Below are 51,690 nucleotides of genomic sequence, written 5' to 3'. Positions count from 1 at the left end.
CTCTGCTATATGTATAACACAGGGGGGATACACTGCCTCATACCATAGCTCTATACTACTCTGCTATATGTATAACACAGGGGGATACACTGCCTCATACCATAGCTCTATACTACTCTGCTATATGTATAACACAGGGGGGATACACTGCCTCATACCATAGCTCTGTACTACTCTGCTATATGTATAACACAGGGGGATACACTGCCTCATACCATAGCTCTGTACTACTCTGCTATATGTATAACACAGGGGGATACACTGCCTCATACCATAGCTCTATACTACTCTGCTATATGTATAACACAGGGGGGATACACTGCCTCATACCATAGCTCTATACTACTCTGCTATATGTATAACACAGGCACCCATATTACTCTCATGTAAGTCATGGTGTGGCCTAACAGTCCCGGCAGTAATTCCCCCTATGGGGTGACCACAGCAGGTAGAGACTACACCAGTGCCTCCTCTGCCCGCTATCTTATGGTATGGTATCCATACATTAGAGGAAGAGAAATCACTAACCAGTAAAAATAAGCGCCCTCTGGTTCCCCTCATTCCACGCTCCTCTCAGATTCTGAGGTGTCCTCTGACGAGACAGGAGAGCCTGATTTATCTACTACGGAGTCTCCCTCAGGGGAGGAGGAACTGCAAGCAAAGATTAGTATCCCTGCCCTAGTGCCAGCGGTTAGAGATATACTTCACATTGAAGATGATGAACCTGCTCCAAAGCACCAAAGGGTTAATTCTGTAGAGTTACCTATATCTGATCAGCTAGTTGCCTGGCAGACACCCGGTATAAGGTTTCAGCCACATAAAAGACTGACCTATTGTTATCCCTTTCCAGCTGATCATTGTACAAAGTGAGATACTCCCCAGGCAGTGAACGCTCATATCACCTATTGCGTCTGCTTCCTCGCTGAAGGATCCCACAGATAAGAAGGTAGAAGCTGGTCTGAAATGTATGTATTCTCATTCAGGAGCCTCTGCTCGCCCATCCATGGCTATTGCTGGGGTGGCTAAAGCAATTGAAGGCTGGTTAGACGCCATGAGGAGCTCCTCCTGTAGGACGCCTCTCAGTACATACTTTCCCTGGTGGCTCACATTAGAGATGCAGCTTCATACATAGGGGATGCTACACTGTATGTGAGTCTCCTAACCTCCAGAATATCATCCATGTCAGTGTCTGTCCATCATTCTTTCTGGCTATGGTCCTGGAAGGCGGATGCAGACTCTAAGGCCTTAGAATCGCTCCCTTATACAGGGGACATTCTTTTTGGCCCTGACTTGGACAAGATTGTCACCTCTTTGGCAGCCTCTAGTGGTGCCCATCCACTAGAAGATTAAATTGAGCGATTGAACGATAAGAATATCGTTCAATCGTTTGCAAAAATGTCTAAAACGACCAGTGATACGCGTTATAATATAATCGGGCAAACATGCTGGACAACCTGACGATAACGTCAGGTTCGGCATGTTTGCAGATGATTGAAAGAGCAGTCGTTTAGTGCAGGCTCATCAGAGTAGGCACAGCACAGACTGACAAATGACTGCATGATTATAAGACTGCTTTTCTGCCATCTGCAGCCGCTGCTAAACGGACAACGTCTTTTAAAGTCTGTCATCCCCAAGGAAAACCTAAAGGTCAGTTCTTTCCTTCTACAGCAAGCTTCCTCTAAGTCAGCCAAACCTTGGTCCAAGCAGGCCTGTGCCACTCGCCGTCCTGCTGCTAAATCAGAGGATAAACCGTCCGCCTGACGGGGCGGGCCTCCCTCTGGGGGATCCCAGGGTAGGAGGCCGACTTCTCTTTGCTCAGCGCTGGCGTCAAATTACCTCAGACCCTTGGGTACAAGAAGTGGTCTCTTACAGGTACGCCCTCTTTCCTAAGATGACCACCCCACCAGTTTTTCTGCATAGGCCCTTACTCTGACCCAATCAAGGCCCTGCTTCTACAAAAGGCTATTCAGTCCTTACTGCAGACGGGAGTGATAGTTCCGGTCCCTTTATCTCAGAGAGGGACAGGGTATTATTCCACTTTGTTTCTGGTTCAGAAGCCAAATGGGTCTTACTGGCTTATTCTCAACCTCAAATCCCTGAACAAATTCATCAGGGTGCCCAGGTTAAGGATGGAACCCTGCGCTCTATAGTCCTAGCTCTGGAGCCTAGGGACATAGTGTCACTGGATATTCAGGACGCTTACCTACATATACCTATAGCACCTTCTCACCAGAAATTTCTCCGGTTTGCTGTTCTGCACCAACATTTTCATTCCAGGCTCTGCCCATTGGACTTTCTTCAACTCCAAGGGTTTTTACAAAGAATATGGCAGGCAGCTCACCTCAGGGAGTCAGACTGCTACCGTACCTGGAAGACCTCTTGCTATTCGCACGCTGCCCACAGGTTCAGATTACCATTGCCTTTCTGAGAATCATGGCTGGCTAATCAATTGGAAGAGATCCTCCCTGGTTCCTTCACAAAGAATGGTCCATCTAGGGGCTCTCCTAGATTCTCATGCTCAAAGAATCTTCCTAACAGTGGACAAGATCTACACACTATAACGTGTGCGCGGACTAATCCACAGGCACCGAGTGTCCATTCACTCAGCATTGCAGGGCCTGGGATCCATGGTCTCCACATTCGACATGGTGGAGAATGCCCATTTCCACTTAAGACCTCTGCAACTCCTGATCCTCTCCAGGTGGAATGGATTGTCTCATTGATTAAAGTCCCAAACAATGGTTCTAAGGTTTGTCTGTCCCTCTCATGGTGCTTACAGACGTCTCACCTGACCAGAGGATGCCCCTTCTGGGTTCTGGACTGGGTGATCCTGACAACGGATGCCAGTCTCTGGGGTTGGGGCGTGGTGACCGATCTACTGGACACCGCTCGAGACAGCTCTACCAATCAAATGTGTTGGAACTCTGAGCAGTATACAAAGCCCTCACTGTGGCTCAGCATATTCTTCAGGGAAGATCTGTGCAGGTACATTTTGACAACGCCACGGCAGTAGCCTACCTCAATCATCAAGGAGGCACTCAAAGTAGGGCAGCAGTGGCTCACATTCCCACATGGGAGAAAAACACCTTCCAGCAATCTCGGCAGTGTTCATTTCCGGAGTTCTGAATTGGGAAGCGGACTTCCTCAGCCGTCATGATGTACAGGCCGGGGAATGGTCTTTCCACCCAGAATTGCTTCAACTCCTTGTGAACAAGTGGGGCCTACCAGAGGTGGACCTTATGGCCTCTCGACACAATCACAAGCTGATGGTGTACGGATCAAGAAAAAGGGATGCCGTGGCAGCCTTCATACACTCATTGTCCATAAAGTGGACCTTATTTCCTCCAGTCTCCCTTCTTCCTCGCATTCTTCGGAAGTTCAAACAAGACTGACGCACTGTCCTTCAGGTGGCCCAGACGACATCGGTACTCAGACCTTCAGAGCCTCTCCACCGAGGCTCCACTTCTGCTGCCTCAACGGCCGGATTTGTTCTCTCGGGCCTTGTCTTCACCCGGACTTGGGTCGTCTGTCTTTGACGGCGTGGCTCTTGAGACATCTCTCTTAAGATCTAAGGGATTTTCTGTGTGGCATACATACTTCCAGTGGTGTAATGCCAAAAGTTATGACCCGCAATCTTGTAGGGTCTTTAGAGTCCTTGCCTTCTATTAGGCTGGACCTTGGCCTCATGTTCAGGTCTCTGCTTTGTCTATCTGATTCCAACAAAAAAATTGCTACAATACCGGATGTTCACACCTTTTGTATAGGGTGTTCTCCGCATTCAACCTCCCTTTGTCCCTCCTGTGGCTCCTTGGGATATGTCTGTGGTTCTTCAGGCCTTGCAGGGCCCTCCATTTGAAACGGTTTACAGCGAAGACTATCTTCTGGCTATTGCCTCTGCCTATAGGGTGTCAGACTTGGGGGCACTATCTTGTCGCTCCCCATTTCTGATTTTTCATCCAGATAAGGTGGTTCTTCGTACTCGCCCTGGTTTTCTTCCCAAGGTGGTTTCTCAATTCCATATAAATGAGGGAATTGTAGTCCCGGCCTTCTTTTCACCCAACCTTTCGGCTGGTGGATGTGGTCTATGCCCTCAGGATCTACGTGGACTGCACCTAATCTTTTAGGAAAACAGATTCTCTATTTGTCCTCTATGGATTCCGTAAGAAGGGCTGGCCAGCTAACAGACCCTGGCCAGATGGATTCGCAAGGCTATCTCACAGGCTTACTGGCAGACCTGTCTCTCACGTGGTCTTCTGTCCACACCTTTCTCAGGTTCTATGTCTTTGATACATTTGCCTCTCCGGATGCTTCATTTGGGCACCGGATACTCCTATCAGCTCAGGAGCGTCTCCGCCCCTGAATACTGCTTTGAGACATTCCCAAGGTATCCCTGTGGATCCCTATGGACCCTGAAGCAGAAAATGAGTTATGGTAAAAACTACCTTTTTAACTCTTTATTCGAAGTCCATAGTGCCCCGACGCCCCTGGCTTCTCTGGGTTGGTTTTCCTGGTCTCAGTCTCCCTTGTGTTAGAGTGTGTTTCTCTTTGTACTAGTTTTCCTTCTCTCCTGTCCTCGGCTTGCTAACTAACTGAAGGGCCTCTGGCTTGGAGTATGGGGGGGAAGGACCAGTGCATCCTGGGAGTCAACAGCTTTAACTGTCTGGTCCTAACCTCCACTTAAATCCCAAGGTCTCCCTGTGGACTTCGAAGAAAACAAGAGATATGGTAAGAACTTACCTTTGTTATCTCTGTTTCTACGAAGTCCATAGGGTCCACAGGGTTGACCTTGGGGTATAGGTTAGGAACCAAATCCGGGCACCACGCAGTTAAAGCTTTTAGCTCCCAGGATGCACTTGGGTCCACTCTCCCTATAACCCCACCCCCAAGCCAGAGGAACCTCAGTTTGTAAGTAGCCAAAGGCCGGAGGAGAGAAAAAGAGAGAGAACACTCGATAACCATACTCACAGAAATGGGAAATGGAAAACCGGTGACCAGCCACACAGCCCATTTGAAGCCAGGTGCGTCAGGGCGGGCGCCCTGTGGACCCTATGGACTTCGTAGAAACAGAGATAACAAAGGTAAGTTCTTACCATATCTCTTGTTTTCTACTTCGGGGTCCACAGGGTTGACCTTGGGGATTTCCCAAAGCAGTTCAACCAAGGGTGGGGACGCTCCTGTGCTGAGAGGAGAATCCGCCGCCAAAAAGGAAGCATCCTGAGAGGCAAAGGAAACCAATGCCTAGAATCTTAAAAAGGTGTGGACAGAAGACCACGTGGCCACCTAGCAAGGCAAAACAGCCAAGGCGCCACAGCGAGCCACCCACGAGGGTTACATGGCCCGAGAAAAAACAAGCATCAACAACAGAAAGGCCTACCCATGAGTAGGCCCCTGAAGAAGACATACGAGGCCGTCCAGCCAACATTTGGCCATAGGCCGGCCATCCTTTCCTGTTAAAACCAGAAATCTCAGACCACCAATAAGGAGTCCGATTTCCGTCAGGAACTTGAACGGATCACATAAATCCACTGAGGCCGGACCACAGTCAATGAGGCCACACCAGCCGAGAGGACTGGGGACTGAATGGCCGCACCATAAGTTCCAGAATAATATGGAACCTAAAAATCACTAAGAAACACAGGGTGAGAGCAACTCACACCCTGACATGATGCCCTCCAGAAGAGGGAGCCACATGAGAACGCTCCCAATTCTGACACTCACCTGGTTGATATAAACACCCTGAGAGAAAGAGAGAAAGCCAAAAGCAATAGACCATGTAATGGCTATCACAACCAGCGGTTCCATTAACTTTCCCCGGAGTTAATGAAGAACCACTACTAACTCCCAAGGAGTCCCTAGGGAGGACAAATGGAGGCATAATCCAGAAAACACTCCAAAGGATGAACTGGATACCAGAGCGGAGCAATTCCATATCTTAATCATACTGACAGTGTAGAGATCCGCACTGTCAGGAAGGCCAGGCCGAGGGTGAAACCCAAGCCAGCCGGAAGGAATGCCAGAATATCTGGAAATCCAGGACACCAGAGGATCGTATCGACAGGTATAATACCATAAGAATTATGGCTGCCACAGTTTGTGGTAGGTCCCAGCAAAAGCTGATCCATGTGCTGTAATCATTCCAATGATGACAAAGCCAGGGAAGCCGTAAGACCACTATAGGGACGCAGTCAAAGACAAACGACCCAGGTCCAAGGCAAAACCAAGGACCCTGAGATAACAGGTCCGGGCAGTGAAGCATCAGGAATGGAGTATCGATGGAGAGACTCCGAAAATCCAAGTACCCCTGACATCTGGGGCAATCAGGAGCCACCAGCAGGAAAGCATCTCCGTCTCGATTGAAACACTTCCCTCGAGGAAGAAGGGAGACCGGAGAACACAGGTACTCAAATTGGAAGGACCACTTCACCGACAAAGAGTCACTGAAGGTTGCTTCAGAATCCCCAGAGTTGGACTGTAACACCATAGTGTGATAAAGTCAGAAGGCCAGGAGGGTCACCTCAGGGGGCCCCCCTGCTCACCAGGAGATGAAAACCTCTCTTGGGGAAGAGACTAGTCCCCGGGATGCACTTCGTGACGGCTGAGGACTTGATATGAACGCTGCCGAGATGGTCGGGAGGAGACCCTCGGACCATGTCCGAATGTGTGACATACCTGTCATTGCCACCCAATGAACAGTGTTGCTAAAAAAGGAAGCCACTGCCCTGACCCTGTTGGACTGAACTTTTTCAGGTTCACCGGGAAACAAGAGTTATGCCAGAGTGAAGGCCCAAGACAGGCTAAAGTTCCAACAAGTTAATTGACAGGGTGGAATCGACAGACGTCCAACTGCACTGAAATGGATGCGAACCAGCCACCCGGAAAGGGACCGACTTGCCTCCGGAGAGAGCATCATCGTTTGAACAGTGATCCGACAGAAAAAACTTGTTCCATCTGGAGATAAGCCAATTATGGAAAGGCCTGGAATGGTACTGAGCCCATTCCACCCTTCTAAAGGCAGAGACTGAATAGTGGACCATGCATCCCAGAGTGTAAAAGACATATGTCGACTGCGTAGACATCCATGTACTCCTAATGGAAGAGTGGAGATGCCATCTTACGCCAGAAGAATTCTCAGATTCTGAGAATCCAGCAGGGCTCATAGGTGAAGAATACCCAGAGAGGGATGCAGGGAGGACATTTTCCCCGTTGATTAAACGTCTGCACCCTGAAGAAGCCACGGTCATCCTGACCTGGCTGTAAAGTACCACGGCGATCCTGCTTAAGAGCAGTAGGCCGTCCAGGTACAGGAGCATTGGGATATACTGAACAGGAGAACTGTCAGAAAATCCAAAACGCTGGTAAACCCCTGTGGGGCTGAGGACAGTCCCCACAGGCAGAGCCCGAAAAATTGTAAGTGCTGCGATACAGCAAACCTCAGTCCATGCTGAGGCAAGGTCTCTGTAAGTACCCATAGGCACGCGTCCTGTATATCCAGTGATACCATCAAGTCCCCAGGTTCCAAACATAGTATGATGGAGCATAGGGATTGCCTCCTGAGCCCAGGTAGCTTTAGGAACTGGTTCAGGGAAGTGAGACAGAGAATAGGCCAAAGAGGACCATTCAGCCACCGCACCAGAAAGAAAGCAGAACAACCAGTTCGCTGAGAAAGTGGGGATGGCCTAATGAGCTCCGCTTACCGCAACAACTGTATAGCTTTCTGGATTTGTTTGGCCCTGATCGGGTCTGAATAAGGGCCTGCGTACCATCATCTGGAAAGAGGCCACCTGAGCAAAGAGAGGGCATACCCTCCTACCCACCTAGCCGCGGCAACTTGACACTAGTACCGGGCGAACTGAGAAAATCGCCATCTCCCAGTGGTAGGCCTGTCTCGTCAGGCTGAAGATATATCCGTAGGCTCAGAAGCAGGATCGGCTGGCAGTCCAGGCCTGTTCGGTACTGGATATGTCGGCCCTCGTAGAGTCCGACAGTCTATGAAGAAACAGACCTTTAGGCTGACCCAGAGGACAAAAAGACTTAACAGACTTAGTCTGAGGCCTTGTAGTGGGCATAGCTGAAGGCGGTAAACTTGTACTGCCAATGTTACTACAATCCTGTCAAGGTCAGGACCGAACAAGATCTACCCTATAGATGGTATCTGCACCTCTGCATTCCCAGAGCGCAGCCATAGGGTATTACGGAGGATACCGTCGCAGCCGGAACTCTGAAAGTTAGGAGACCGGTATCCAATATAGGCATTTCCACCTATGACAACTGCATATATTACGTGAGCGACCAAATACATTTGAACCCCAGACGTGTTGGAGGGGAAAAACATTACAAATGCATCAGCTCAGTATGCAATAGTATTAACCAACCATGCTATAACCATGGTAGGATGGGTAACAAGCCCTGAAAGCGAGTATACTGACTTCAGGCAGAGTTACCCCCTACGGATCCGAAGAATCCGACCACGCAGGAATGGGAGGTGTCAACGTCTGTAATCAGATGAGTAACACGCCTATCCACCCCAGGAGGGACTCGTGATGACCCTCAGGGAAATTGGGACAGGAGGCCAAACACTTTGCAATACCTCGTATCTGGCAACAGCCAGAGTCCCGCTATGCGATCCACCCGCTAGTCAGCAACAGGTAACCCGAAGGCACGCAATACTGAGGGTGTATGATACAGGTGCAGGTCAACATTCACTCTAACCAGAATGGACCTGCTACCAGCCCCAAAGCAGGGATAATAATACCTGAAATAGGCTTCCCCCCGTGTAAGAGGGAAAGAGCCCAACTGGGAAGTAACCACAGGGCGTCAACCACGCCACTTTGCGTGTCATAGAAAACGACATCCACCCAGGGTGGCTGTGGTAATCCCTGTAAGGGGAATGACAGACTATGGTGGCACCAGGGGGATTTCATATACTGCACAAACCCCCTGCCGGGAGCGGTAGTCTGTGTCACAGGGGAAGAGTGCAAGAAACTGCGAGATACCCTGAGATGAAAAGGGCAGTATGGTGAAGTAACTCCAACTGAGGTACAACAATGGGGCCCGCCCGGCGATCCGCAATTGAGAGGATCCCGAGAAAACAAACCGCCCAAGGGGGTCGTGAAAGAGGCCGGCACCAGATGACGCCACATACAGAACCCTTTATGAAACAAATCCTCCGCACTAACACCTGCAGCACATGACTTGCAGGATAGTAAAAAATGGGTGCAGTATAACGCTCTATCTCCTGGTCAGACATATCTGACCAATCTTGCGGAAATATCAAGCAGCGCTATACTGGTCCTGACTGATGCCAAAATTAGCTGCAGGGACCCATTTTCAGCGTATGCAACACACAGTTCCATCTAAAATGTGTCAACGTGCAGCACGCAACAGTATGTGACAAACCTCGCAAATATTAACGAGTATATAAATGTGAGGTCTCAGAACCACCCTAAGTACAGCTGTATTAGGGCAGATACAGAAAAGGGATAGATATACACTGACAGGTGAGAGAATAAAGTACAGACAGTCAGCACTAGCATAAGTCACATACCATGCAGATATATACATATATACATAAACATGTCATATAATATACTGCACTATTACACTGCATTCAACTTACCCAGAGTCAGTGTCTGGGAAGGCTACAGCGCTGTGTACACTGACCTGATGGTGAGGTACGCAGGGGGACTGGACTCACTGCCATCTCCAGAGATTTCTGCTGCACCACAAAGAAATGGCCGCTGGAGACCTCAGAAGAAGCGTGGCCCGCGGAGGAAGCAGCTCAGCGACGCCAGACTATACATACTGAAAGGCGCGCTGAGCTGAGGGGAGGAGCCGCTGTAACAGGGAAAGCTGCCTCCCCTGGCCGACTATTAACCTCCCGGGACGCCGGCTCCCAGCGCCGATCAGTAAGTCCCTGGTGGTCTAGTGGACACACGGGGTATGGGGGGCCCGCCGCCACTGCCGGCACCTCCGGTCTGTCCCCAGAGACTGGAGGCACAGGACTGCATATTAAATGCGCGGATCACCGCAAGCGGTGATCCGCGACCTTACCTGTTCCCCGTGGATCTGGCAGCAGTCCTGGGCGCCCGCAGAGTCCTGCTAGTACAGACTCTGGGGTCCCGCTGAGATCCCCAGATCTGTACTGGCGTCTCAGCGCCGGCGGGGTGACGGAGCGGCAGCTTAGACGTCCTATGGACAGTCCGACGCTGCCGCTCTAAAAGTCCAAAGTAAAAATAAAAAACTCTGTTCTTACAAAAAAAATAAAGCTTAGGGGCTGCTAATCAGCCCCCCACTGCACTAAACGGTGACCCGACTCCGGCCGGGCACCAACTTAAACTGAGGTGCCTCTGGCTTGGGGTTATAGGGAGAGTGGACCCAAGTGCATCCTGGGAGCTAAAAGCTTTAACTGCGTGGTGCCCGGATTTGGTTCCCAACCTATACCCCAAGGTCAACCCTGTGGACCCTGAAGTAGAAAGAGTTAACAAAGGTAAGTTTTACCATAACTCTCATTTTTTGTGTCTCTCTACTTTTTAAATAGACCCCTAAGCCTAATATATCGGTGATAAAGACTGCACAGGAGCGTAGTACACTGCTGTGAGGCGATAGAACAGTGCCCGCACCTCGGCGCTGTCATACTTACCACAAAATGTAATTAGCACAGGGCTGTCTCTGCTGTAGGAAGAGGAGATAGAGGAGAGCACACAGCTCCTCAGGGTTACAAAGTGTCACTTACACTCAACGCAATCCTTTTATTCACAGTGGTCAACAAACACTATTTCCTCATCTTATACATATATGAAAGATTTTATTTACTAATGATCTTGCTATATAATCACAATATATCCCATTTCTGACCCCAAACACAATATATAGTAGTCAGTGTGACATCGCGTGCGCACACAGCATAAAGCATCTGTGGGGAATGCTGGGACATAGGGGTTTATTTACTAATGGTCTTGGATGGAGAGACATCTGTTTGAAAAATGACAGTTAGGAGCTGATTGGTTGGTACTTTATCTCCATCCAAGGTTTAGGAAATAGACCCCCATAATGTCAGCACAAGTCTTCAGTAATAACTGAGCGTTCCACACACCACACAAGAACTCAGTCATCTTCCATCAATGGGGCTCATTCACATCCCTCATTTGGGAATTGCCAGGACGGATTGTTAATGACCTCGCCATGCAGCGCTGACGGTACACAACTTTCTCAGGGGGTATCGCTGGCGAGCAGGGTGATGGCTGTAACACAGGACGGGGCTATATAATCGGCAGCATTTCTCTATAAGCATCTTATGCTGGGCATACACTCTGTACAGATATCGGACGGATAATTGCATAGTGCACAGGTCCTCAAACTCTGTCCTCAGGACCTCACACAGTGCATGTTTTCCAGATCTCCTCACAGAATCGCAAATTAAATAATTAGCTCCACCTGTGGATCTTTTAAAATGCATCAGTGAGTAATGACTGCACCTGTGCACCTGCTGGGTGACCTGGACAACGTGACCTGTGTGGGGTCCTGAGGACCTAGTTTGAGAACCACTGGCCTAGTGTATGCCCAGCATTAGACATTGATTCAGCTTGAATAACACACTGATACAATCAGCACAACTAGATGGGAATACATAGCTCGCGTTAGCCACGACGGGTACAAGCTGGGTTACAGTGGTCACTGCGAGATGTCGCACAGCTGGTCACGAAGGATGGTTCCTATGAATTGAGGTTGGAGATGACGGCCTGCGTGTAATCCAGAGACGTAGCGTATCCTCCCATATCCGTTGTCCGAACCTGCAGGATATAAGAAAGCTGTCATCCCAACAGGTACAGAAAGCCATGCCATCCAATGCAGACGTTCATATGACCGTCTAACATCCCCAATTTATCTGTGCGCCTCTACTGGGTGCAAGACAGAACCTGCAATGTTAGAGGTCGCACTGTGCCGGATACACATCACCCCCCCATAGTGGCCTAGGGCCCAGTACTCGCTCTAATGCAGGGGGAGAACCCAGTCCCATCTCTGAACATTTCCTTAAACTGTCATTGAGGGAAAAACTACATTTTATTTAGGTTTGTTTCATTTTTTTTATATTGTCATTTTTTCACATAAATGGACATTTTATAGTCCCTCTCTATGGGATCATTTCCAGGCGGCAGTGCCGACTCAGTAATGTCATCATTTATCCCTGTTCCCTAGTGTCTGGGGGATGCTTCCACCCTACAAGTGTTCCACGCGCAACGCCGGACACACACAGGGGCGTCCTTGCCCTGACCGTAAGCAGCGCCATTTATAGCTTCCTCATGACGTTAGGAAGACGCCACCGCTGAGGAGACGTATTCTGTATCTGACCTCCTCTCGTACCCCGCGGGGTTACCAGGATACCCAATATCTATGCTTTATAATATGCTAAGCTTACATCACCTGTGTCACTATGATAGCCGTTATAATTACCCCAACCCCCCCAATCATTCTCTGATCATGATTCATAGAGCATCAAATGTCACCATTAATAGTCACACTACAGCCGCAATGACAATGGAATGATACCAATGTATTCTGATGTTATACGCCAGGCGGCTGTAATCCCATACATAGAACTGAATGTATAGAATCGCCCATATACCACCAATTTAGTCACAAATGGATGAATATAAGTCAGCGTCGCCCGTAATTGGTTGTGCCGCGCTGCAGAGCATTTGCAGTGTGGATACACCCAATACACATCGCTAAGACTGACTTGTGTTCAACATGGCATCAGGCCAAGGCGCATATGTCAGACTGTTATACAGCTACATAGGACAAATGACGGAATGACTGCTACAGGCTTTACATAGGGGACTGCGCCATTAGAGGCTACATATTGGGCATGATAGAGGTAAGGGTACAGCCCAGACAGTGCGGGCTATAAGCAGCTGATAGAGGCCACCGATAGTGATTGAGCCATTATACACTACACATTGGTAGGGGTCAGCACAGGACAGGGGAGGTCACATCTCAGGAGGATGAAGATGAGACAGAAGGAGCCACAGTCCAGATTGACTCCAGACACCACCTTGTTTTCCATCACTGTCTCATTGGCCGCTGGTGTCCGGGGTCACTCTCATTGGACGCTGGTGTCCGGTGGGGTCACTGTCTCATTGGCCGCTGGTGTCACCGTCTCATTGGACGTTGGTGTCCGGGGTCACTGTCTCATTGGCTGTTGGGGTCACTGTCTCATTGGACGTTGGTGTCCGGGGTCACTGTCTCATTGGCTGTTGGGGTCACTGTCTCATTGGACGCTGGTGTCACTGTCTCATTGGACGTTGGTGTCCGGGGTCACTGTCTCATTGGCTGTTGGGGTCACTGTCTCATTGGACGCTGGTGTCACTGTCTCATTGGACGTTGGTGTCCGGGGTCACTGTCTCATTGGCTGTTGGGGTCACTGTCTCATTGGACGTTGGTGTCCGGGGTCACTGTCTCATTGGCTGTTGGGGTCACTGTCTCATTGGACGCTGGTGTCACTGTCTCATTGGACGTTGGTGTCCGGGGTCACTGTCTCATTGGCTGTTGGGGTCACTGTCTCATTGGACGCTGGTGTCACTGTCTCATTGGACGCTGGTGTCACTGTCTCATTGGACGTTGGTGTCACTGTCTCATTGGACGTTGGTGTCCGGCGGGGTCACTGTCTCATTGGACGTTGGTGTCCGGGGTCACTGTCTCATTGGACGCTGGCGTCCGGGGTCACTGTCTCATTGGACGTTGGTGTCCGGGGTCACTGTCTCATTGGCCGTTGGACGCTGGGGTCACTGTCTCATTGGCTGTTGGACGCTGGGGTCACTGTCTCATTGGATGCTGGGGTCACTGTCTCATTGGATGCTGGCGTCCGCAGTCACTGTCTCATTGGACAGCCTGTGACATAATTTCAGCATCAGGTTCATACTCAGGGCAGAATTGCTGGTCCCATGTGACAATGCTGCATCGGAGGGAGAGTGGGCAGTGTACAATCAGAGCTGCTCTTATCTCTGTAATGATAAAGCCAATACGTAAGGTATCTGATTGGAAATTCTTTACCTGCTTCAATATGAAATAAGTTTGTGAAAGTCAACAACAAAAAAAAGTCACAAAAAGAGATGACATTACGGTTACAGGATTACCTAGAGTGCATCTCTACAGGACAACATGCAGATTGTAGTGCTAGGAGTACAGTACAGGTGATTGCGGTGCTAGGAGTACAGTAGAGGTGACTGCAGCACGGTGACTGCGGTGCTAGGAGTACAGTAGAGGTGACTGCGGTTCTAGGAGTACAGTACAGGTGATTGCAGCACGGTGACTGCGGTTCTAGGAGTACAGTACAGGTGATTGCAGCACGGTGACTGCGGCGCTAGGAGCACAGTACAGGTGATTGCAGCACGGTGACTGCGGCGCTAGGAGTACAGTACAGGTGATTGCAGCACGGTGACTGCGGCGCTAGGAGCACAGTACAGGTGATTGCAGCACGGTGACTGCGGTGCTAGGAGCACAGTACAGGTGATTGCAGCACGGTGACTGCGGCGCTAGGAGCACAGTACAGGTGACTGTGGTGCTAGGAGTACAGGTGACTGTGGTGCTAGGAGTACAGTAGAGGTGATTGCAGCAGGGTGACTGCGGTGCTAGGAGTACAGTACAGGTGACTGCGGTGGTAGGAGTACAGTAGAGGTGATTGCAGCACGGTGACTGCGGTGCTAGGAGTACAGGTGACTGTGGTGCTAGGAGTACAGTAGAGGTGATTGCAGCAGGGTGACTGCGACACTAGGAGCACAGTACAGGTGATTGCAGCACGGTGACTGCGGTGCTAGGAGCACAGTACAGGTGATTGCAGCACGGTGACTGCGGTGCTAGGAGCACAGTACAGGTGATTGCAGCACGGTGACTGCGGCGCTAGGAGCACAGTACAGGTGACTGTGGTGCTAGGAGTACAGGTGACTGTGGTGCTAGGAGTACAGTAGAGGTGATTGCAGCAGGGTGACTGCGGTGCTAGGAGTACAGTACAGGTGACTGCGGTGGTAGGAGTACAGTAGAGGTGATTGCAGCACGGTGACTGTGGTGCTAGGAGTACAGGTGACTGTGGTGCTAGGAGTACAGTAGAGGTGATTGCAGCAGGGTGACTGCGGTGCTAGGAGTACAGTACAGGTGACTGCGGTGGTAGGAGTACAGTAGAGGTGATTGCAGCATGGTGACTGCGGTGCTAGGAGTACAGTAGAGGTGATTGCAGCACGGTGACTGCGGCGCTAGGAGTACAGTACAGGTGATTGCAGCACGGTGACTGCGGATCTAGAGGTACAGTACAGGTGATTGCAGCACGGTGACTGCGGTTCTAGGAGTACAGTACAGGTGATTGCAGCACGGTGACTGCGGTGCTAGGAGTACAGTACAGGTGATTGCAGCAGGGTGACTGCGGTGCTAGGAGTACAGTAGAGGTGACTGCGGTGCTAGGAGTACAGTAGAGGTGACTGCGGTGCTAGGAGTACAGTAGAGGTGATTGCAGCAGGGTGACTGCGGTGCTAGGAGTACAGTAGAGGTGACTGCGGTGCTAGGAGTACAGTAGAGGTGACTGCGGTGCTAGGAGTACAGTAGAGGTGACTGCAGCACGGTGACTGCGGTGCTAGGAGTACAGTAGAGGTGACTGTGGTGCTAGGAGTACAGTAGCGGTGACTGCGGTGCTAGGAGTACAGTAGAGGTGACTGCGGTGCTAGGAGTACAGTAGAGGTGACTGCGGTGCTAGGAGTACAGTAGAGGTGACTGCGGTGCTAGGAGTACAGTACAGGTGATTGCAGCACGGTGACTGCGGCGCTAGGAGTACAGTAGAGGTGATTGCGGTGCAAGGAGTACAGTAGAGGTGACTGCGGTGCTAGGAGTACAGTAGCGGTGACTGCGGTGCTAGGAGTAAAGTAGAGGTGATTGCAGCACGGTGACTGCGGTGCTAGGAGTACAGTAGAGGTGACTGTGGTGCTAGGAGTACAGTAGCGGTGACTGCGGTGCTAGGAGTACAGTAGAGGTGACTGCGGTGCTAGGAGTACAGGTGACTGTGGTGCTAGGAGTACAGTAGAGGTGATTGCAGCACGGTGACTGCGGCGCTAGGAGTACAGTACAGGTGATTGCAGCACGGTGACTGCGGCGCTAGGAGTACAGTACAGGTGATTGCAGCACGGTGACTGCGGCGCTAGGAGTACAGTACAGGTGATTGCAGCACGGTGACTGCGGTGCTAGGAGTACAGTACAGGTGATTGCAGTACGGTGACTGAGGTGCTAGGAGCACAGTACAGGTGATTGCAGCACGGTGACTGCGGCGCTAGGAGTACAGTACAGGTGATTGCGGTGCTAGGAGTACAGTAGAGGTGATTGCGGTGCTAGGAGTACAGTAGAGGTGACTGCGGTGCTAGGAGTACAGTAGAGGTGACTGCGGTGCTAGGAGTACAGTAGCGGTGACTGCGGTGCTAGGAGTACAGTAGAGGTGACTGTGGTGCTAGGAGTACAGTAGAGGTGATTGCAGCAGGGTGACTGCGGTGCTAGGAGTACAGTACAGGTGACTGCGGTGGTAGGAGTACAGTAGAGGTGATTGCAGCATGGTGACTGCGGTGCTAGGAGTACAGTACAGGTGATTGCAGCATGGTGACTGCGGTGCTAGGAGTACAGTAGAGGTGACTGCGGCGCTAGGAGTACAGTACAGGTGATTGCAGCACGGTGACTGCGGCGCTAGGAGCACAGTACAGGTGATCGCAGCACAGTGACTGCGGTGCTAGGAGTACAGTACAGGTGATTGCAGCACGGTGACTGCGGTGCTAGGAGTACAGTACAGGTGATGGCAGCACGGTGATTGCGGTGCTAGGAGTACAGTACAGGTGATTGCAGTACGGTGACTGCGGTGCTAGGAGTACAGTACAGGTGATTGCAGCACGGTGACTGCGGTGCTAGGAGTACAGTACAGGTGATTGCAGTACGGTGACTGAGGTGCTAGGAGCACAGTACAGGTGATTGCAGCACGGTGACTGCGGCGCTAGGAGTACAGTACAGGTGATTGCGGTGCTAGGAGTACAGTAGAGGTGATTGCGGTGCTAGGAGTACAGTAGAGGTGATTGCGGTGCTAGGAGTACAGTAGAGGTGACTGCGGTGCTAGGAGTACAGTAGAGGTGACTGCGGTGCTAGGAGTACAGTAGAGGTGACTGCGGTGCTAGGAGTACAGTAGAGGTGACTGCGGTGCTAGGAGTACAGTAGCGGTGACTGCGTTGCTAGGAGTACAGTAGAGGTGATTGCAGCACGGTGACTGCGGTGCTAGGAGTACAGTAGAGGTGACTGCGGTGCTAGGAGTACAGTAGAGGTGACTGCGGTGCTAGGAGTACAGTAGAGGTGATTGCAGCAGGGTGACTGCGGTGCTAGGAGTACAGTACAGGTGACTGCGGTGGTAGGAGTACAGTAGAGGTGATTGCAGCATGGTGACTGCGGTGCTAGGAGTACAGTAGAGGTGATTGCAGCACGGTGACTGCGACGCTAGGAGTACAGTACAGGTGATTGCAGCACGGTGACTGCGGTGCTAGGAGTACAGTAGAGGTGACTGCGGCGCTAGGAGTACAGTACAGGTGATTGCAGCACGGTGACTGCGGCGCTAGGAGCACAGTACAGGTGATTGCAGCACAGTGACTGTGGTGCTAGGAGTACAGTACAGGTGATTGCAGCACGGTGACTGCGGTGCTAGGAGTACAGTACAGGTGATGGCAGCACGGTGATTGCGGTGCTAGGAGTACAGTTGAGGTGATGGCAGCACGTGATTGCGGTGCTAGGAGTACAGAAGAGGTGATTGCAGCACGGTGACTGCGGTGCTAGGAGTACAGTAGAGGTGATTGCAGCACGGTGACTGCGGTGCTAGGAGTACAGTAGAGGTGACTGCGGTGCTAGGAGTACAGTACAGGTGATTGCAGCACGGTGATTGCGGTGCTAGGAGTACAGAAGAGGTGATGGCAGCACGGTGACTGCGGTGCTAGGAGTACAGAAGAGGTGATTGCAGCACGGTGACTGCGGTGCTAGGAGTACAGAAGAGGTTATTGCAGTACGGTGACTGCGTTGTTAGGAGTACAGTACAGGTGATTGCAGCACGGTGACTGCGGTGCTAGGAGTACAGTACAGGTGATTGCAGCAGGGTGACTGCGGTGCTAGGAGCACAGAAGAGGTGATTGCAGCACAGTGACTGCGGTGCTAGGAGTACAGTAGAGGTGACTGCGGTGCTAGGAGTACAGTAGAGGTGACTGCAGTGCTAGGAGTACAGTAGAGGTGAGTGCGGTGCTAGGATTACAGTAGAGGTGACTGCGGTGCTAGGAGTACAGTACAGGTGATTGCAGCACGGTGACTGTGGTGCTAGGAGTACAGTAGAGGTGACTGCGGTGCTAGGAGTACAGTAGAGGTGACTGCGGTGCTAGGAGTACAGTAGAGGTGACTGCGGTGCTAGGAGTACAGTAGAGGTGACTGCAGCACGGTAACTGCGGTGCTAGGAGTACAAGTGACTGTGGTGCTAGGAGTACAGTAGAGGTGATTGCAGCAGGGTGACTGCGGTGCTAGGAGTACAGTACAGGTGATTGCAGCACGGTGACTGCGGTGCTAGGAGTACAGTACAGGTGACTGCAGCACGGTGACTGCGGTGCTAGGAGTACAGTACAGGTGATTGCAGCAGGGTGACTGCGGTGCTAGGAGTACAGTACAGGTGATTGCAGTACGGTGACTGCGGTGCTAGGAGCACAGTACAGGTGATTGCAGCACGGTGACTGCGGCGCTAGGAGTACAGTAGAGGTGATTGCGGTGCTAGAAGTACAGTAGAGGTGACTGCAGTGCTAGGAGTACAGTAGAGGTGACTGCGGTGCTAGGAGTACAGTAGCGGTGACTGCGGTGCTAGGAGTACAGTAGAGGTGACTGCGGTGCTAGGAGTACAGTAGAGGTGATTGCAGCACGGTGACTGCGGTGCTAGGAGTACAGTAGAGGTGACTGTGGTGCTAGGAGTACAGTAGCGGTGACTGCGGTGCTAGGAGTACAGTAGAGGTGACTGCGGTGCTAGGAGTACAGTACAGGTGATTGCAGCACGGTGACTGCGGTGCTATGAGTACAGGTGACTGTGGTGCTAGGAGTACAGTAGAGGTGATTGCAGCAGGGTGACTGCGGTGCTAGGAGTACAGTACAGGTGACTGCGGTGGTAGGAGTACAGTAGAGGTGATTGCAGCATGGTGACTGCGGTGCTAGGAGTACAGTAGAGGTGATTGCAGCACGGTGACTGCGGCGCTAGGACTACAGTACAGGTGATTGCAGCACGGTGACTGCGGTGCTAGGAGTACAGTACAGGTGACTGCGGTGGTAGGTGTACAGTAGAGGTGATTGCAGCATGGTGACTGCGGTGCTAGGAGTACAGTAGAGGTGATTGCAGCACGGTGACTGCGGCGCTAGGAGTACAGTACAGGTGATTGCAGCACGGTGACTGCGGCGCTAGGAGTACAGTACAGGTGATTGCAGTACGGTGACTGCGTTGCTAGGAGTACAGTACAGGTGATTGCAGCACGGTGACTGCGGTGCTAGGAGTACAGTACAGGTGATTGCAGGACGGTGACTGCGGTGCTAGGAGCACAGTACAGGTGATTGCAGCACGGTGATTGCGGTGCTAGCAGTACAGTAGAGGTGACTGCGGTGCTAGGAGTACAGTAGAGGTGACTGCGGTGCTAGGAGTACAGTAGAGGTGATTGCAGCACGGTGACTGCGGCGCTAGGAGTACAGTACAGGTGATTGCAGCACGGTGACTGCGGCGCTAGGAGTACAGTACAGGTGATTGCAGTACGGTGACTGCGGTGCTAGGAGCACAGTACAGGTGATTGCAGCACGGTGACTGCGGCGCTAGGAGTACAGTACAGGTGATTGCAGCACGGTGACTGCGGTGCTAGGAGTACAGTACAGGTGATTGCAGTACGGTGACTGCGGTGCTAGGAGTACAGTACAGGTGATTGCAGTACGGTGACTGCGGTGCTAGGAGTACAGTACAGGTGACTGCAGCACGGTGACTGCAGTGCTAGGAGTACAGTACAGGTGATTGCAGCAGGGTGACTGCGGTGCTAGGAGCACAGAAGAGGTGATTGCAGCAGGGTGACTGCGGTGCTAGGAGCACAGAAGAGGTGATTGCAGCACGGTGACTGCGGTGCTAGGAGTACAGTACAGGTGATTGCAGCACGGTGATTGCGGGGCTAGGAGTACAGTACAGGTGATTGCAGCACGGTGATTGCGGTGCTAGGAGTACAGTAGAGGTGACTGTGGTGCTAGGAGTACAGTAGAGGTGACTGTGGTGCTAGGAGTACAGTAGAGGTGATTACAGCACGGTGACTGCGGTGCTAGGAGCACAGTACAGGTGATTGCAGCACGGTGACTGCGGTGCTAGGAGTACAGTAGAGGTGACTGCGGTGCTAGGAGTACAGTACAGGTGATTGCAGCACAGTGACTGCGGTGCTAGGAGTACAGTACAGGTGATTGCAGCACGGTGATTGCGGTGCTAGGAGTACAGTAGAGGTTATGGCAGCACGGTGACTGCGGTGCTAGGAGTACAGAAGAGGTGATTGCAGCACGGTGACTGCGGTGCTAGGAGTACAGTAGAGGTGATTGCAGCACGGTGACTGCGGTGCTAGGAGTACAGTAGAGGTGACTGCGGTGCTAGGAGTACAGTACAGGTGATTGCAGCACAGTGACTGCAGTGCTAGGAGTACAGAAGAGGTGATGGTAGCACGGTGACTGCGGTGCTAGGAGTACAGAAGAGGTGATGGCAGCACGGTGACTGCGGCGCTAGGAGTACAGTACAGGTGATTGCAGCACGGTGACTGCGGTGCTAGGAGTACAGTACAGGTGATTGCAGCACGGTGACTGCGGTGCTAGGAGTACAGTAGAGGTGACTGCGGTGCTAGGAGTACAGTAGAGGTGACTGCAGTGCTAGGAGTACAGTAGAGGTGACTGCAGCATGGTGACTGCGGTGCTAGGAGTACAGTAGAGGTGACTGTGGTGCTAGGAGTACAGTAGAGTTGATGGCAGCAGGGTGACTGCGGTGCTAGGAGTACAGTACAGGTGATTGCAGCACGGTGACTGCGGTGCTAGGAGTACAGTACAGGTGATTGCAGCAGGGTGACTGCGGTGCTAGGAGCACAGAAGAGGTGATTGCAGCACGGTGACTGCGGTGCTAGGAGTACAGTACAGGTGATTGCAGCACGGTGACTGCGGTGCTAGGAGTACAGTACAGGTGATTGCAGCACGGTGATTGCGGGGCTAGGAGTACAGTACAGGTGATTGCAGCACGGTGATTGCGGTGCTAGGAGTACAGTAGAGGTGACTGTGGTGCTAGGAGTACAGTACAGGTGATTGCAGCACGGTGACTGCGGTGCTAGGAGTACAGTACAGGTGATTGCAGCAGGGTGACTGCGGTGCTAGGAGCACAGAAGAGGTGATTGCAGCACGGTGACTGCGGTGCTAGGAGTACAGTAGAGGTGACTGCAGCACGGTGACTGCAGTGCTAGGAGTACAGTACAGGTGATTGCAGCAGGGTGACTGCGGTGCTAGGAGCACAGAAGAGGTGATTGCAGCACGGTGACTGCGGTGCTAGGAGTACAGTACAGGTGATTGCAGCACGGTGACTGCGGTGCTAGGAGTACAGTACAGGTGATTGCAGCACGGTGATTGCGGGGCTAGGAGTACAGTACAGGTGATTGCAGCACGGTGATTGCGGTGCTAGGAGTACAGTAGAGGTGACTGTGGTGCTAGGAGTACAGTACAGGTGATTGCAGCACGGTGACTGCGCTGTTTGGGAACCACTGGATTAACCCTTGATGTTCATTTGTGCTTTCTGGTGCAGGAATAGTAAATCTCATTAAGTGCCCAATCAGCTGCCTTTGGCTACTGTGGAGCTCGTTACTGCACCACTAACTGGTCCTGGACAGGGAATGTGACAAATGCAATGAGAGGTCTCTGGCATGCATTCAGATTGCAGCGACACAACACTATACAGGGACTTCTATGTGTGAGGGGTAGTTACTATGAGACGCAGGGAAACATTGGCAGGCGGGATATCTGACATGGCGTGTAACGGCGTCGTAGCTCCTGTCCTGTAGCATCGGTATGTCATATGCCTCCAGCTATAACAGGTGTGTGGGACGTCTGCTGGTGTTCTCATGTAGAAATGCGCAGTGCTGAGAGAAACCATCAGAGGAGAGTTACCGGGTCAGAGCCACTTCCAGGACCTGGATTTTAGGGTCACCTGCTAATCCAGGAGGGAAGCTGGGTCTCAGGGACATTCATTCACGTCTGACTGACGGCTGGAAGGCCAGCTTTCATCCGCAAAAACCTACTGTAATGTTTGTGCAAATCAAAGGCCGGTCCCAAAATACTAAATAAAGGTCGAAGATCTCCGGAGAACAGAAAGTCGTTAACTAACGGCGAGATTACATTCCGTATAAACGTGTTTCCATCTGAGATACTGTCTGTGGCCGGCCAATGTTATGTACCTATTACAGAAGAGGTTCTCAAACACGTTCCTCAAGGTTCCCCAACAGTTTAGGTTTTAGAGAGATCCTTGGTTGACCACAGGTGACTTATTTAGTACCTCAGTCAGTTTGATTTAACCACCGATGCTCAACCAAGGAGATCTCAAGAACCTGAGCTGTTGGGGAGCCTTGAGGACCGCGTTTGGGAACCGCTGTATTATACCCTTCTCATTAGGCACAACTCCTCGGTGGTGCTGCTCAGCATACTGGTCAGTGTGTGTGCGCTACTTGGTCTGATGGTGGTGTATTTGGACGCAATGGGAGTGTGTGGGTCTGGTGGCATTTAAAGGGCATGTGGTACAGACTGATAATAGAGGGGAAACAAATGATATAGATTATAAGATGATAGGTTACGCTGACAACTCTGGGGCAGAGATCAGGCTGAAGCTACGCCGATGCAGGACGAGTGTCAGCCATGATAGCGGAGTATACTCTGTGAAGTCGGGGAGATATATAATAATTACAGGATAAGGAAAAGGGAACTAATCTGTATCATTATCTTTTCAGGCAGACGTGAAGCTTAAAGAAAAAGTCTTATGTTCAAACTCTCTTCAGTTTAATAACTTTGATCTGGACATCACCGGTACAACACCCACAGTCCTCACCCGAGAGCTGTAATTATATTATACACATCGCCCCAAAACAGCAGACATCCCATATATATTATGTACATTATATCTGGATAGACATTTTGTGGCAAACAGACAGAACACAGTCTACCCTCAGAGTCCATCCCTATACCCATCATACAGGGGAACCTAGGAATCTGGTTATGGGCATGTGATACAACGATGTAGGTCAGGAAAAGGCTCTCTCAGTCCGTCCCTATACCCATCATACGGGGGAACTTATGGATCTGGTTATGGGCACGTGTTACAACGATGTAGGTCAGGAAAAGGCTCTCTCAGTCCGTCCCTATACCCATCATACGGGGGAACTTATGGATCTGGTTATGGGCACGTGTTACAACGATGTAGGGCTGTAAAAAGGCTTTCTCAGTCCGTCCCTATACCCATCATACGGGGGAACCTAGGAATCTGGTTATGGGCATGTGATACAACAATGTAGGTCAGAAAAGGTTCTCTCAGTCCGTCCCTATACCCATCATACGGGGGAGAACCTATGGATGCGTTTATGGGCACGTGATACTAGGTCTGGAAAAGGCTCTCTAAAGGTGCATACACACGGTACGATATCTATGAACGATAACGTTCAACGATATATCATTCATTTTTATGCAGTGAACGACCAACGATGCGCATTCCTGCGTGAACGATAACTATATCTATGATCGTCGTACATACAGGCCAACTTGCACAATTTTACCTGTTCAGAGATGTGGCAGGATGACTTCTCTGAAAGATATCTTTCAAGTGGTTGGTGGTACAGATCGTACCGTGTGTATGCAGCTTTAGTCCGTCCCTACACCCATCATACAGGGTAACCTATGGTTCCGGTTATGGGCACGTGACATGGCGCTGTAGGTCTGGAAAAAGGCGCTCAGTCCATCCCTATACCCATCTAACTGGGAACCTATGGATCTGGTTATGGGCACGTGATACAACGATGTAGGTCAGGAAAAGGCTCTCTCAGTCAGTCCCTATACCCATCATACGGGGGAACCCATGAATCTGGTTATGGGCACATGATACAACAATGTAAGTTTGGAAAAGGCTCTCTTAGTCCGTCCCTAGACCCATCATACGGGGGAACCTATGGATCTGGTTATGGGCACGTGATACAACGATATAGGTCAGGAAAAGGCTCTCTCAGGCAGATGTACAAGGCGGAGCAGCATGGAAGAGAAGCAGGCACGATGGATGGCTCTATTAGGAGTAACGAGCATGCAAACTGTCAATCACAGCCTTGATGAAGTCGGTGGTGGTGGAATAGCCTCCCATGTCCCGCGTCCGCACCTACAGGATGAATTGGCGGCACATGCAGAACAAAAAGGAGAAAAAAATAAAAGGAAGAAAAACAAAAAACTGAAAAGAGGGGACGGTAAAGTGCGGCAATATGCTCCTTCCAGGAGACTCACAATGAGACCCCTTACACGTCTCTCCCCCACGTCCGAGCTACAATACAGTCCCTCTCCCCCTATCTTCTCCCCATGACCGGGAATCTATAGAGGCCTCCATAGTCTCTCCCCCACTCCAACAATGGCCCACATGTAATGGCCTGCAACATCGGGGGCAGCGATATTTCTGTAACTAAGCAGCTAAATTTAAAGTGGGAATTTGTGTAAAGGCAAAAAAAAAATTGCTGCTTTAAATGGCAGAAAACTTACTTCTGTCCATAACCAGCCGGCTATTACGTGTCCCCTCGTTCTAGGTCTGATCTCATCATACTGCCTGTCCTATCCTCACAGCAGGGAACATACCATGCTTATGTCACTGCTTCTCCTAATATCATATCATTAATATTATCCAAACAATGTGACCACAGCGAGCCCTGCCCATCTCACACCATACAGTGTACTCGCTGCTACTATCCCAGGAGACGGGCTAGGAAGCGGTCAGTGATCAGGCAGAGGGGTCGGTCGGGAAGCGGTCAGTGATCAGGCAGAGAGGGGTCGGTCAGGACGCGGTCAGTGATCAGGCAGAGAGGGGTCGGTCAGGACGCGGTCAGTGATCAGGCAGAGAGGGGTCGGCCAGGACGCGGTCAGTGATCAGGCAGAGAGGGGTCGGCCAGGACGCGGTCAGTGATCAGGCAGAGAGGGGTCGGCCAGGACGCGGTCAGTGATCAGGCAGAGAGGGGTCGGCCAGGACGCGGTCAGTGATCAGGCAGAGAGGGGTCGGCCAGGACGCGGTCAGTGATCAGGCAGAGAGGGGTCGGTCAGGACGCGGTCAGTGATCAGGCAGAGAGGGGTCGGTCAGGACGCGGTCAGTGATCAGGCAGAGAGGGGTCGGTCAGGACGCGGTCAGTGATCAGGCAGAGAGGGGTCGGTCAGGACGCGGTCAGTGATCAGGCAGAGAGGGGTCGGTCAGGACGCGGTCAGTGATCAGGCAGAGAGGGGTCGGTCAGGACGCGGTCAGTGATCAGGCAGAGAGGGGTCGGTCAGGACGCGGTCAGTGATCAGGCAGAGAGGGGTCGGTCAGGACGCGGTCAGTGATCAGGCAGAGAGGGGTCGGTCAGGACGCGGTCAGTGATCAGGCAGAGAGGGGTCGGTCAGGACGCGGTCAGTGATCAGGCAGAGGGGGGGTCAGGACGCGGTCAGTGATCAGGCAGAGGGGGGTCAGGACGCGGTCAGTGATCAGGCAGAGGGGGGTCAGGACGCGGTCAGTGATCAGGCAGAGGGGGGTCAGGACGCGGTCAGTGATCAGGCAGAGGGGGGTCAGGACGCGGTCAGTGATCAGGCAGAGGGGGGGTCAGGACGCGGTCAGTGATCAGGCAGAGAGGGGTCAGGACGCGGTCAGTGATCAGGCAGAGAGGGGTCAGGACGCGGTCAGTGATCAGGCAGAGAGGGGTCAGGACGCGGTCAGTGATCAGGCAGAGAGGGGTCAGGACGCGGTCAGTGATCAGGCAGAGAGGGGTCAGGACGCGGTCAGTGATCAGGCAGAGAGGGGTCAGGACGCGGTCAGTGATCAGGCAGAGAGGGGTCAGGACGCGGTCAGTGATCAGGCAGAGAGGGGTCAGGACTGAGTTTGTATTTAATCTCAATTGCTGAAGTTTAATATCAATTATCATCTCATGTTAGTCGTGCAGAACAGTCTCTCACCTTTCCCTGTTTAATCACCTTCTTCACAGCGTCAGAGATCAGATTAGAGTGATACTCGAGGCTGAAAGTGAATATATAAGAGTATAACAATACGTCCACCGAAACCTATCATATCGCCCCTCCTACATCGCGGCAGCCATTATTACTTACACATCGCCCTTCCTATACCGCCTATAGAATGGCTGTCACATGACATCCGCACTCTCACTCACCAGCCTGGCTGTCACATGACATCCGCACTCTCACTCAGCAGCCTGGCTGTCACATGACATCCGCCCTCACTCAGCAGCCTGGCTGTCACATGACATCCGCCCTCACTCAGCAGCCTGGCTGTCACATGACATCCGCCCTCACTCACCAGCCTGGCTGTCACATGACATCCGCCCTCACTCACCAGCCTGGCTGTCACATGACATCCGCACTCTCACTCACCAGCCTGGCTGTCACATGACATCCGCACTCTCACTCACCAGCCTGGCTGTCACATAACATCCGCACTCTCACTCACCAGCCTGGCTGTCACATGACATCCGCACTCTCACTCACCAGCCTGGCTGTCACATGACATCCGCCCTCACTCACCAGCCTGGCTGTCACATGACATCCGCACTCTCACTCACCAGCCTGGCTGTCACATAACATCCGCACTCTCACTCACCAGCCTGGCTGTCACATAACATCCGCACTCTCACTCACCAGCCTGGCTGTCACATGACATCCGCACTCTCACTCACCAGCCTGGCCGTCACATGACATCCGCACTCTCACTCACCAGCCTGGCCGTCACATAACATCCGCACCCTCACTCACCAGCCTGGCTGTCACATGACATCCGCACTCTCACTCACCAGCCTGGCTGTCACATGACATCCGCCCTCACTCACCAGCCTGGCTGTCACATAACATCCGCACTCTCACTCACCAGCCTGGCTGTCACATAACATCCGCACTCTCACTCACCAGCCTGGCCGTCACATAACATCCGCACCCTCACTCACCAGCCTGGCTGTCACATGACATCCGCACTCTCACTCACCAGCCTGGCCGTCACATGACATCCGCACTCTCACTCACCAGCCTGGCTGTCACATGACATCCGCCCTCACTCACCAGCCTGGCTGTCACATGACATCCGCCCTCACTCACCAGCCTGGCTGTCACATAACATCCGCACTCTCACTCACCAGCCTGGCTGTCACATAACATCCGCACTCTCACTCACCAGCCTGGCTGTCACATAACATCCGCACTCTCACTCACCAGCCTGGCTGTCACATAACATCCGCACTATCTGACATGGCATGGTCATGTGACACAAGGAGCGTAGGCCAAACATTATTACTCACTTCAGGTGACGTAGCATGTTTGTGGCGGTCAACAACATGGCGGTTGGGTTAGCGATGTTCCTGCCTACAGCCTGGGCAAAGGGATGACGGGCGCCCTGCGGGGAGATAACACACAATCATACACAGCAGCATAATGGCCAAATGGATGATGGGAGAGACTTATGGGTGATGGACACTTGTGGTAAGCGAGCGGCAGGACAGATGTGGGGGGCACATGGGTATGTCAGGTCCACATGCAGTGACTGATAACCTGGGGGGGGGGGAGGGAGGGATATAGGGATGGGGAGAGGCCCAGGAGAAAAGACGGACCCAGGTACGGAAGTTCCCCTGGGTGTGGGAATACATGGATGGCAGGACCCGTTTGGGGGATGGGGGAGGTAATAAAGGCATGGCGAGACGCCTGGCAGAAAGGCAGGACCCCTGGGGGGGGTAATATATGCATGGCGAGACGCCTGGCAGAGAGGAAGTACCCCTGCGTGTGCAGGGCCCCTGGGGGGGGGTATTATCTAGGATCACATAATTTTATAATCTCTCACATGAATGGTATTCTATATATTATTGGAGAATGGTAATACATAGCGCTGTGTGATCTGCAGTCAGTGGACCAGGGGAACAATCAGAAACAGGGGGCACAATACCAGGGTGTCAGCAGCGGCAGACTAATGGTGCGTACACACTGCGCGATTAAAGTGGACGACTGAACGATAACAATATCGTTATCGTTCAGTCGTCCACTTTATCGTCCATTTTTAACACAAAATAGATGAACGATTACGACGACGCGCGTTCCCGCGGGTCGTTCGTCATCATCGTTCATCGGGCTGACATGCAGGCCAACCTGACGACCTCGACAGGTTGCTGCATGTCAGGGAATGGGTGAGAGAGCCCGGCGCTGAACGATATCGCTAATGATATCGTTCAGCGGCTGTGCTCAATGTCATGAACGACACTGAGCACACCCTGCCGGGGACACACTAGACGATATCGCTCAGGGAGCATATCATCTAGTTTGTATGCACCTTAAGGGAATCATTATGGGGACTTTTCCACCAGAAATCTTCTGAATGGTATTTGGGAGCTGGGGGAGGGGAAGGCTGGGAGAGGGGGGGAATGGCTGGAAGAGGGGGGGGGAAAGGCTGGGGGAGAGGGGGGGAGGAGGCTGGGAGAGGGGGGGGGAAAGGTTGGGAGAGGGGGGGGGGAAAGGTTGGGAGAGGGGGGGGGGAAGGCTGGGAGAGGGGGGGGAGAAGGCTGGGAGAGGGGGGGGGGAGAAGGCTGGGAGAGGGGGGGGGGGAGAAGGCTGGGAGAGGGGGGGGGGGAGAAGGCTGGGAGAGGGGGGGGGGGGAGAAGGCTGGGAGAGGGGGGGGGGAGAAGGCTGGGTGAGGGGGGGGGAAGGCTGGGTGGGGGGGGGAAGGCTGGGTGAGGGGGGGGGGGAAGGCTGGGAGAGGGGGGGGAAGGCTGGGAGAGGGGGGGAAGGCTGGGAGGGGGGGGGGGCGGCTGGGAGAGGGCGAAGGCTGGGGGAGGGGGAAGCAGCAGGAAATCGCCATATTACTTTTCCCAACACCTTTTAGTGGGGCCCCTCTATGGCGTGATAGCGCAGAGCTAGTTACTACACCCTCAGCATTATAGGTTACAGGTTGGGTATGGGATGGAGGTAATGGGGACCCCAGTGATCAGAATCCCGATAGGGTTACCATACAGACACTTCTTAGTGCTAACCCTCCCCCTCTCCCTACCGTAACCCTCCCCCCCTAGTGCCTGAACCTAACACACATTTAAGTTAAGGTTAGGCATTTACCAGAGGGTTAGGGTTAGACACCAGGAGGGACGCTTAGGGTCAGGCACCAGGAGGGAAGGTTAGAAGGTTATGGTTAGGCACCAGGAGGGAAGGTTAGAAGGTTATGGTTAGGCACCAGGAGGGAAGGTTATGGTTAGGCACCAGGAGGGAAGGTTAGAAGGTTATGGTTAGGCACCAGGAGGGAAGATTAGAAGGTTATGGTTAGGCACCAGGAGGGAAGGTTATGGTTAGGCACCAGGAGGGAAGGTTAGAAGGTTATGGTTAGGCACCAGGAGGGAAGGTTATGGTTAGGCACCAGGAGGGAAGGTTAGAAGGTTATGGTTAGGCACCAGGAGGGAAGATTAGAAGGTTATGGTTAGGCACCAGGAGGGAAGGTTATGGTTAGGCACCAGGAGGGAAGGTTAGAAGGTTATGGTTAGGCACCAGGAGGGAAGGTTAGGCACATACCAGAGGATTAGGGAGAAGATTAGGATTAGAAAACGAACAAAAAAAACAAAACAAAAAACCACATGTCGACCATCTGACCCTGTTGACCCATTGCCTGTCTAACATCTGGTGTCTATCTAGTAACTGTATCTTGTATACCACACCGGCACAATGACGGGCCCCTGACAGAACCAGCGTTTATTATTACATGACCCGCGCATGTTGCTGTACGTGTCACACAGCTTACCGCTACTCACCGTCTCAAACACGGCGTATTCCGCACTGTAGCTTTCCCCGGGCACCACGCCAGCTCCACCGACCAGCCCTGCCGCCAGGTTATCAATGATATTACCATACAAATTTGGCATCACCAACACATCGAACTGGTAGGGGTTCTGTACCAGCTGGAGGAACAGGAGACAAACGTCTTTATTCAACAGAAGGGGGTACGAGGAAGATGGATCCCCCCCCCCCCCAACCTGTAGAGTTATGCTGGGCACACACTGGCCGATCAATTGATTGGGCAGTATATCTGCTGCCTGTCCCCCATACATATGGCATTGGCTGCGCTGCACAGTGGACGGATAGATGTGTCTGCAGACCGCCCGTACACACACAGCGGCAGCCGCAGGGAGGATGGGGGCGTACCAGTCCCGTTCCCTGGATAGATGATGGTCATTCAGTGTGTATGAATGGACCATCATCTACAGATATATATGGGGAGCTCCCACATGCCGAATCCTCTCTGGTAAGGGGCGCTCCCACATGCCGAATCCTCTCTGGTAAGGGGCGCTCCCACATGCCATACCCTCTCTGGTAAGGGGCGCTCCCACATGCCATACCCTCTCTGGTAAGGGGCGCTCCCACATGCCATACCCTCTCTGGTAAGGGGCGCTCCCACATGCCATACCCTCTCTGGTAAGGGGCGCTCCCACATGCCATACCCTCTCTGGTAAGGGGCGCTCCCACATGCCATACCCTCTCTGGTAAGGGGCGCTCCCACATGCCATACCCTCTCTGGTAAGGGGCGCTCCCACATGCCATACCCTCTCTGGTAAGGGGCGCTCCCACATGCCATACCCTCTCTGGTAAGGGGCGCTCCCACATGCCATACCCTCTCTGGTAAGGGGCGCTCCCACATGCCATACCCTCTCTGGTAAGGGGCGCTCCCACATGCCGAACCCTCTCTGGTAAGGGGCGCTCCCACATGCCGAACCCTCTCTTGTAAGGGGCGCTCCCACATGCCGATGGTGGACAGGACCTCACCTGCATGCAGCAGTTATCAATGATCATTGTGTCAAACTGGATCCGGGGATACAACTCCGACACCTCCTTACAGCACTGTAAGAACAGACCGTCACCCAGCTTCCTGCAACACAGAGCAATGTTATCTGTATGAGCCTCAGCCTCCGCAGAACCGGCTACAGAGGAGCCTCAGCCTCCGCAGAACCGGCTACAGAGGAGAATAACAGCTATAGGTCCTCCGTATAACCGGCTATAGAGCATTATTACCCTCCTCCGTATAACCGGCTATAGAGCATTATTACCCTCCTCCGTATAACCGGCTATAGAGCATTATTACCCTCCTCCGTATAACCGGCTATAGAGCGTTATTACCCTCCTCCGTATAACCGGCTATAGAGCGTTATTACCCTCCTCCGTATAACCGGCTATAGAGCGTTATTACCCTCCTCCGTATAACCGGCTATAGAGCGTTATTACCCTCCTCCGTATAACCGGCTATAGAGCGTTATTACCCTCCTCCGTATAACCGGCTATAGAGCGTTATTACCCTCCTCCGTATAACCGGCTATAGAGCGTTATTACCCTCCTCCGTATAACCGGCTATAGAGCGTTATTACCCTCCTCCGTATAACCGGCTATAGAGCGTTATTACCCTCCTCCGTATAACCGGCTATAGAGCGTTATTACCCTCCTCCGTATAACCGGCTATAGAGCATTATTACCCTCCTCCGTATAACCGGCTATAGAGCATTATTACCCTCCTCCGTATAACCGGCTATAGAGCGTTATTACCCTCCTCCGTATAACCGGCTATAGAGCGTTATTACCCTCCTCCGTATAACCGGCTATAGAGCATTATTACCCTCCTCCGTATAACCGGCTATAGAGCATTATTACCCTCCTCCGTATAACCGGCTATAGAGCATTATTACCCTCCGTATAACCGGCTATAGAAGAGCGTGATGCTCCAATTAATGAGACGGATGATGTAAATCCCCGCTGTAACGTCTGCATCATGCACAGCACAGGGAATAACTCCTCAGGGAGGAGCATCTCTCTCTGTATCATGGGAAACATATATATATATATGTATGAGATATAATGAGACGTTAGACAGAGCATTAGTCACATTGTAGCCCGGTAGCGTAAGCCCAGCTGGTGTGTGCTGCCCTCTGGTGGGCGAAGGCTTTGTGACATTACAGGATGTCACTCAGTGCTGCAATCACAGACCTAGAATGGAGACAATGCTACGCGGTGCCGTCCACTGAGCTAACGGCTGGGAATCGTCAGAACCACCGTCTGCCCGCGTTTATAATGGCGGTGTCCATATTTCTCTCACCAACACCTATGTATGCCTTATCTTTGTACTATTGGTTGTAGGGAGCAGGGGAATTACAGGTGCCTAATAACAAGAGATATGGTAAGAACTTACCTTTGTTATCTCTGTTTCTACGAAGTCCATAGGGTCCACAGGGTTGACCTTGGGGTATAGGTTGGGAACCAAATCCGGGCACCACGCAGTTAAAGCTTTTAGCTCCCAGGATGCACTTGGGTCCACTCTCCCTATAACCCCGCCCCCCAGCCAGAGGCACCTCAGATTGTAAGTAGCCAAAGGCCGGAGGAGGAGAGAAAAAGAGAGAGAAAACTGGAACACTCTAGAACCATACTCACAGAAAAGGAGACGGGAAGCCGGTGACCAGTAACACAGCCCATATGAAGCCAGGTGCGTCAGGGCGGGCGCCCTGTGGACCCTATGGACTTCGTAGAAACAGAGATAACAAAGGTAAGTTCTTACCATATCTCTTGTTTTCTACTTCAGGGTCCATAGGGGGTCCACAGGGTTGACCTTGGGGATGTCCCAAAGCAGTTCAACCAAGGGTGGGGACGCTCCTGTGCTGAGAGGAGAATCCGTCGCCAAAAAGGAAGCATCCTGAGAGGCAAAGGAAACCAATGCCTAGAACCTTAAAAAGGTATGGACAGAAGACCACGTGGACACCTAGTAAGGCAAAACAGCCGAGGCGCCACGACGAGCCGCCCACGAGGGTTACACGGCCCGAGAAAAAAACAAGCCTCAACGACAGAAATGCCCACCCATGGGTAGGCCCCTGAGGAAGACATACGAGGCCATCCAGTCAACATTTCATTATAGGCCGGCCATCGTTTCCTGTTAAAACCAGAAACCGCAGACCACCAATAAGGAGTCCGCTTACCATAAGGAACTTGAACGGATCACATAAAGCCAAAGAGGCCGGACCACAGTCCATGAGGCCACAACAGCCGAGAGGACTGGGAACTGAATGGCCATACCATAAGTTCCAGAATAATATGGAACCTAAAAACCACTTTAAGAAGAAACACAGGGCGAAAGCAACTCACACCCTGACATGATGCCCTCCAGAAGAGGGAGCCACATGAGAACGCTCCCCATTCAGACACTCTCCTGGTTGATTTAAACACCCTGAGAGAGAGAGAGAGAGCTTAAACAATAGACCATGTAATGGCTATCACAACCAGCGGTTCCATGGACTGTCCCCGGAGGGAACAAAGAACCACTACTAACTCCCCAGGAGTCCCTAGGGAGGACAAGTGGAGACATAATCCAGAAAACACTCCAAAGGATGAACTGGATATCAGAGCGGAGCAATTCCATATCTTAACCATACCGACAGTGTAGAGATCCGCACTGTCAGGAAGGCCAGGCCAAGGGTGAAACCCAAGCCAGCTGGAAGGAATGCCAGAATATCTGGAAATCCTGGACACCGGAGGATCGTATCGACAGGTACAATACCATAAGAATTATGTATGCCACAGTCCGTGGCAGATCCCAGCAAAGTCTGGCCTATCTGCTCTAAACATCTCAATGAAGACAGAGCCAGGGAAGCCCGAGGACCACAGTAGGGGCGCAGTTAAAGACAAGCGATCCAGATCCAGGGAAAAACAAGGACCCTGAGACAACAGGTCCAGATAGTGAAGCAGTAGGAACGGAGCATCGAGGAGGAGACTCCGAAAATCTTAGTACCAGTGATGTCTGGGACGACCTGGAGCCCCCAGAAGGAAAGCCCCTCCGTCTCGAATTAAACTTCCGAAGACCTCGAGGAAGAAGGGAGACCGGAGGACACAGGTACACAAAGTGGAAGGACCACTTCACTGACAAAGAGTCACTGAAGGTAGCTTCAGTACTCCTAGAGCTGGACTGTAACACCGGTAATGTGTGATCGAGTCAGAAGGCCATGGGGATCAATCCCCTCAGGGAGGCCCCCTCTGCTCACCAGGAGTTGAAACCTCTCTTGGAGAAGAGACTAGTCCCCGGGATGCACGCCGTGACGGCTGAGGAAGCCCGCTTCCCAATGGAGAGCTCCGGGAATAAACACCGCAGAGTTGGCCAGGAGAAGACCCTTGGACTATGTCAGAATGGGTGACATTCCTAACATTGCCACCCAACTACCAGTGTTGCCTAGATGGAAGCCACTGTTGTGACACTGTCGGACTGAACCTATTCAGGTTAACCGTGACAAATGGGTTAGGCCAGAGTGAAAGTCCAAGACAGCTTAAAGTATCAACAAGTTAAGTGGCAGGGCAGAAGCGACAGACGTCCAACTGCCCCGAAATGAATGCGGACCAGACACTGTCTTTAGCAAAGAACACCCTGGACGAGATGGCCATAGCCACCCGGACAGAGACCAACTCGCCTCCTTAGAAAGTATCATGGTTCGAACAGCGATCCGATGGAAAAAACTCGATCCATCTGGAGGGGAGTCAATTATGGCAAGGCCTGGAATGGAACTGAGCACATTCCACCCTACCAAAAGGTAGACACTCTGGTAGACCGCGCATCACAAAGAGTAATGACATATGTCGACTGCGTAGATATCCGCACACTCGAAGTTGAAGAGTGGAGATCTTGTCTTACGCCAGAAAAATTCTCAGATTCTGAGAATCCAGCAGTGCTCCCAGATGAAGAAAACCCTGTGAGGGATGCAGGGAGGACTTTTCTGTGACGAGAAGAAGCCCCGGTTATCCTGACCTGGCGGTAAAGTACCTTGGTGATCCTGCTAAAAGTAGGAGACCGTCCAGAGAAAGGAGCATTCGGATACACTGAACAGGTGAACTGTCAGAAAATCCATAAAGCTGGTAAACCCCGGTGGAGTTGAGGACAGCCCCAAAAGGCAGAGCCCGAAACTTACAAGTGTTGCTGTGGCACAGCAAACCTGAACCCATGCTGATGAGAGGGCTCTGTATGTACCCGTAGGTACGTATCCTGAATACTCGGATATACCATAAAATCCCCAGGTTCCAAACATCGGATGATGGAGCATGGACGATTCCACCTGAGTCAAGGCACCGTTGGAATCTGATTCAGGGATTTGAGACAGAGTATAGGCAAAGGAGGACCAGTCGGTCACCGCCCCAAAAAGAAAGTAGAACAACCAGTCCCTCACTGAGATAGTGAGGTTGGCCGAAATAGCTCTGCTTACCACAAAGACTGTATAGCTTTCTGGGATTGTAAGGCCCTGATCAGTTCTGAAGAAGGGCCCGTGTAACAATGCCTGTGAGGAGGCTGCATGAGCAATGAGAGGCCGTTGAGAATCAGTACCTCACTCTGGAAATTCCCCAGATGTAGACCTGTCCCGTCAGGCTGAGGGTATATCCTCAGGTGTAGAAACAGGGTCGTCCGGAAGTCCAGGACTGCTCGGTACTGGATACGGTGGCCCCCGTGGAGGCCGACAGCCTAGGAAAAAACAGGCCTTTAGGCTGACCCTGAGGACAAAAAGACTTAACAGAGTTAGTCCGAATGTAGTGGGAGTAGCTAAAGACGGTATCTCCCCATTAGTGATACTGCCAATGATGCAACGATCTTGTCAAGGTCAGGACCAAACAAGAACTTCCCCCTGGAAGGAGTGTGCACCTCTGCTTTCCCATAACGCAGCCATAGGGTACTGCGGCGGATACAGACGCCGCCGAAACCCTGAAAGTTAGAAGACCGGCATCCCATGAGGTAATCCCACATATGACCACTGCATATTTTGTGAGCGGCAAAAAGATATTTGAACCTCAGACGTGTTGGAGGGGAAAAACGTCACAAAAGCATCACCATGCGATGGCCATGGTAGGACGGGCAACAGGCCCTGAAAACTTGAGTACATTGATTTCAGGCAAAGTTACCACCTACGGATCCGTAAAATTCGTCCAGGCCGGGATGGGAGGCGTATTAATGCCCGTAACCCGATGATTAACATACAAATCCATCCCAGAAGGGGATTTCCATTACATGTGAGGACCCTCAGGGAATGGGAAACAGGAGGCCTTTGTGACTCCTCGTATCTGGGGACAGCCAGACTCCCGCTATGAGATCCACCCGCTGGGCAGAAAACGGGAGATGTATGATACTGGTGCAGGATCGACATTCTCTATATCCAGAATGAGCCTGGCTACCAGCCCCAAAGCAGGGATAATAATACTTGAGATCGGCTCCCCCCCATGTGAGAGGGAAAGAGCCGAATATACCATCCAGTTCACGGCAGAGCCACTGGTCAGTAACCACAGGGCGTATATCACGCCAATTAGTATTTCGTATAAAACGACATCCACCAGGGTGGCCGTTGTGGTAATCCCTGCAAGGGGAATGACAGACCGATGTGGTATCGGAGGTAATTCATGTACTGTGAAAAACCCCGGCAGGGAGCGATAGTCTGTGACACAGGGGTAAATTGCAAGAAATTGCGAGATACCCCGAGTTCAAAAGGGCAGTATGGTGAAGTAACTCCCAGCGAGTGACGACAATGGGGCCCGCCCGGCGATCCTCAAAGGAGAGGATCCTGAGAAACAACGCCCTTTAAGGGGGTCGTGCAAGGGGCCCGGCACCAGATGGTGCCGCATACGTAAACCTTTCTGAGTTAAAATCCTCCGCACTAATTCCTGCAGGCTATGACTTGCAGGATAGCAATAATGGGTGCAGTATCGTGTGCAATCTCCTGGTCAGATATATCTGACTATCTTGACGGAAATATTAAGCAGCGCCATACCGGTCCTGACTGACGCTAAGATTAGCTGCAGGAACCCATTATCAGCGTACGCAACTCACAGTTCCATCTAAAATATGGCAACGTGCAGCACGCAACAGTATGTGACAAACCTCACAGATATTAACAAATATATATATGTGAGGTCTCAGAACCACCCCAGGTACACCTGTATTAGGGCAGATAAAGAAAAGGGATAGATATACACTGACAGGTGAGAGAAAAAGCACAGACAGTCAGCACTAGCATAAGTCACATACAATGCAGAAAAATATATATACATACATAAGCATGACATATAATATACTGCACAATGTCGCTACATTCAACTGCCCAGATTCAGTGTCTGGGAAGGCTATAGCGCTGTGTACACTCACCCAAAATGGCCAGGTACGCAGGGGGACTGGGCTCACTGACATCCTAAGAGTTCTGCAGCACCACAGAGAGAAAATGGCCGCTGGAGACCTCAGAAGAAGCGTGGCCCGCGGAGGAAGCAGCTCAGCGACGCCAGACTGTATTATTGAAAGGCGCGCTGAGCTGAGGGGAGGAGCCGCTAGACAGGGAAGGCTTCCTCCCCTGGCTAGCAATTAACCCCCCGGGATGCCGGCTCCCGCTGCCGCTATAATCCCTGGTGGGCTGTGGACACGCGGGGTATGCCTCCATGGAGGGGGAGCCCGCCGCCACCGCTAGCGCCTCCGGTCTGTCCCCAGAGACCGGAGGCATAAGGCTGCATGTACACGCGGGTCACCGCAAGCGGTGACCACGCGACTTACCTGTCCCCGTCGATCCGGCAGCAGCCCAGGGATTCCTCCAGAGCCCGGCTAGTACAGACTCTGGGGTCCCGCTGCGATCCCCAGATCTGTACTGGCGTCGCAGCGCCGGCGGGGTGTAGGAGCGGCAGCTCAGACGTCCATTGGACAGTCTGATGCTGCCGCTCTGAAGAGTAGTAAAAAAATAATAAAATAAAACTCTTTTAAGCTTAGGGGCTGCTAAGCAGCCCCCTTGCAGTAACGGTGACCCGACTCCGGCCGAGCACCAACTTAAACTGAGGTGCCTCTGGCTGGGGGGCGGGGTTATAGGGAGAGTGGACCCAAGTGCATCCTGGGAGCTAAAAGCTTTAACTGCGTGGTGCCCGGATTTGGTTCCCAACCTATACCCCAAGGTCAACCCTGTGGACCCCCTATGGACCCTGAAGTAGAAAAATAAGAGAATGATATTATGCTGGTGGGCAGTAGGCGTTATTGAGGGGCCTGAGCTTGTCCAGGACTTGGCTGATTAGAAGAAGAGGAGATCTAGAAGCCACCTGCTGATAGTAACAGGCACAGAATTCTCGCTGATCAGATTATAGTAAATTCCTCCCGGTTACACCACTTCTCCATACGGTTCCCAAGGTCCTCATACATTCCCCCTGCCCAGCGTCCCCCGATTCAGCCCATAGCAAGCTCTCAGATTCCTATCTACAACCATGTGTACAAGACCAGGACCCATACCTGGAGGACACTACCCCCCCCTTACTGGTAGCACATACTCCTTTGCCATCTATACCAGAATAAGGTTTATAATGTAGCGTGAACAGGCTGTATGCATGTGTGCCCCACTAGGAGGGTATAAAGCTGCCCAGCCTCCGCCCTAACCACCCTGAATACAGCTTCTGAGATACATGTTTTTCTTGCAGCTGCTCCTTAATATTTTCTCCAATCAGCACGGAGCGCGGCGTCACCTGAAGGAGACCTTTTATTGGTATGACTCAGTGAGGGGGGGGAAAGCACCTACTAACACACCCACTACGCTAGCGATATTCTCTTACTGTGGACGGGTACCAAAGAGGCAATAAAATCCCCGACTAATGCCCCGTTATGACGCCGCCGAAACCAAAACCATCAACTTTCTTGGTGTATTAATTACCCCTGATAATAACTTAATACAACACTTTATGTCACCCCCATAAACAGTAATACCCTTTATTATCTAATAGTTTCCATCTCGCACGTGTACGCTGCGCATTTGTAGCGAATCATTACTGCAAATGGACAGAAAGAATATGATCATTCGGAGCGAATTGTCTCCATCTATCCCTCCTGGGAATGTAAGCCTTCTACTCACAAACCTCTATATAACTCTGTCCCTCTCTCCTGTTCCCTCTGGAAAGCCAGTTCTGTCTATAATAAACTGGTCCCTGTTCATGAGCATTTCATCTGCGCCTTTATTCTCCTTGCCATCACCAAACCCTGGATTTACCCCTCTGACACCACTGCTCCTGCAAAATTCCTCCATCACTTGGCTTCCTGGCTCTTAATCTTCAAATGGGCCCTCAAGACCCCTTTCTTCCTCAATGCTTTCCAGCGCTCATCCTAACCCACTACTCTATGCTCCCCATCTGTGTCACCCCTGTTTGTCTGACCCTCCCCTCAGAATGTAAGCTCTCACGAGCAGGGCCCTCTTTCCTCACGTGCTTCTTGCCTTACATTTACAATGGTGCCTAAAACTGCTGCTTATTTAGGTGTCATGCAGCATTGGTTATATATCATGTACTTGTCCTGCATTGTCTGTACTGTTAATAACTGTTGTCTTGTGTGCTCATTTGTTTATGTACTTTGTAAGGCGCTGCAGAACCCTTGTGGCGCCATATAAATAAAGGATAATAATAACGCACTTATGTAGTGTTCAATCTAGCTCCGGAGGCATTGGGGCGTGACCATTGAAGAGGGGGCCTGTCTATAAGACGCGTCCCATTTTCATCACTCTTGGGGGCGTGCCCGACACTTACGGACACGCCGCGCAACCCCCTGCTGGAAGGAAGAATAGATGCCGGGCGCATGCACCCGGCGTCTATTCACCGGCGGTGACCGGGTCACCGCACATTTCCCCACCCGCTGGACACTGCGACCCGCGGGTGGAGATGGCTGTTTTAGCGGGGCACTGCGCGGTAAGAGCAGAGAGCTTGGGCGCTCCAGAAGGGGGGCAGGGCGCCGCGCCCCGCTAAAACAGCCCAGCGGGAACTCTACTCACGTGCACCAATACGTACAGCATCGCACATACAGGCCACGAGAACGCACTGGCCCCCGGATACAAGCGGACTATGAATTACTCTGGGGCACAAAAATAATTTCCGTCAGGGGACCAGATATCACCAATTCTAAAAGGACCCACAACACGTCCCAAGTCAGCCCAGGGAAGGGACCTGATTGTACGGACTGTGTCCCCATAGCTATGCAGAAATCCCGTATGACATTAGGGACCTGTATTTGATCTTGCGATCTGCTGACCACACACGTCGCTGGCGTACATTTACTTACATAATATTAGCCTTGTGCACAGCGGTCACCTTGGATCGGCCTTTCTTTGTAGCATAATCAAAAGCAAACTTGGCGATCCGGGCGGACTTCTCCCTGGTGATGATCTTCAGGCACTCGATGACTCCGCTGACGCTCTGTAAAGGTAGGGAGGGAAGGGTTACACTGCTACGCACTGCAGGGGATGGCGGTCTATATGGAATGTACTCCATCTGACGCACCTCGTGCTCCAGAGAGCTGTACTCTCCCTCCGTCTGCTCTCGGATGATCACCAGGTCCAGGTTGTTGTGACGGGTCTTGTATCCAGGAAGGCTATTTACATGGACCACATTGGCGAACAAGTCCAGCTTACGCCTGTAAGGAGACGGGGACATATGGCGGCTTTCAACATAGAGAGTGTCACTTCCAAGACTTTACTGCTTTGTCTCTCGCCTACATGTTACAGGAGCAGGGAAACCACCCGGAGCCATACTACAGGAGCAGGGAAACCACCCGGAGCCATACTACAGGAGCAGGGAAACCACCCGGAGCCATACTACAGGAGCAGGGAAACCCACCTGGAGCCATACTACAGGAGCAGGGAAACCCACCTGGAGCCATACTACAGGAGCAGGGAAACCCACCTGGAGCCATACTACAGGAGCAGGGAAACCACCCGGAACCATACTACAGGAGCAGGGAAACCATATGGAGCCATACTACAGTAGCAGGGAAACCACCCGGAGCCATACTACAGGAGCAGGGAAACCCACCTGGAGCCATACTACAGGAGCAGGGAAACCCACCTGGAGCCATACTACAGGAGCAGGGAAACCCACCTGGAGCCATACTACAGGAGCAGGGAAACCACCTGGAGCCATACTACAGGAGCAGGGAAACCACCTGGAGCCATACTACAGGAGCAGGGAAACCATATGGAGCCATACTACAGTAGCAGGGAAACCACCCGGAGCCATATTACAGGAGCAGGGGTACCCACCTGGAGCCATACTACAGGAGCAGGGAAACCACCTGGAGCCATACTACAGGAGCAGGGAAACCATATGGAGCCATACTACAGGAGCAGGGAAACCATATGGAGCCATACTACAGGAGCAGGGAAACCACCCGGAGCCATACTACAGGAGCAGGGAAACCACCCGGAGCCATACTACAGGAGCAGGGAAACCACCCGGAGCCATACTACAGGAGCAGGGAAACCACCCGGAGCCATACTACAGGAGCAGGGAAACCCACCTGGAGCCATACTACAGGAGCAGGGAAACCCACCTGGAGCCATACTACAGGAGCAGGGAAACCCACCTGGAGCCATACTACAGGAGCAGGGAAACCCACCTGGAGCCATACTACAGGAGCAGGGAAACCACCTGGAGCCATACTACAGGAGCAGGGAAACCACCTGGAGCCATACTACAGGAGCAGGGAAACCATATGGAGCCATACTACAGTAGCAGGGAAACCCACCTGGAGCCATACTACAGGAGCAGGGAAACCCACCTGGAGCCATACTACAGGAGCAGGGAAACCCACCTGGAGCCATACTACAGGAGCAGGGAAACCCACCTGGAGCCATACTACAGGAGCAGGGAAACCCACCTGGAGCCATACTACAGGAGCAGGGAAACCCACCTGGAGCCATACTACAGGAGCAGGGAAACCATATGGAGCCATACTACAGGAGCAGGGAAACCACCCGGAGCCATACTACAGGAGCAGGAAACCACCTGGAGCCATATTACAGGAGCAGGGAAACCACATGGAGCCATACTACAGGAGCAGGGAAACCACCCGGAGCCATACTACAGGAGCAGGAAACCACCTGGAGCCATATTACAGGAGCAGGGAAACCACATGGAGCCATACTACAGGAGCAGGGGAAACCATATGGAGCCATACTACAGGAGCAGGGAAACCCACCTGGAGCCATAGTACAGGAACAGGGGTACCCTCTTGGAGCCATACATTAGGAGCAGGGGTACCCACCCGGAGCCATACTACAGGAGCAGGGGTACCCACCTGGAGCCATACTACAGACGGCAGCACGCAGACAGGGGACAGGTGCAGAGGACATACCTCAGTCTCATCTCGTATGATGCCAGTTCTCCTTTATACTCCATGGGGGTGTGTATCTTCCCTGCACGGAAACAACATACATGAAAAAACATATAGAGGGGCTGTCTTTTCTCATCCATCAAACCACAATGAAATTATTCATGGGCTGCATCAATGTGTAAATACAATACAACAGTATAGACACAGACACACGAATCCTGGTATCACCTTTCAGGTTCAATGATGATTCTATGGGAACGTAGACTTAAAAACAAATAAACACGCAAGGGCAGGTTCAGCTATGACCGGTTACCTTTAATGGCGACTTTATTCGCCTGCATGGACGTGAGAACCTCCTCCAGCTTCTGCGGAGACGCCATATTCTGCACTTCACTTAGATGATGCTCATCAAACTCCACCGGGACATCGGCTGCCTGTGGGAAACGGAACCAGCATGACACAGGGGAAGTGGCTGGTGGCCATTAATGGTGCTGGTGGTGGGCAGTAGATGTCAGAATACATTTGTTATAATGTGTTACAGAGGGGAACACGCGTGATACTCAGATCCCCGCCATGAGCAGAGGGTAACACCCCGAGCTAAGCACGAGGAGCGGACAATGCAGGACAAGACCCAGGATATAACCAATACCAACGCCGAGGAGGATGACGACTCCATCACACAGACACAATTTTACCGGCCTTATCTGGATTTGTCAGACTCACCTTGAAGACTTCCTTCACTGAGTGCATGAGCTCAGGCCCCACTCCATCTCCGGGGATCATGGTCACATGAAACGCTCCCTCGGCCCTCACAGAGTCGCTCTGTAACATGACACAGAAGATGTATCACGGGACACACTAACATATGCCCAGCATTAATACAGACAGGATGATCTATCAGACCACAAGGAGGCGACAATGACCAGAGGACTAAAGGTTACACAGCAGTTACTTGGGATTACCATGGTAACCACAGTCAGCTAACATGTCATGTAGGGAGCAACGAGGCTTAACCCCCCCACTACCGTCACGTGACCACCAGGGAGATTAGTGAGGGACTGGCTAAGATAAGATAAGATCAGGTGACACTCTCCAGGGGACAAGCAAGAATGTAACGTAGCCGCGAATGTACCCACAGAGGACACGCAGAGCGGAGCATCCCACAGACATAACCAACGGCCTCAGCTTCCTGTGCGCCACAAACTGGGGATCACGCCCCTTACGGTGCCAAGACACGGGCAGTAATACTATAATATGACTTTATTGTTACCATCCCTACAAACCTAAGACGTAATATAAATTGGAGACACTCACCCAGACCCCACCTCACCTGGTTCAGCAGAGCAGAGGACAGAGACCTCCTGAGAGGACACCACGGAGAGAAACATTTCTACAAAGAGAACATATTCTGAATTGTACATGCCCATCAGTAGTATGCCCCCCCTACACTGACCCTAATAACCCAACTAGCCCCTCAGTGACCCCAATAACACAACCGTAATCCACTGCCCCCGATAATACCACACCCCTCACTGCCCCCGATAATACCACACCCCACTCACTGCCCCCGATAATACCACACACCCCCCTTATCTGACCCCAATATTACCACAGACCCGCTCTCTGCCCCCGACCCTGATAATGCCACACACCCCTCACTAACCCCGATTATACCACACACCCCTCACTGCCCCCGATAATACCACACCCCACTCACTGCCCCCGATAATACCACACCCCACTCACTGCCCCCGATAATACCACACACCCCTCACTGCCCCCGATTATACCACACACCCCTCACTGCCCCCGATAATACCACACACTCCTCACTGACCCCGATAATGCCACACCCCTCACTGCCCCCGATAATACCACACACCCCTCACTGCCCCCGATAATACCACACACCCCTCACTGCCCCCGATAATACCACACACCCCTCACTGACCCCGATAATACCACACACTCCTCACTGACCCCGATAATGCCACACCCCTCACTGCCCCCGATAATACCACACACCCCTCACTGCCCCCGATAATACCACACACCCCTCACTGCCCCCGATAATACCACACACCCCTCACTGACCCCGATAATACCACACACCCCTCACTGCCCCCGATAATGCCACACACCCCTCACTGCCCCCGATAATACCACACACCCCTCACTGCCCCCGATAATACCACACACCCCTCACTGCCCCCGATAATACCACACACCCCTCACTGCCCCCGATAATACCACACACCCCTCACTGCCCCCGATAATACCACACACCCCTCACTGCCCCCGATAATACCACACACCCCTCACTGCCCCCGATAATACCACACACCCCTCACTGCCCCCGATAATACCACACACCCCTCACTGCCCCCGATAATGCCACACACCCCTCACTGCCCCCGATAATACCACACACCCCTCACTGCCCCCGATAATACCACACACCCCTCACTGCCCCCGATAATGCCCCCTCCCCTGAGTGACAGGCGGACCCCGACATGTTACACCGCTCACAGCCCCGCACACTGTCCTGCTGTCCCCGGTGTCCCCGCTGCGTTACCTGGCCGGCCCGGAGGATGTGTGTGACCGCTGCCATGGTGACGTCACTGATCTGCGCCGGAAGTGATCACTGGCACCGAGGGGCGGAATGACGCGAGACACTGACGTCATTGTCCTCATGGGCATCATACACACTACCGTGATGTGATGGGAGGACGGGACAGGCGTATGGGGGGTGATGGGAGGACGGGACAGGCGTATGGGGGGTGATGGGAGGACGGGACAGGCGTATGGGGGGTGATGGGAGGACGGGACAGGCGTATGGGGGGGTGATGGGAGGACGGGACAGGCGTATGGGGGGTGATGGGAGGACGGGACAGGCGGAGGGAGGGTGATGGGAGGACGGGACAGGCGTATGGGGGGTGGTGGGAGGACGGGACAGGCGGAGGGAGGGTGATGGGAGGACGGGACAGGCGTATGGGGGGTGATGGGAGGACGGGACAGGCGTATGGGGGGTGATGGGAGGACGGGACAGGCGTATGGGGGGTGATGGGAGGACGGGACAGGCGGAGGGAGGGTGATGGGAGGACGGGACAGGCGTATGGGGGGTGGTGGGAGGACGGGACAGGCGGAGGGAGGGTGATGGGAGGACGGGACAGGCGTATGGGGGGGTGATGGGAGGACGGGACAGGCGTATGGGGGGTGATGGGAGGACGGGACAGGCGTATGGGGGGTGATGGGAGGACGGGACAGGCGGAGGGGGGGGTGATGGGAGGACGGGACAGGCGTATGGGGGGTGATGGGAGGACGGGACAGGCGTATGGGGGGTGACGGAACAGGCGTATGGGGGGGTGATGGGAGGACGGGACAGGCGGAGGGAGGGTGATGGGAGGACGGGACAGGCGTATGGGGGGGTGGTGGGAGGACGGGACAGGCGTATGGGGGGTGGTGGGAGGACGGGACAGGCGGAGGGAGGGTGGTGGGAGGACGGGACAGGCGTATGGGGGGGTGGTGGGAGGACGGGACAGGCGTATGGGGGGTGGTGGGAGGACGGGACAGGCGTATGGGGGGGTGGTGGGAGGACGGGACAGGCGGAGGGGGGGTGATGGGAGGACGGGACAGGCGTATGGGGGGTGATGGGAGGACGGGACAGGCGTATGGGGGGTGGTGGGAGGACGGGACAGGCGTATGGGGGGTGGTGGGAGGACGGGACAGGCGTATGGGGGGTGACGGAACAGGCGTATGGGGGGTGATGGGAGGACGGGACAGGCGGAGGGAGGGTGATGGGAGGACGGGACAGGCGTATGGGGGGTGGTGGGAGGACGGGACAGGCGTATGGGGGGTGGTGGGAGGACGGGACAGGCGGAGGGAGGGTGGTGGAGGACGGGACAGGCGTATGGGGGGTGATGGGAGGACGGGACAGGCGTATGGGGGGTGATGGGAGGACGGGACAGGCGTATGGAGGGGTGACGGAACAGGCGTATGGGGGGTGATGGGAGGACGGGACAGGCGGAGGGAGGGTGATGGGAGGACGGGACAGGCGTATGGGGGATGGTGGGAGGACGGGACAGGCGGAGGGAGGGTGATGGGAGGACGGGACAGGCGTATGGGGGGTGGTGGGAGGACGGGACAGGCGGAGGGAGGGTGGTGGGAGGACGGGACAGGCGGAGGGAGGGTGGTGGGAGGACGGGACAGGCGTATGGGGGGTGATGGGAGGACGGGACAGGCGGAGGGAGGGTGGTGGGAGGACGGGACAGGCGTATGGGGGGTGATGGGAGGACGGGACAGGCGTATGGGGGGTGACGGAACAGGCGTATGGGGGGTGATGGGAGAACGGGACAGGCAGAGGGAGGGTGATGGGAGGACGGGACAGGCGTATGGGGGGTGGTGGGAGGACGGGACAGGCGTATGGGGGGTGGTGGGAGGACGGGACAGGCGGAGGGAGGGTGGTGGGAGGACGGGACAGGCGTATGGGGGGTGATGGGAGGACGGGACAGGCGGAGGGAGGGTGGTGGGAGGACGGGACAGGCGTATGGGGGGTGATGGGAGGACGGGACAGGCGTATGGGGGGTGACGGAACAGGCGTATGGGAGGTGATGGGAGGACGGGACAGGCGGAGGGAGGGTGATGGGAGGACGGGACAGGCGTATGGGGGGGTGGTGGGAGGACGGGACAGGCGTATGGGGGGTGGTGGGAGGACGGGACAGGCGGAGGGAGGGTGGTGGGAGGACGGGACAGGCGTATGGGGGGTGATGGGAGGACGGGACAGGCGTATGGGGGGGTGGTGGGAGGACGGGACAGGCGGAGGGAGGGTGATGGGAGGACGGGACAGGCGTATGGGGGGTGGTGGGAGGACGGGACAGGCGTATGGGGGGTGGTGGGAGGACGGGACAGGCGTATGGGGGGTGGTGGGAGGACGGGACAGGCGGAGGGGGGGTGATGGGAGGACGGGACAGGCGTATGGGGGGTGATGGGAGGACGGGACAGGCGGAGGGAGGGTGATGGGAGGACGGGACAGGCGTATGGGGGGTGGTGGGAGGACGGGACAGGCGTATGGGGGGTGGTGGGAGGACGGGACAGGCGGAGGGAGGGTGATGGGAGGACGGGGACAGGCGTATGGGGGGTGGTGGGAGGACGGGACAGGCGTATGGGGGGGTGGTGGGAGGACGGGACAGGCGTATGGGGGGTGGTGGGAGGACGGGACAGGCAGAGGGGGGGTGATGGGAGGACGGGACAGGCGTATGGGGGGTGATGGGAGGACGGGACAGGCGTATGGGGGGTGGTGGGAGGACGGGACAGGCGTATGGGGGGTGGTGGGAGGACGGGACAGGCGTATGGGGGGTGACGGAACAGGCGTATGGGGGGTGATGGGAGGACGGGACAGGCGGAGGGAGGGTGATGGGAGGACGGGACAGGCGTATGGGGGGTGGTGGGAGGACGGGACAGGCGTATGGGGGGTGGTGGGAGGACGGGACAGGCGGAGGGAGGGTGGTGGGAGGACGGGACAGGCGTATGGGGGGTGATGGGAGGACGGGACAGGCGTATGGGGGGTGATGGGAGGACGGGACAGGCGTATGGAGGGGTGACGGAACAGGCGTATGGGGGGTGATGGGAGGACGGGACAGGCGGAGGGAGGGTGATGGGAGGACGGGACAGGCGTATGGGGGATGGTGGGAGGACGGGACAGGCGGAGGGAGGGTGATGGGAGGACGGGACAGGCGTATGGGGGGTGGTGGGAGGACGGGACAGGCGGAGGGAGGGTGGTGGGAGGACGGGACAGGCGGAGGGAGGGTGGTGGGAGGACGGGACAGGCGTATGGGGGGTGATGGGAGGACGGGACAGGCGGAGGGAGGGTGGTGGGAGGACGGGACAGGCGTATGGGGGGTGATGGGAGGACGGGACAGGCGTATGGGGGGTGACGGAACAGGCGTATGGGGGGTGATGGGAGGACGGGACAGGCGGAGGGAGGGTGATGGGAGGACGGGACAGGCGTATGGGGGGTGGTGGGAGGACGGGACAGGCGTATGGGGGGTGGTGGGAGGACGGGACAGGCGGAGGGAGGGTGGTGGGAGGACGGGACAGGCGTATGGGGGGTGATGGGAGGACGGGACAGGCGGAGGGAGGGTGGTGGGAGGACGGGACAGGCGTATGGGGGGGTGATGGGAGGACGGGACAGGCGTATGGGGGGTGACGGAACAGGCGTATGGGAGGTGATGGGAGGACGGGACAGGCGGAGGGAGGGTGATGGGAGGACGGGACAGGCGTATGGGGGGTGGTGGGAGGACGGGACAGGCGTATGGGGGGTGGTGGGAGGACGGGACAGGCGGAGGGAGGGTGGTGGGAGGACGGGACAGGCGTATGGGGGGTGATGGGAGGACGGGACAGGCGTATGGGGGGTGATGGGAGGACGGGACAGGCGTATGGGGGGTGACGGAACAGGCGTATGGGGGGTGATGGGAGGACGGGACAGGCGGAGGAGGGTGATGGGAGGACGGGACAGGCGTATGGGGGGTGGTGGGAGGACGGGACAGGCGTATGGGGGGTGGTGGGAGGACGGGACAGGCGTATGGGGGGTGACGGAACAGGCGTATGGGGGGTGATGGGAGGACGGGACAGGCGGAGGGAGGGTGATGGGAGGACGGGACAGGCGTATGGGGGGTGGTGGGAGGACGGGACAGGCGTAAGGGGGGTGGTGGGAGGACGGGACAGGCGGAGGGAGGGGGGTGGTGGAGGACGGGACAGGCGTATGGGGGGTGATGGGAGGACGGGACAGGCGTATGGGGGGTGATGGGAGGACGGGACAGGCGTATGGGGGGTGACGGAACAGGCGTATGGGGGGTGATGGGAGGACGGGACAGGCGGAGGGAGGGTGATGGGAGGACGGGACAGGCGTATGGGGGGTGGTGGGAGGACGGGACAGGCGGAGGGAGGGTGATGGGAGGACGGGACAGGCATATGGGGGGTGGTGGGAGGACGGGACAGGCGGAGGGAGGGTGGTGGGAGGACGGGACAGGCGGAGGGAGGGTGGTGGGAGGACGGGACAGGCGTATGGGGGTGATGGGAGGACGGGACAGGCGGAGGGAGGGTGGTGGGAGGACGGGACAGGCGTAATGGGGGGTGATGGGAGGACGGACAGGCGTAATGGGGGGTGACGGAACAGGCGTATGGGGGGTGATGGGAGGACGGGACAGGCGGAGGTAGGGTGATGGGAGGACGGGACAGGCGTATGGGGGGTGGTGGGAGGACGGGACAGGCGTATGGGGGGTGGTGGGAGGACGGGACAGGCGTATGGGGGGTGATGGGAGGACGGGACAGGCGGAGGGAGGGTGATGGGAGGACGGGACAGGCGTATGGGGGGTGGTGGGAGGACGGGACAGGCGTATGGGGGGTGGTGGGAGGACGGGACAGGCGGAGGGAGGGTGGTGGGAGGACGGGACAGGCGTATGGGGGGTGATGGGAGGACGGGACAGGCGTATGGGGGGTGATGGGAGGACGGGACAGGCGTATGGGGGGTGACGGGACAGGCGTATGGGGGGTGATGGGAGGACGGGACAGGCGGAGGAGGGTGATGGGAGGACGGGACAGGCGTATGGGGGTGGTGGGAGGACGGGACAGGCGTATGGGGGGTGATGGGAGGACGGGACAGGCGGAGGAGGGGTGGTGGGAGGACGGGACAGGCGTATGGGGGTGATGGGAGGACGGGACAGGCGTATGGGGGGTGACGGAACAGGCGTATGGGGGGTGATGGGAGGACGGGACAGGCGGAGGGAGGGTGATGGGAGGACGGGACAGGCGTATGGGGGGTGGTGGGAGGACGGGACAGGCGTATGGGGGGTGGTGGGAGGACGGGTCAGGCGGAGGGAGGGTGGTGGGAGGACGGGACAGGCGTATGGGGGGTGATGGGAGGACGGGACAGGCGTATGGGGGGTGATGGGAGGACGGGACAGGCGTATGGGGGGTGACGGGACAGGCGTAATGGGGGGTGATGGGAGGACGGGACAGGCGGAGGGAGGGTGATGGGAGGACGGGACAGGCGTATGGGGGGTGATGGGAGGACGGGACAGGCGTATGGGGGGTGATGGGAGGACGGGACAGGCGTATGGGGGGTGATGGGACAGGCGTATGGGGGGTGATGGGAGGACGGACAGGCGGAGGGAGGGTGGTGGAGAGGACGGGACAGGCGTAATGGGGGGTGATGGGAGGACGGGACAGGCGTATGGGGGGTGACGGAACAGGCGTATGGGGGGTGATGGGAGGACGGGACAGGCGGAGGGAGGGTGATGGGAGGACGGGACAGGCGTATGGGGGGTGGTGGGAGGACGGGACAGGCGTATGGGGGGTGGTGGGAGGACGGGACAGGCGGAGGGAGGGTGGTGGGAGGACGGGACAGGCGTATGGGGGGTGATGGGAGGACGGGACAGGCGTATGGGGGGTGATGGGAGGACGGGACAGGCGTATGGGGGGTGACGGGACAGGCGTATGGGGGGTGATGGGAGGACGGGACAGGCGGAGGGAGGGTGATGGGAGGACGGGGACAGGCGTATGGGGGGTGATGGGAGGACGGGACAGGCGTATGGGGGGTGATGGGAGGACGGGACAGGCGTATGGGGGGTGACGGGACAGGCGTATGGGGGGTGATGGGAGGACGGGACAGGCGGAGGGAGGGTGATGGGAGGACGGGACAGGCGTATGGGGGTGGTGGGAGGACGGGACAGGCGTATGGGGGGTGATGGGAGGACGGGACAGGCGGAGGGAGGGTGGTGGGAGGACGGGACAGGCGTATGGGGGGTGATGGGAGGACGGGACAGGCGTATGGGGGGTGACGGAACAGGCGTATGGGGGGTGATGGGAGGACGGGACAGGCGGAGGGAGGGTGATGGGAGGACGGGACAGGCGTATGGGGGGTGGTGGGAGGACGGGACAGGCGTATGGGGGGTGATGGGAGGACGGGACAGGCGGAGGGAGGGTGGTGGGAGGACGGGACAGGCGTATGGGGGGTGATGGGAGGACGGGACAGGCGTATGGGGGGTGACGGAACAGGCGTATGGGGGGTGATGGGAGGACGGGACAGGCGGAGGGAGGGTGATGGGAGGACGGGACAGGCGTATGGGGGGTGGTGGGAGGACGGGACAGGCGTATGGGGGGTGGTGGGAGGACGGGACAGGCGGAGGGAGGGTGGTGGGAGGACGGGACAGGCGTATGGGGGGTGGTGGGAGGACGGGACA

General features: G+C 54.4%; 1 protein-coding gene across 2 annotated transcripts; it reads right to left on the bottom strand.

Annotated features, from left to right (window-relative positions):
* Positions 1 to 10,728: 10,728 nt before the first annotated feature.
* IDH3B (isocitrate dehydrogenase (NAD(+)) 3 non-catalytic subunit beta) lies at positions 10,729 to 45,125 on the bottom strand. Of its 2 annotated transcripts, none has more exons than XM_088450062.1 (12): positions 45,027 to 45,125; positions 43,782 to 43,841; positions 43,175 to 43,273; positions 42,765 to 42,885; positions 42,473 to 42,533; positions 40,621 to 40,753; positions 40,403 to 40,536; positions 31,108 to 31,210; positions 30,099 to 30,245; positions 27,621 to 27,715; positions 26,275 to 26,335; positions 10,729 to 11,789 (listed from the first exon to the last, which is right to left on the bottom strand). In XM_088450062.1, exons 1-12 carry the CDS (start codon positions 45,060 to 45,062, stop codon positions 11,712 to 11,714), a joined length of 1,128 nt encoding a protein of 375 aa, XP_088306188.1. In that variant the 5' UTR covers positions 45,063 to 45,125; the 3' UTR covers positions 10,729 to 11,711. The 2 variants fall into 2 exon arrangements, with proteins under 2 accessions (XP_088306188.1, XP_088306187.1); XM_088450061.1 differs by lacking the exon at positions 10,729 to 11,789 and adding an exon at positions 23,091 to 24,472.
* Between the last annotated feature and the right edge of the window lie 6,565 nt (positions 45,126 to 51,690).

The sequence above is a fragment of the Taudactylus pleione genome, unplaced genomic scaffold (assembly GCF_031769625.1).
Source record: "Taudactylus pleione unplaced genomic scaffold, aTauple2 ptg000505l, whole genome shotgun sequence".
In the NCBI taxonomy this organism is placed as follows: domain Eukaryota; kingdom Metazoa; phylum Chordata; class Amphibia; order Anura; family Myobatrachidae; genus Taudactylus; species Taudactylus pleione.
The sequence above is the reverse complement of the archived record's forward strand: the minus strand, read 5'-3'. Positions and strand labels throughout refer to the sequence as shown.

Coding starts and splice junctions, on each gene's coding strand:
- IDH3B (XM_088450061.1), bottom strand. CDS start 45,062: ATGGCAGCGGTCACACACATCCTCCGGGCCGGCCAG. Junction 43,842..45,026: donor ACATCCTCCGGGCCGGCCAG/GTAACGCAGCGG, acceptor TTCTCTTTGTAG/AAATGTTTCTCTCCGTGGTG. Junction 26,336..27,620: donor AACATGCTACGTCACCTGAA/GTGAGTAATAAT, acceptor ATTCACTTTCAG/CCTCGAGTATCACTCTAATC.